The sequence below is a fragment of the Hevea brasiliensis genome, chromosome 18 (genome assembly GCF_030052815.1).
Source record: "Hevea brasiliensis isolate MT/VB/25A 57/8 chromosome 18, ASM3005281v1, whole genome shotgun sequence".
NCBI classification, from domain to species: Eukaryota; Viridiplantae; Streptophyta; class Magnoliopsida; order Malpighiales; family Euphorbiaceae; genus Hevea; species Hevea brasiliensis.
This window is the reverse complement of record NC_079510.1, coordinates 44,191,226-44,255,469: the sequence shown is the minus strand read 5'-3', so window position 1 is coordinate 44,255,469 and position 64,244 is coordinate 44,191,226. Positions and strand designations below refer to the sequence as shown.

At 33.9% G+C, this 64,244-nt stretch overlaps 7 protein-coding genes, 1 long non-coding RNA gene and 1 other non-coding gene across 12 annotated transcripts in view; 5 read left to right on the top strand and 4 right to left on the bottom strand.

Annotated features, from left to right (window-relative positions):
- The first annotated feature begins 7,567 nt into the window (after positions 1-7,567).
- Positions 7,568-7,674, top strand: LOC131176179 (small nucleolar RNA R71). Its single transcript, XR_009146304.1, has one exon. It is a non-coding gene; the product is annotated as a small nucleolar RNA R71 (small nucleolar RNA).
- A 9,363-nt stretch (positions 7,675-17,037) lies between these two features.
- Positions 17,038-18,406, top strand: LOC131175890 (uncharacterized). The gene is made up of 4 exons (XM_058140573.1): positions 17,038-17,119; positions 17,718-17,962; positions 18,081-18,200; positions 18,320-18,406. Exons 1-4 carry the CDS (start codon positions 17,038-17,040, stop codon positions 18,404-18,406), a joined length of 534 nt encoding a protein of 177 aa, XP_057996556.1.
- A 2,909-nt stretch (positions 18,407-21,315) lies between these two features.
- LOC110663915 (uncharacterized) lies at positions 21,316-22,596 on the bottom strand. The gene has a single exon (XM_021823406.2). It carries the CDS (start codon positions 22,431-22,433, stop codon positions 21,336-21,338), a length of 1,098 nt encoding a protein of 365 aa, XP_021679098.2. The 5' UTR covers positions 22,434-22,596; the 3' UTR covers positions 21,316-21,335.
- A 1,633-nt stretch (positions 22,597-24,229) lies between these two features.
- On the top strand, positions 24,230-26,970 carry LOC110662832 (uncharacterized). Of its 3 annotated transcripts, none has more exons than XM_058140846.1 (5): positions 24,230-24,604; positions 24,667-24,826; positions 24,929-24,999; positions 25,127-25,183; positions 25,279-25,756. In XM_058140846.1, exons 1-5 carry the CDS (start codon positions 24,488-24,490, stop codon positions 25,312-25,314), a joined length of 441 nt encoding a protein of 146 aa, XP_057996829.1. In that variant the 5' UTR covers positions 24,230-24,487; the 3' UTR covers positions 25,315-25,756. The 3 variants fall into 3 exon arrangements, with proteins under 3 accessions (XP_057996829.1, XP_021677676.2, XP_021677656.2); XM_021821984.2 differs by lacking the exon at positions 25,279-25,756 and adding an exon at positions 26,392-26,970 and having other exon boundaries at positions 24,234-24,604; positions 24,739-24,826; XM_021821964.2 differs by lacking the exon at positions 25,279-25,756 and adding an exon at positions 26,392-26,970 and having other exon boundaries at positions 24,245-24,604.
- A 61-nt stretch (positions 26,971-27,031) lies between these two features.
- Positions 27,032-28,107, bottom strand: LOC110662856 (uncharacterized). The gene is made up of 2 exons (XR_002496383.2): positions 27,622-28,107; positions 27,032-27,437 (listed from the first exon to the last, which is right to left on the bottom strand). It is a non-coding gene; the product is annotated as an uncharacterized LOC110662856 (long non-coding RNA).
- Positions 28,108-30,131: 2,024 nt separating this feature from the next.
- On the top strand, positions 30,132-31,052 carry LOC110662861 (uncharacterized). Its single transcript, XM_021822005.2, has one exon. The coding sequence runs from the start codon at positions 30,421-30,423 to the stop codon at positions 30,826-30,828; it is 408 nt and encodes a 135-aa protein (XP_021677697.2). The 5' UTR covers positions 30,132-30,420; the 3' UTR covers positions 30,829-31,052.
- Positions 31,053-36,820: 5,768 nt separating this feature from the next.
- Positions 36,821-37,623, top strand: LOC110662869 (uncharacterized). The gene has a single exon (XM_021822015.2). It carries the CDS (start codon positions 37,023-37,025, stop codon positions 37,467-37,469), a length of 447 nt encoding a protein of 148 aa, XP_021677707.2. The 5' UTR covers positions 36,821-37,022; the 3' UTR covers positions 37,470-37,623.
- Positions 37,624-38,832: 1,209 nt separating this feature from the next.
- On the bottom strand, positions 38,833-46,750 carry LOC110662878 (protein WVD2-like 7). 2 transcript variants are annotated; one of them, XM_058140698.1, is made up of 11 exons: positions 46,469-46,750; positions 46,254-46,364; positions 46,099-46,178; positions 44,379-45,134; positions 43,896-44,117; positions 43,750-43,793; positions 43,591-43,680; positions 43,410-43,506; positions 41,230-41,301; positions 40,820-40,930; positions 38,833-39,725 (listed from the first exon to the last, which is right to left on the bottom strand). In XM_058140698.1, the coding sequence occupies exons 3-11, from the start codon at positions 46,138-46,140 to the stop codon at positions 39,261-39,263; spliced, it is 1,899 nt and encodes a 632-aa protein (XP_057996681.1). In that variant the 5' UTR covers positions 46,141-46,178; positions 46,254-46,364; positions 46,469-46,750; the 3' UTR covers positions 38,833-39,260. The 2 variants fall into 2 exon arrangements, with proteins under 2 accessions (XP_057996681.1, XP_057996680.1); XM_058140697.1 differs by having other exon boundaries at positions 46,254-46,563.
- Positions 46,751-62,042: 15,292 nt separating this feature from the next.
- Positions 62,043-64,244, bottom strand: part of LOC110662891 (auxin efflux carrier component 3) — a 3,884-nt gene continuing 1,682 nt past the window's right edge. Inside the window, exons 2-6 of the mRNA XM_021822047.2 lie at positions 63,992-64,244; positions 63,807-63,892; positions 63,089-63,246; positions 62,918-62,994; positions 62,043-62,822 (exon numbers count right to left, since the gene is read on the bottom strand). The exon at positions 63,992-64,244 is cut by the window's right edge and continues 45 nt beyond it. Coding sequence (XP_021677739.2) covers positions 62,756-62,822; positions 62,918-62,994; positions 63,089-63,246; positions 63,807-63,892; positions 63,992-64,244 — 641 coding nt within the window. The 3' untranslated portion in view covers positions 62,043-62,755. The remainder of the gene's footprint in view (positions 62,823-62,917; positions 62,995-63,088; positions 63,247-63,806; positions 63,893-63,991) is intronic.

The window sequence follows — 64,244 nt, the reverse complement described above, 5'->3', positions numbered from 1 at the left end:
ATATGTTTTTGGATCTGTATTTGCCATTTAAGATTTTAAAATTAATCAGATTAATTTTAGAACCCTAGATTAAATCAAGAACGATTACACTAACCTCTTGATGTCTTTGCGGCAATGCGCCTTTGAGAGTCGTCGTCAGGACACCAGATGTTGTCCCTCTAGCTTGTCCACACCAAGAACACCTATGGCAGCCCTTGAACAGCTTCTAAAGCCTTTTCTATTAATTAGAAATTCAAGTTCTGCCTTTTAAGAGATTAGAGATGCAAACAGGACACTAGAAACAATTTCTAGTGTTCTTAATTCAAGAGATTGATGGCTAATCTCTTTGAATTGATGAGAGATGAAGAGAAATAGCTGGAGAGGCTCAAAGTGGCGTGACAATTGAGAGGAGAGGCTGCTGGTTGTGTTTTCTTTTCATAACCCCACTTAAATAGCTAGGTTAACACATTAAACCCTAGCCACATGTCACCTTTTGATTAGCTCTAGGTTTAAGTGACCCAATCACATTGTGCCAAGTGTCAAACCTATATTTAATCTTGATTTTAATCATCTTACATGATTAAAAATATTTGGCAAGCTTATGTGTTATGCCATGTGTCACCATCTCATGGTGCCACGTGTCACACTGCAAAATGACCAAAATGCCCCTGTGTCTTAATTTTGAGTTCTTAACCCAAAATAATTATTTTCTTCTTCTAATTAATTTATATCAAATATAAATTAATTAATTAATCTCTATTAATTAATTTCTCATCAATTAAATTCATATTTAAACACTTTAAATATAAATTTAATTTATACTACACATCCAATAATCTAGATTTGGTTTCAAGTCATGCTAGGGACTTTGCAATTTTATTGCAAACCAAATCTATTTAATTAATCAATTAAACTCTTTAATTAATTAATTAAATCATATTTAAATAGGTGATAACTTGTGTATGTGTGTGACTTACTAGGCTCATAACTAATTGGCAATGAGACATGATATCAACTCTTAATATCATCAGAACTCTTTCTTACCATGAATGATTTCTCTAAATCATTTTATGAACCTCATAGACCATGGTTAACACCTAGCATAGCATGCCATGGCCACCCAATTAGTAATAAGATTTACCTTAAATGAACCTATAATCATATGTTACCATGCACTAGAATCTCTCTGTTACAAAATCCCAACTCAAGCTGGAGTCATGGTTTATGTCAAACTCCATTTGCTATGAATATTATGTTCTCTTTTAATTCCAGTTCTTGATTAAAAGATTTTTCTCATCGAAACTCTTTTCGAATAAATCTATCTGTCTGGCCAGAACTTGAAACATCAAGAACAATTAAATGAACATAGGATTTTATCTCTATTTACTTAGAGGAACAGATTCCTTCTTGATCAACACCTACCTCCATATATAACTAGCAGAGCCAACACATGCCCATATACCCATACATAGTACAAGTATGAAAGCAGATCAAACTCAAACTACCTATATACAAGATAATCGTGCTATCTCAGTCTAAAGATTATATGCATCGATATGATTTATGACAAAACATTGACAAGAGTAAACTCCATGTGCTTGTCATAAGTGTCACCGTTCGACCTACTTATCATTTATAAGTGCCTATCATGTTTGTTATATGGCATGAGACTCACCATTCCATCTTATTTATATCTCATATAAATAACTTGGGAACAAACATAAATACAATCTTTCTGGATAAGTCATGTCCTTATTATGAAGTATCCTCGATTGTGAACCTATTTATGATACTTTGTGCTAGAAATATTGTCACTCATATTCTTAACAACTTAAGAATAATATTTCTAACAAAATATCAATGGACCTTTTCTATTACACATAAATATATTATGTAAACGGAAAAGTGGAAATGCCTTTTATTATTAAAAATATGTACAAGATACATACTAAATGATATGCTCTAGGGCATACTACTAACAAATTCAACAAGATTGAGATTGCAATGGAAAATCATTTGCAAGTGTGAAAAATACCCTAGAATGAAGAAATATAATTCTATTAAGCATAAATCATGAGAAATTATCACAAAAAACACATCAATATATACAAAATCCATCAAAATTACATCACACATGCTTGTAAAAGTGAATCCTGCATAAAAGGCATTTGTGACCCATGCCATTTTGACTCAAATTCTACAAATCAACATTTAACACATAAAACTCAATAAAATCTGCATAAAGTTGCATTTATATACAAATGATGAACTCCCCAAGTCATGCCAAGAAAATGCAGCATGTCCATCTTAAATCTCACACCCCAAATAAACTCAAAACTACAAAGATGACCCACTTACCACTATATTAACATAAAAAGCACATATACTTAAAAGTTATACACCCAACCTCACCAAGAACATAAATCATCTGCTGCAGACACCCTCTTTGCTGCAGAATTTCTTCTTCCTCTTTGCATAAACTAGGTAGCAGACCTGCACAGGTTATGCAGTAAAAATCAATCAATTTTTGGGAGTGTTGAAGAATAAAATATCAGTTAAGGGTTACTCCCCAGCAGTTCACCAGCCTTTCTTCATTGAAATACATCTACAAGGGACAAAATTCAACAATGTCAAAAATTGAATTTGGGGAGATTTAAGATAAAAACAAAAGCAATGAAAGTAAAAGTAAATGAACAAAAGCAAAATAAAAGGACTTGGGATGCCTCCCAAGAGGGCTAATTTATAGTCCTTAGCTGGACTTTTCATGTATTTCACAGAAAAGAGGTGAGGGATTGGAGAGCTTGTAACAGCTTGCTCCTTTTATTGGGTCTCCAGTTATGTAATGTTTCAATCTATGCCCATTGACCTTAAAATTCCCAGATTTTTCATTCCAAATTTCAATTGCTCCATAAGGGAAAACCTTAGAAACTCTATATGGACCAGTCCACCTTGATTTAAGTTTTCCAGGGAACAATTTCAATCTTTAGTTGAACAACAAAACTGAATCACCCTCTTTGAATTCCTTTTTCCTAAGATGCTTATCATGCCAAACTTTAGTTCTTTCTTTGTAAATACGGGCACTTTCATAAGCATCCATCCTCAGTTCTTCAAGCTCATTGAGTTGCAATAGTCTCTTTTCACCAGCTTGCTTAAGATCAAAATTCAAGGTCTGAATGGCCCAATATGCTCTATGTTCTAGCTCCACAGGTAAATGACAAGACTTACCATACACCAACCTAAAGGGAGTAGTTCCTATAGGGGTTTTGTAAGCAGTCCTATATGCCCATAAAGCATCATCTAGTTTGATAGACCAATCTTTCCGAGAATTGCTCACTGTTTTCTCCAAAATATGTTTGAGTTCTCTGTTAGAAATTTCAACTTGTCCTGAAGTTTGAGGATGGTATGGGGTAGCTATCTTGTGCACTACACCATACTTCCTCATTAAGCTCTCAAATTGCTTATTACAAAAATGTGAACCCCCATCACTAATTACAGCCCTAGGAGCTCCAAATCTACTCAAGACAAATTTCTTCAAGAATTTCACTACCACTCTAGCATCATTAGTTGGAGTTGCAATAGCTTCCACCCACTTTGACACATAGTCAACCCCAACTAGGATGTATCTATTAACATATGAAGGAGGGAATGGCCCCATAAAATCTATTTCCCAAACATCAAATAATTCTACTTCAAGAATATCATTTAGGGGCATTTGATCTCTTTTTGACAAATTTCCACTCCTTTGACATTTATCACATTCCAACACAAATTTCCTCACATCCTTAAAAAGATTTGGCCAAAAGAAACCAGCTTGCAAAATTTTACTAGCTGTTTTAGAGATTCCAAAATGTCCTCCATAATCAGAAGCATGGCAATGATGCATAATACTCTGTGTCTCATCATCAAGAATACATCTCCTTATTAAACCATCACAACATCTCCTAAAGAGTAAAGGATCATCCCATCTATAAAATTTTGCCTCATGTAAAAACTTTTTCTTTTGTTGCCATGTCATTCCTAGAGGTAAAACTCCACAAGATAGATAATTCACAAAGTTTGCATACCAAGGTAATTTAGCAACAAGAGAGAAAAGTTGTTCATCCAAGAAAAACTCATCAATAGGGATTTCATCCATTTCTTCATCATCCAATTTCAGCCTACTAAGATTATCTGCAACTACATTTTTAGCTCCCTTCTTATCTCTAATCTCCAAATCAAACTCTTGTAGCATCAGAATCCACCTAATGAGCCTAGGTTTAGCCTCCTTTTTACGGAGTAAATACCTGATGGCTGCATGATCTGAAAATATAACCACTTTTGAGTCAATAATGTAAGGTCTGAATTTTTCCAATGCAAAAACAATTGCTAAGAATTCCTTTTCAGTTGTTGCATAATTTGTTTGGGCCTCATCCAGTGTTCTACTAGCATAATAAATAGCATAAGCCTTTTTGTCCTTTCTTTGACAAAGAACAGCTCCAATTGCATAGTTGCTAGCATCACACATAATTTCAAAAGGTAGGCTCCAATCAGGTGGTTGCATGATTGGTGCAGTGATAAGAGCTTGCTTCAACCTGCAAAAGGCATCCAAACACTCTTGGTCAAACACAAATGGTATGTCATTACTTAACAAATTAGACAAAGGTTTGGCTATTTTAGAAAAATCCTTGATAAAGCGTCTGTAGAACCCGGCATGTCCTAGAAAACTTCGAATTTCCTTCACATTGGTAGGAGGAGCCATCTTCTCTATCACTTCAACTTTGGTTTTATCAACCTCTATTCCTCTGTTAGACACCAAATGTCCAAGCACTATCCCTTCCTGAACCATGAAATGACACTTTTCCTAGTTTAACACAAGGTCAGTATCTGCACATCGCTGTAAAACTTTAGAAAGGTTAGCCAAGCATATGTCAAATGAAGATCCATAAACAGAAAAGTCATCCATAAAAACCTCCATTATATCTTCAATGAAATCTGAGAAGATTGCCATCATGCACCTTTGGAAAGTAGCTGGTGCATTACACAACCCAAATGGCATCCGCTTATAAGCAAAGGTTCCATATGGACAAGTAAAAATGGTTTTCTCTTGATCATTTGGATGGATAGGGATTTGAAAAAAACCTGAGTATCCATCTAAATAGCAAAAATAAGAATGCCTAGCCAGTCTTTCTAACATCTGATCAATGAAGGGAAGTGGAAAATGATCTTTTCTAGTGGCAATATTTAATTTTTAATAATCTATGCACATTCGCCAACTAGTCACTGTTCTGGTGGGAATTAATTCATTATTTTCATTTTTGACCACTGTCATTCCACCCTTTTTTGGGACAACATGTACTGGGCTCACCCAAGTACTGTCTGAGATAAGGTATATGATCCCTGCATCAAGCAACTTCAAAATTTCCTTTTTAACAACTTCTTTCATATTTGGGTTCAACCTCCTCTGATGTTCAATAGATGGCTTACAATTTTCTTCCAAAATAATTCTATGCATGCAAAAGTGTGGGCTTATTCCCTTAATGTCATCTATGGTGTATCTTAAAACTTTCCTAAATTGCCTCAACACTCTTAACAACTTATCAGCCTCTAAAGTACTTAAATTTGCATTTACAATTACTGGATAAGTGTTATTAGTGCCAAGAAATTCATACCTGAACTGAGAAGGAAGTTGCTTAAGTTCTACCTTAGGTGCATCTTCTTCCTTAAATGATGGTTGCTTAGATTCTGCTATTTCCTTTTGTGTGAGTTGAAAAACTGGAGCAGAAATGAATGGTGGACTTCCCTCTAAATGTTGAGCATATGCAGCCACATGATTGTCATAGTCTATGCCTCCTCCATGAAACAAACAATTTTCAAGTGGATCTTCTGGATATTTCTTTCTGAAGTATTCTTCAACCAGCTCATCAATGATATCAATTCTCAAGCAAGTATCAGCTTCAGAATGATGCTTCTTCATAGTGTTATTAATATTGAAAACCAATTGATCTTCACCAACTCTAAGAGTCAATTTTTCTCCATTAACATCAATTAATGCTCCTGCTGTAGCTAGAAAGGGTCTTCCCAAGATAATTGGAATATTAGAATCCTCCTCCATGTCCAAGATGACAAAATCAACAGGTATATAGAACTTCCCAACCTTTAAAGGCACATTCTCCAAAATCCCTTCAGGATACTTAATTGATCTGTCAGCTAACTGAAGAGAAATGTGGGTTGGTTTAAGATCTCTCATAATGAGCTTCTCATAAATGGAGAGGGGCATAAGGCTAACACTAGCCCCTAGATCACATAAAGCTTTTGTAGAACATGATTCCCTAATGTGGCATGGAATTGAAAAACTCCCTGGATCCTTGAGCTTTGGAGGAAGTTTCCTTTGGAGGATAGCACTGCATTCTTCTGTCAAAGCTACAGTTTCATGGTCTTCAAGTCTCCTCTTGTTTGAGAGAATTTCTTTTAAGAATTTTGCATAAGAGGGTGTTTGTGAAAGAGCATCAATAAAAGGCACATTTATGTATAGCTTCTTCAAAACCTCTAAGAACTTTCCAAATTGCTTATCAAGCTTGGCTTTTTGAAATCTCTGTGGAAAGGGAAGTTGTGGCTTGTAAGGCTCTGGAGGTATATACTTCTCTTCCTTCTCTTCAATTTTCTCTTTACATTTTTCTGCACTTTCTTTTTTTTTTCACTCTCTTGTTTTTCACTCTCATCAATTTCTTTCTCATTTTCTCTCTTCTCACTATTTTCACTCTTCTCATTATTTACAACTTTCCCACTTCTTAAAGTAATAGCTTGACACTGCTCTCTTGGGTTTTCTGGTTGACTTGGAAGTTTTCCAAAAGACTTGGTACTTGAGGAAGATGCTTGTTGTGCAATCTGATTTTCCAATATTCTGTTATGTGTTTGCATCTGTTCTAGCCTTGCTTTCATCTCTCTCATCTCTTCATCATGCTTAGTTTGGTTAGCAAGAATTTGTTGTAATAAAGCTTCTGTGGTGGGATTTTGTTCTTGCTGTTTTGGTGGAGGATTCATATTTTTCTGTTGAAAATTAGGCAATGGTTGCCTATTTTGCTGAAATGGAATTCCTTGTTGCTGTTGTGGTTGAAAATTCTGATTTGAAACTTGATTTTGCTGATTTCCCCATGAAAAGTTGGGATGATTCTTCCAAGTTGGATTATAAGTTTGAGAGTAAGGATTCCCCATTTGCTTGTTTCCATAATTACCAACATATGCTGCTTGCTCTCCATAGTCTACTGCACAGCTGGTAGTTCCTTCTGCATAAGCAACTTGTTGTGAACTTCCAGATGATGATGATGAACTAACCAACATACTCAAATCTTCCATCTTCTTAGCCAAGACATTTGTAAGTGCATCAAACTTTGCATTAATCATGTTGAATGGATCAAGGTCATACATTCCAGTTGGAGCTGGTCCTCTTGGACTACTCCAAAGATGAGTATTCTTTGCAATTTTCTCCAATAGCTCATAAGCTTCATCTTCATGCTTCATAATAAATTCTCCTCCTGTTTGAGCATCAATAATCCCTCTAATTGCAGGAGTGACATTTGTATAAAAATTCTGGTTTATCATCCATTTTGGAATGGCATGATGTGGGCATTGTCTTTCTAATTTCTTCCATCTCATCCATGACTCATAAAGAGTTTCATCTTCTCTTGGTCTGAAAGCTGTCATTTGATTCCTCAATTCTTGAGTTTTTCCAGGTGGAAAATATTGTGCAAGAAATGCATCAGTGAGTTGCTCCCAATTTGTAATGGAGTTGTGAGGTAAAGAATCAAGCCAATCCAATGCTCTATCTTTCAAAGAGAATGGGAATAGCTTCAATCTTGCTGCATCATCAGATACTCCAGGTTGTTTTTGCATATCACAAATCATAGCAAACTTCTTTAGATGTGTGTGTGGATTTTCAGAAGGATGTCCCCCAAATTGAGAATTTTGAATCATTTGAAGAACTCCAAAATCCATCTTGTAACTATTTGCATCAATTCTTGGTCTTGCTATGCTTTCTCTCAAGTCATCAAAACAAGGAAAAACATGATCCATCATACTTCCCCTAGGCACATTAGCATTTACAACTTCTTCACCTTGGGCTGCATTTTCATTGTTTCGATCATTTCCAACATTACCTCCACTAATTCTGATTCTTTCATCAGCCATGTCTGCTTCAATTTCAGTTTCTCTCAATGCTTCTTTTCTTTTTCTGGTTTCTTTCTTATTGGCTTTACAAAATTTCTCAATTTCAGGATTGAACAATAAGGATGTGTCACTTGTGCTTCTAGCTCTTCTCATAAAAGATTAAAAGTACCTGAAAAAGAACAAACAAACACAAAATGAAAAGATAACAAAGATAAAACTATAAACAACTAAAATAATCAAGAATTCAATCTTAAACAAACAACTCCCCGACCACGGCGCCAAAAACTTGATGTGGCCCAACCGCAAGTGCACGGGTCGTACAAGTAATATAGAAAAGATATCGTTCCCACGAGGAGTTGTGTTAATGATTGAATTTTTGATATAAAAAGTTGACTAAATTGAACTATTTTTGAAATTAAGGCAATAAATTGATGGGTATTGGAGTATGAAATTTATATGTGTAAAATTAATAATTTATTAAATTATGTAATGATTTAACTAAATTTGCATCAAATTAAAATAAGCAAATTCAAATATGGCAATATTTAAAATGGCAAGTAATTAAATTCAATTAGAAATTGACAATTATAAAAGGGCGATTCCGGAGTTCGGGATTTCATATTCGAGCTATTTTGAGATTTCAAATTGGTTATCCAATCTTGTGGAACTTACGGGTTTTAAGGAGATTAATTCTTAAATCCTTTGAATACCCTTTCGAGTGAGACAAAGAGTGCCTTAATCAATCTAATCCTACTTTCATGGAGTTAGAGTTAATTAAGACCCATTAGGTTCTTTAATTAATCTGTGAATCCTCTTAATCCTTAGTCTATTTCTAGATCTAAGTTAATTAAGTCCAATTTCTTGATTATCTATCACAAGGCCTTCTCCTTTCGGTGCCTCAACCATGGATTAAGAACATTACTTAATGGGATCCTACACTAAACATGTCATTAAGCACACAAGAAATGAATAAAACTCATTAAGACCACAAAATATGGATTACCCAATCAAAATTCATAAAATATCTCAAATATTACAACCCTTACTCCAGAATCTAATTAAAACTACTCACTATCCATAATGCTTACAAGATATATTGAGTTTAAATGGAAATAAAGCTTTAATCTAAGCTAAGAAACAAGAAACTAAACACTAGAAATGTAGGAAAAATGTAAGAAAAGAAAGAAATCTCCAAATCTGATTGGAAATGGTGTGGGAGAGATTTGTGACTCTTCAGCTGCCCTTTTTCTCCTCTTCCTTTCCTTTTCTCCTCCCTTCTAAAATGGGAAATGGGACTATTTATAGCATTTTCTGACATGGAGCCCTAAAATGGTGAGTTCTAGGAGGAATTTTCTGAGGGAATCTTCTGCCAGCTCATTAATGAAACCTTTGTGGGACTGCATAAGTGAACTGCATAAGTTATGCAGTCCCTTATGCAGTTTTTTGCTGTTTCTGGTTCACTTATGCGAAACTGCATGACTTGGCGCATAGGTTATGCACAATTCCGTGAGAGTGCATAAGGGAGGCGTGAATCTGCATAAGCCATGCACTCTCCTTATGCACAATTCGGCAGGTATTGGAACAGTGATTTTATGCGGATCTGCATGGCTTATGCGGCAAGTTATGCACAATTTGGTCAATGCATATTTCAGCTTAAAAACTTGTTTTTGACATCTTTGGCTGTAGAAGTCACTCCTCAATGGCAAAATTTCTCTTCAGTCCTTCAAAAACACCATTTTTCCTACAAAACAAAGTAAAAATTACAAATTAATCCAAAATTGACAATTATGAAAAACTAGCTAATTAACTAATGAAATTAGCTAAAAATTGACTAATAATCAAATAAAATGGCTATAAAATTAAACCTAAATGACTATGCAAAATGTATGCATCACTGGTTTCTGTGCTGAGAAATTCTGACTCTGTCTCGCAAGTCTGGCCTCATTGAAAAATGGGCCAACGATACCCTCCCATCTGAAAGATCTAAGATCAGACCTTGATCCATTAACTCATGTACTTCCTGAATCAACGGTCTCTTCTCTGCTAATATGTGCACCAAGTTGCCAGAAGATTTTCTGCTCAAAGCATCTGTTACTACATTAGCCTTCTCAGGGTGGTACTGGATGGTACAATCATAGTCCTTCAGAAGCTCTATCCATCTCCTCTGTCTCAAATTTAAATTCCTCTATTGGAAGATGTACTTAAACTCTTGTAGTCGGTGTATATCTCGCACATTTCACCATACAGGTAGTGTCTCCAGATCTTTAGTGCAAAGACTATAGCCACCATTTCCAAATCATAGTTGGGGTAGTTCTGCTTATGCCTCTTTAGCTGCCTTGAAGCATAAGCCACTACTTTTCCATTCTGCATCAAAACACACCCTACGCCAACTCTGGAGGCATCATAGTACATAGTATATCCTTTACCACTGATCGATAATGTCAACTTAAGGGCAGTGGTTAGACACTCCTTAAGCTTCTGGAAACTCTCCTCACAATCATCTATCCAAATGAATGGAACATTCTTCCGAGTTAACTTAGTTAGGGGAGCTGATATCCTAGAAAAATCCTGTACAAAACGCCTGTAGTAGCTAGCTAGGCCCAGAAAACTTTACATCTTAGTGACTATTATAGGCCTAAGCCAATCAGTTACAACCTCAATTTTCTTGGGATCCACTTGAATGCCTTCACTAGAAACCACGTGTCCCAAGAATGAGATGCTTTCTAGCTAAAATTCACATTTTGAAAACTTGGCATATAGCTGGTGCTCCCTTAAAGTCTGCAACACCATCCTCAGGTGCCACACGTGTTCTTCCTCGGTCTGAGAGTATACCAAAATGTTATCTATGAATACGATGACAAAATGGTCCAGGAATGGCCTAAACACCCTGTTCATCAAGTCCATGAAGGCTGCTGGTGCATTACTGAGTCCAAAAGACATCACCAAGAACTCATAATGACCATATCTTATCCTGAATGCTGTTTTGGACACATCCTCATTCCTGATTCTCAACTGATGGTAGCCTGATCATAGGTTTATCTTAGAAAAGAATCTAGCCCCTTAGAGCTGATCAAACAGATCATTGATCCGAGGAAGTAGATACTTGTTCTTCACAGTCACCTTGTTCAGCTATCTATAATCAATACACAACCTCAAGGACCCATCTTTTTTCTCACGAATAGAACAGGAGCGCCCCAGGGTGAAGTGCTCTATTTCCCTTCTTGTTGGCAACCCTGGAAGCTCCTTAGGGAAGACATCCATGAATTCTCTGACAACAGGATTTTACATGTTGACACCTTCTACAGATGTATCTTTCACCAATACCAAATACCCTTGACATCCATGCCTCAACATTTTTCTAGTACTAATTGCTGACACCAAATTATATGGAGCCACGCTCCTGTCACCATCAAAGCTAAACTCTTCCACACCAGGCATGTTGAAATACACCTTTTTGTTCCCGCAGTCTAAAGTGGCATAATGAGTTGCCAATCAATCCATTTTCAAAATTACATCGAAATCCATTACTGGTAGGGGAACCAAGTCTGCTGGTAGGATTCTTTTATCCACTACTACTAGACTACCTAGAAAAATCATATCTACATCTATGTTGTCACTAAGCGTGGTAGCTACAGACAATGGGCATTCTAAAGTTGTAGGGTTCCTACCCAATCTCATAGCAAACACTAGGGAGACAAATGAGTGCCTAGCACCCGGATCTATCAAAACACTAGCCTCAAAGGAACAGACTAGAAGAATACTTGCCACAACTGCATTGGAAGCCTGAGCATCCTGGTGGGTCAGGGTGAAAACCTGAGCTTGACCCTTACCCTGCGTTGCAGAACCCTGATATTGACTTCTACCTCCTGATCTGCCTCCAAATCCACGTCCTCCTTATGCTTGGCCCTGTTGGCCACTAAACTGACTGCCTGCCATACTTGAAGCACCAGGATACAACTTACGAGGAACATTTGCAACAGAACCCTATGACCCTATCTGTGGCTCACTGAATACTGGATATTCTCAAGCAAAGTGACCTTGCTGGCCACACCGGAAATATACTCCTGAACCCATCATACAAGGTCCTGAATGTCCTCTTCCACACTGTGTGCAGGGTACCAAGGAGGATCTTGAACCAGACCCAGAACTGCTGTATCCCAAACTGTGACCACTGCTGGATCCGTACCTTAGTCTAAATCCTCGAGATTTGTATCTAAAACCACCCTTCTTGTTCCTATTTTTTTTCCTCTGTAATGACTTTGGCCTCCGCTATTCGTGGTACCCATGTAAGGAACACCTGAAGAATCTTCTGCCCTATTTTTCTTTGCTCTTCCACTGTCATCTCCTGTATAGCTAATCTCAATCTGTCAGGCTCGATCAACTACCATATCAAAAGACTGATAAGACATCATGGCTAGGTTTGCATACCTCCTGTCTAGCCCCTTTAGGAACTTTTTTACCTTCATACTTTCTGTAGCCACTACTGTAGGGGCATACCTGCTCAGTTCCAAAAATTCTATAGCATATTAATCTTCAGATCTGCCATTCTGCCTTAAGGCCTCAAAGGCCCACTGCTTTTGATTTCTGAAACTTTATGGCACAAACCTGTTGATAAACAGTTCCACAAACTGGGTCCATGACAAACATTCCATCCGAGGTAATATGTAGTCATCCATTCATTGTCTAGGCATAAGCCCCATGATATGCTGCACACACTCTATGAGTCTCCTATCAGTCAATTACAACTCTGTCATTGCCTGTCTGTAGGAATTCAAAATCGATAAGCATCATCTGATACATCATAAGTACCCGATACAAACTTCTTGAAATTAATTATTTATTTGTAAGGTTCCCCTCTTGGTGGGATGGGCTATTGCTGTTAAGGAGGATGGACCATATACTATGCCATCATATCGATGGTTCTCTGCAAACCAGCTAGAGTAGCTGCCATTGGGTCCATGGGACCCGGGGCCACAAAAGACTATTCCTGAACTGGTGGTGGCTGCTCCTCTACTTGAGCAGCTCTAGGCCTCCTACCCCGCCTCCTCGAGGCAGGCACCTCATCCTGTGCCGACACCTCGTCGGCATATCTGGTTCTGGTGCAGTGGCAGCTCTTCTGCTTCTATGCATTTTTCTGAAATTCAGCAGCATTAGCCCACAAAATTCAAAACGGCATGTTATACAGCTCTATAGACTCATATTTACACATAATTATATAAAGCAGAAACTAAAAGCAAAGATAACAATACAAGACGAATGTGGACCCTATTCTCCATATGTGACTCCTATTAGACTCTTCCCAACACTTTAGACAATTTTTCCCTATGAATCTGGAGCCTAAGCTCTGATACCACATTTGTCACAACCCAACCTATGAGCTGGACCAGCACTAGGACCTGGGCCAGCCTAAAGCCCCCGAGACCTATAGTAAGCCTAACTATTCCTTAACCTAATCCTAAGGCCCATTTGGGCCTAATTTTAAGAATTCAACCGGATAGAGTCCAGCCATAACATGGACTATTTAACAGGGAGTTCTTTTTTTTTTATTATTAAACACAATATATATAATAAACTGGGGAGCTCAACTCACCCTTCACATAATCAAATGTCGTAAAAATAAATGGAAGCTCGGCTCCCTCATCTAATCCAATCATACATGCATTTAATAAGTTTATAGGTCCAACATGACAATTATATTATAGACCCAATCAAATAAATTTTTCTAACACATGCGAAATTCTAGGAGTAAATAAAAATTATACAATATCATAACATAAATAGACAACCTGCGAGGGATGAGAACAGGTTAAAACTCAAAAATAAATCTCCTGTATCCTGAAAAAATAGGTGAACAGGAGTGAGCGTTCGACTCAGAGAGTAAAATATCAATTTTAACCATAATCTCTATAGCTATCTAAAGCTAATGCACCCTGTGGAGTGAAATGCAACGTCGTCAATATTTTCATATCATAACAGCAAAAAGGAAATTTGGAGCACTCACACACTCGATAATGTCAAACAATACATATATGGGAGCTGATCTCCTATACAGCCCTCTTAATCCAATCTTTGCCAGCGAAGATCTCAAGCTGAACTTTTGCTTAATAAACTAAATACGGGGTCCCAGCGAATCTCTCAAGCCGTGTCTACCCTGAAAGACTGGGTCTCAACGAGCATCCCTCAAGCTGTGTGTACCTGTCCTGTCCATATCAAACACCATACCACACGCACGCCAACGCACGCACACTACTCCAAATTACCACAACCAACACCCATGGCAATTCATCAATTAAGAATGCAATATAAAACGTGCATAGTATTTAACTACATAGATATATATATATATATATATATATATATATATAAGTGATGCATGAGCATACCTGAACATATAATAATATTGAAATTATAATTAAAATTAATATTTTACTCACAGATTTAACCGCAGTCACTGTGGCGGCTGGGCAGAGGAGGAAGGCTATCCCTGCTCACTTGACAATTTTATTATAATTGTTTAATACATTTGACTCAATACAAACTAAGAAAAGACCAAAGATGTCTTAAGTCGTGCCGAAAATCCGGCAGAGTCTCCTCTATACCTAAGACCTACCCAACCTGTAAAAGGGCTTAAAACACATTTCTATATCCACAAACCATACACCCATAACTCAATCACATCACACAGCCCCTCCTGGGCCCATCCAAACAGCCATCAATCACAATATGTAAAATTACAGTTTAGTCCTTATGATTGACCCTTTTGCAAAAAGTACCGAAATGAGCTCTAAAAATTCTAAAACTTTGCCCCATGGTCCTTAGTATTATTACTAAGCTAATGCAAAATGAATTATAATTTTCTGAGCTACCACGAATATTATATGAATTTTTAATCCAATTCAAGACTAGACAATTAAGAAAAAGTAAGGTTCGGGTTTACTTATGTCGATTCCAACCTCGGGGATGCACTCGGGACGTCTGACAACTATGGGGTAGCCAAAATCTCGACCCAATTCCAAGACTTTTTCGGTAGCCTGTCTGTCTGGCAGGAAATTTACAGACCCGGGCAACCGTTGAATTTTCACGAATTGAAGGTACCTACACGAAGCCCACAACACAGAGGTTAGTACAAAATCTTTACGAAAATTTCTTTGCTCATTTAGTGCTCGGAAAAATACTACGAAGTTTCATGGGACTTACCGAAAAATAGTGTCAAAAAATTTTGAAATTTATAATACTGCTAAGCTCTCGACGAGTGGAGCGCTCCGGTACTCTAGGTTTTCTCATGGGGTTCACAGTTTGCGAGAAATCTAGCCCAAAAATCGAAATGGACTAAAACTTTCCGGACAAAAATTGGGCATTTTGGTGCTCTTGGTGTCTATGAAAAGCTCTCGAGGTGTAGATGTGTTTTGGCATAAGACTCAGCCCAAACGGTGGCTGGATCGACCGAATTTTGGTCAGGAAGCTGAAACAGCATGTTGCGCGCTGGGTGGTTTTCGCGTGACTTTTCTAGTGTTTCAGGCGGCGGCCGGCGAGGGGGAGGAGCTGAGGTAGTGCGCTTGCCAGCGTGGGGAGGAGGGAGGAGAGAGAAAATGGGAGAGAGAGAAAGAGGGATGGGAAAGCGCGGGGAGAAAGGAAAAAGAAGAAGAAAGCCGATCCGATTCGACCGGTTCGATCTGGCCTAATTCGATTCAGTCGGTCCGATTCAGGATGCAAATTTTTGAATTTTTACTCTGCCTTGGGACAAAAAACGAGGCCCAAAAATTCCAAAAAAATTCTAGAAAACTCAGAAAAATTCTTAGAGTCTAAATATATTTTTAGTTTTGCCACGTGGTTTTTAAATTAATTTTTAAAAATCATCAAAGTTTTATATTTTTGAAAAATCGAACCCGATTTCTGAAATTCAAAAAATTTCAAATAATTTCCTAAAATTAAAATAAAATAAAATATTAATATTTACCCATAAAATAATAAATTTAAAAATTAGGAGTGTTACATCAGATCTCTTCTTTTCTAATACCTTCCTGCTGAGATCTTTATTCCGCTTCCGAGCTTCCCTCGTTGCCTCATTTCCAGCCATACCTGCACAGAAAAATGAGATTAGTGAGATCGACAGGGACTAAGAGATTAAAGATTCGGGTTTTACCTGTCCCGAGACCCAGATCAGAGAGTTGCAGCTCTTAGTCCTAGTAGGCAATCAATTGCATCATTCACTATTTCAGCTCATCCATAACCACATCTGAACATGAGTATTTATGAACGGTCGCTTGATTCTTCAATTCTTCCACCATGGCGTCCTCGTCTTTGTTTAAATTGAGCTTCTTTGGCACTTTGGGGATCAAATAATTCTAGCTACGTGGAACGCCCTCGAAACCATTCAGATCCTTATTCCTAAGTGTGAAGAACCGATCTTTCCAGTTCTTCAGCGAGGGAGGGAGATTGGTGAAGAGCCCGCAATTCGGTTTGGCTTTGAAAAATCAGTATTTGTCGTCCTTTCACCTAGTAAGCCTATGTAATTCAGCAAAAACCTTCACCGTAGGATCAAGTCCCTTAGCTCGGCAAAGACCTCTGAAGGCCACCATAGTTCACTAAGAGTTCGGATGCACTTGGGCGATACAGACATGGTGAAACTTTAGAACAGCTTTGTAAAATTCATTCAGGGGAAACTGGAGCTTGGCTTTTAATTGTTCTTCATACACCATGATCCGGTCGGTCTCATCAAAGAAGTGATCAGCTGGCAGACTTGCATGGCATTTTATTAGCTCATAAGAGTCGATCCGGAGGTTGTATTCTTGGATAATCAATTGGAGATCGGCTTCCTCCAAAACCGATGGCAGTTCGTCCACAAGTAAATTTTCTTTTCTTGGGGCCAAAGTCCGAGCCTGTTTTGATTTAGCCGGCTGACCAGAGACCGGAATAATGGCTGTGGTCAGTACAGGCAGCCCACTTGGCCTGCCGCATCACCTTCATCTGATGTCCATGAAATGTGGACGGAAGGAGGGCTTGCAACTCTCTGACCTTCGGCGCTGCTCATTTTCAAACAACAAAGATAAATCTGATCGGAAAAAGATCAAAACCCTTACCAAAGTACAAGTCATCGTCAAAAAATACAAGAACTGAGAGAGAGCATTGATGTTACTCAAAGAATCAGAAAACAGTATAAATATGTAAATGGCTAACCCCCCCTCCTATTTATACTCGTCCGAGCATTAAATACTCACGAAGTCCTAGGAGACGCATCTGTTAGTGGGATCTGATCGTTTCAATGACACAACAAAGGAAAATTCCAGAAGCATGGTAAGGAGATCGGACAAGTAAGATTGGCTAATGGGGATCGACCATATATCCGATAGAACAAGGTTTTGAGCCAAAGGGATCTGGAGGATAGGGATTCGATAAGGGATCAGATTGGATACAGTTATCAGAGATCAGAAAAATAATCAATGCAATAATAAAAAGAAGAATAAATTGAATTAATTTTCGAATAAATAAGACTTCATTTCATTTCCAAAGAATCAGATTAGATCATTTGGGCGATCTCTCAAGATCAGTAATTACAAATGTCCCTACACTACATTCTACCTATCTTGCTTTCATAGTTGGGATCACCCTCGATCTCAAGAAGCCGTTTAAGAGATATGTGGAGATCGGGAGGGTAGCTCTCGTCAACTATGATAAAGACTACGGAAAGCTCGGTGTCATCGTCAATGTCATCGACCAGAATCGAGCCTTAATTGGGAACCTTGACATGGTTAGGAGCCAAATAAACTTCAAGAGGCGGTCACCGACATCAAGATTGAAATTAGCGGTCCCCTTGTTCGAGATTGGTCCGCATATCATACCAGTAAACTGATCGGCACGGTAGTCGTTTTAGACCCTAATCGGTAAATTAGTCTGGTTCTCTCGCCGTCATCGAATGAAACTCTCATAATTCTCTGATTGTCGAAGTCATCCATTTTCAGGTGATGGGCAAAAAAAACGATCAGAAAAAGATCGAAGAGGTCGTTATGATGAGAATTCTTATTAGAAAAGTTAGAATCGGAAAAGTAGCGCATGGGGAAATTAGCCGGAGAGAGAAGAGTGTAAGTGTGAAAATGACAGACTCCCCTCTCGCATATATATAGGTCCTTGACATTTAATGCCTACAGAACTCGAAGCGGCTCATCGGTAATTGAAGAATTTATTGCTTTGATCAATACAGGTCATATGCAGAGGAGAGACGGGAAAGAATCGGGGAATAGAAAGAGATCGGGAAGCAAGAAAAGACCGGATGCAGAAAAGTGGATAGAGATCTGAATAACAAGCCTCAAATCAATCAATCACAATAAGGGGTCGGGTAGACTGAGGAATGACTTATAGAGATCGGAGGGCTCGAAGAGTCGAATTACTTTTAATCATAACCCTTAATTCATAATAATAATTTCCCTACTGTCAGATCCGAGTCAGTTAAAGCATTTTGGGTACGATTCAGACCTCACCACCCATTTCATTTGTAAGGATGCACTCTTCGCCTCGAATTTCAAACGGTTAAAGTAGCCCCGTACATCTCAACTTACACCGTTGATCACAATTGTAAGGATGGATTTAAGGCCCTCGGATCAAAAGTAAATAACAGATTTGACACTTTTTATTCCCAGCCCTTGGATCTATTTTGTAAGGCAAGACTCCTAATCGTTGGATTAAAGAATGAAAGGACAGAGATTTTGAACCAAATCACGACCCTCAATCTTGATTCTCTTTAATTCTAAGACGTCGGATCATGTCCTTTTAAATCTGAGCCCTCTATCTCTTCCTGCTGGAATCCTGATCCTCTATTTTGAGTACCAATTCCCTATAAATACCTGCATGCAATACTGTAAAGGGGGATAGTGATTATCGTCAGGAAACCTTTGAATTTTGATATAGTTTTATTGCCCTTCATTCTGAAGCTCTTGAAATTCCTAGAGACTTTAAAAACAAGTTTTCTAAAGGATCTTGTCACTAAAGCTATAGGTCTTGCAATCTATACCCTTAGCAATCGTGCACCATCTTGAAAGCCCAATCACAATTCATCATTAAGACCTCATTGTCATCTCCTTTGGCAGCTCAAAGTCACTCCGTCATCTCAGCTTTAGCAGCTCCAGAGTTCGCAGAGCATCGGTATTGATTCATCCATTGTTTCAGCTCTCTACAAGTAAGCGTTTGACTTGTCACTCTCTAAATATCGCTAATTGTGTTCACGACGTAAGTATTTTTAAGGTGCCTTGTCACACCGAGTTTTCAGAATAGAGTCGTATCAAGTTTGAGTTGTGTCATAAATATTATCTTTGGCCTCCTATCATTCACAAGTCTTATAGTTATCTTTACTTTTAATTCTTTTTATTTCGTATGAGAGTGAAAGTTCGGGTCACTAACACTCCATAAATACCATAAGGAGCACAGATAAAAGTGACGACTTAGAAATTTTCGATCCGAATAAATAAAGAAAATAATTAGGTTTGGATGAGTTATGAGGTCGGAAACTGAGATTAGCCTGGACAAGTAAATTATGAGATAAAAAATCGAGGCTAGCTCGGACGATAAGCTATAAGATCGAACAATCAAGACAAACCCGAATCATAAAACACGAAACCCAGAATGGAAAAGTTCGGATAATAAGCTATAAGGGTGGAAACAAAGGAGTTCGAATAGCAAAGAGATCGAGGAATTACGCGAAAGATCAACGAAGAGTTTGGATCAGCATTCGCGACTTTTAAATTCACTTTTCAAAATAGGGAGATCAGGAGAGAGTCCTTTCCTGAAACCCTTGTAGTTTTATATTTTACAAAGTGTTCGATGTCAAATCAGGGAATCGGGAGAGAGTCCTTTCCTGCAATTCCTATTGTTTTATATTTTGCGAATTGTTTAAATGGGGGAGATTGGGAGAGAGTTCTTTCTTGAAGTTTCTTGTGCTTTTAAAAATTTTCTTTGAAGTTAAATTAAAGGGATCAGAAGAGTCATTTCCTTAAACCCCGCAATTTAGAATTTTAATAAAATCATTTTGTATGAAATTGGGAGATCGGGAGAGATTTCTTTCCTCATTTGCCCCGGTAACTTTTTACATGTTTTAATAAATGATTCACAGGAAAGCCCCTCCAAGAACCCCGAATCTTATATTAAGCCTCGGTGGAGAGTCCTTCTAGAGGTCCTCATACTTATATTATTGAAAGGGAACCATCCCATCAGTTTTGCTTAGTTAAATAAAATATCAAAAAAATTTAATAGGAATATAAGTAGAGATTTTATGGATAATTATTGACGATGATGAGATCTCCCTCCAGAGTCCTCATTAAGGAAGGGAACTCTCTAGGTTTTAATTAACACATCCCTTTTGAATTAGATTCCTAATTAAGAGGGATAAAGATCTATACTTATATCAGTTCTTATACACCCACCACACACAATACACCCTCGGTTATTTGAATGTCAATGATAAGGTACATAATGGATAAGCCGAGAGTCCTCCTAATTCGTTATGAATCTTTAAGAACCAAATAACACTTTTTTGGAATTAGAGTCCTAATTCGAGGAGGGAGAAACTTAACAAATACATAACAAATAAAATAAACAAGATATCAATTCACTTCAGAGTCATCCCACTAACTCATGTTCTTGGGGTAACCTAAAATAGTAAAACATTGAATGTCCTTTTTATTAATGACAGGGACTAATATCATGATTCTAACCTCAAAATTATTAATTTTAAATTATAAAGAGCACATTGTTAAATCTGCTTGCCCTCGTTGAGGGACGAGGTGGGGTGTCTAACACCTTCCCTGCCCGTCTACGAACCTCGAACCTAAAATCTCTATTTTAGAAGTGGTTTTCGTAAATTTAACAAAAGATTTTCTTTAATTTCCCTTAAAATTAAAGTAGCAACTCCTCATTTTTTTCGCTTTGGTGAGGATCGTTCGCGACCGCAAAACCCTTGCAACAATGTTAAGCGGAGAGTTTCTTGCAATTCAGTTGTAATGAATCAACTTTAACAGCTTTTATAGTGAACTGTCACCAATTCAAATGTAGAAAAGCCATGAAATTTTTTTACCTTAACTTTACATACTAGCGTTTTGAAGGTTAAGTTTAGCGAGCTAATGTGATTTGAGAATTAATTTGTGAGATTGTGAAAGAAATATTTCATGACTTTGATTGATACAGTTATGAAAACTATTCCAATACTCATAGTTAAAACCCCACAAATTTTAATTAGTCTTTTTATCCATGTTTTTGACAAGTTGTTTCATCTGAAACCTCCAAAAGAAGAAATAGGCCAGGCCCAAACCAAGCAACACAAACATCCATATATTCTCATTCTCACTCTCCCTGCCCGACTTCACTTGCTTTATTTGAAACCACTCCCTCCCCCCGTTTCCCATTATACCCTCCAACACACTCCCATATAACACATACACCCTTTCCTCTCTGCCCACTACCACTGAAGTGGGGAATCTTTCCCTATCAAGATCAATCTTGTCATAAACTACTCCCTCGCCGCAGCTATCATTGCTTCTCAAAACCCAAAGCTGGTTTTGGGACACTACTAAAACGACGCCGTCTTTTCTTATGGAGATCCCATCGGCTAAATGCAAATCTTCGTTCAACAAGACCGTCCTCGCCGTGCCATCCTCCGCGTCCACCTTGAACATTTTCCCCGTGTTGGTTTGCACCACCAGTAGAAAACCCTTGCTGTCATAAGCAATCCCGTTAAGGCTGCAGTAGCTAAACGGTGCGTTGCGGTCCACTGGATACTGCGTGAAAATTGGAGATCCGGAGAAAATGGACATCTCTCCTCCAGCATTGACTTTCCAGATGAAATTCCCTTCGGAGTTGCCTAAGGAATTGGTGACGTAAGCGTTTCCCTTGAAATCAACAGCTACGGCATTGGCGACGAACCGAGGTGAAATACTTGCGTCGGCGTCGGGTAGGAGAGAGAGAAAGAGGCGTTGCCGGGTGCCAAGGTCATAGGCGGCGAGGGCGTTGAAGGGAGGAAGTGGGGGATAGGAGTGGATAACTGCAAGGAGACGATTATTCAATGTATCTACGGTCATGCCCATAAAGCTGGTGTTTGGAGGGAGGGAAGGGTCGAAGATGAGGGTTTGGACAACGCCTGCAGCGGATACGGAGTGGATAGTGCGGTGGCGGAGGGCGCCAACAATGAAGTGTTGAGCCAATGGGTCATAGGCAAGGCCCTCGGGATAGAGATTTGGCGACTGAAAATTGATGATGTGAGGCTTTCCTGTGGTTGAAGAGGTGATGCTGATGACGATGATACCCAAAAAAAGGAAAGAGATAAAAGACATGGTTTTTGCAATCTCTGGTGAGTAACATGTAGCTACAGGGTGGTGGTTGCATTTAATTTCTAGCTTGGGTAGTGGCTTTAATATTGTGCTTGTTTTCTTGTCAAAGGGGTTTGTTTTGGACTTTTTGGTTAAACTTGGCGTCTGCTGGTTCTCGATTTGGAAAATTCAGTTTATGAGTAATGATCATACACATATGAGAATAGATTATATTACGTGGCAGAAACTTTGTTAAGAAAGGCAGGAGGAATAGAGGATCGTTATATGCCCAACACAAATTAAGGCTGTATTTGATATTTTGGATTCAGTTTGAAAGGTAAATAAATAAATTAATTAATTTAAAATAATTTTAAATTAAATAATTATAAAAACTTTAAAATACATGAAATCATTTTTTTAACAGCGCACCACCGAAGAAAAGTCTGACTTGATTATTAATTTAGTAATTAATTTGAAATTTTATGATTTTATAAGGTTTTCAATTCATAGTTTACAAGTTTCTGAATTAAAGGTAATGGGTTGATTTAATTTATTCTTCACATTTTATTAATAAAATTTAAAGATTAATGCGATTCTTGGTGTAGTACTAATAATGAAATGATCATTATATATTTTAAAGGGATATATAGATTCAATCTGCTTTGATTATTAAGTTAGGCCTTATTTGGTAATGTTATTTATTTTAAAAAATTTTAGCAATTTTAATAGTTATTAGTTATTTTATTAATTATTAACTGTTTATATAGTGATTAGTTATTAAATATAAAAATAATAGTATCCTCTCATTGATTGTAATTAAAACGTCTGCTTAACTTGTAAAAATTATGATGATAATTTTTCATGTATTATTCATTGAATTTTTAAATATTAATATAAATAATATGTTGTCGAATAATATAAATAAGAGATAATATTTTATTTTTATGGCCTAGACATAATAAAATTTCATTTAATAGGACTATTGATTCTAGGAACTTAATAGCCTCCATACTGGTGCACAGGGAGGGGATTCTTAGTCCCAACTAAGCTGGATTGTGCCACCTCCCAAGCGTTGCATTGTGAACTATTATATGAGTTTAGTGTTGTCTGCCCACAACTCAAGCTTAAAAAAATTAAATACTGTCGCTGCTTGTGGCAGTTCGAATTTCCTAGCATTTGGAGGAGACATTTTGAGAGATGATGTTGGCAGATAATAAGGAGGTTTAGAATCTAATTTTGGTTGTTGCTCAGCCATGGGGAGGCCGAGTTATGGACTATGCGAGAAGGGGCTCAATTAGGCTTGGAGCAGGGAGCTTCGAAGAATCACGCTGGAGCGTGACAATATTACTATTGTATTCGTACTAGGCAGGTACGGCCTTTGGTGGCATCCATTAGGCAAATTATAGTCCCTTGATTGTGGGGTACTTGAGGAAAAAAAAATCAAAAGATAAAGAATATAAAGAAAAAATGATTATAAAAACATGTTAAAAATTTGTATCTCTCCATTGAAGCGTATTATTCAGCGTCAAATTTTATATCAAACTAATTAATTAAAATCAAATTAATTAAAAAAATTAATTTACACTAAATTAAACTCCATCGCTAATCTAAATGGTCAAATTTAACTTTTATCCCTTTTCTTCCCATTTTAAAACGTAAGGCAATTAGACTCGTTTTGCCAAGTGGAAATCTACAGACACACGTGTCTTAGTCTGATCCCTTTCCAAGGAATCCATCAACCGCCACTGGAATTGATGGTCCCACATTCATTTCCCGCCAAAGCCCGAGAACTCTCCAAAACAACCTAAATATCTAACATCTCAAAAATATCTCTAGCTGGACCACGTGATTTTCTTCGGGAACTTTCCAGTATCACCGAGGAGAACTGATCACTCTTCATCTCTCAGATTTTTTTTCACTCCTTTTGCTCTATAAAATCCCCACCCCGCTTCCCATTTCTATGTATTCTCCTTGCGCTTTCATCCTGCAAGATCAAGAACAAGGCTAAAATCTTTATCTTTGATACAATTTTTAATACAATCGATCAATGTTTTGAAATTTTGCGCGGTAAAGTGGTGATGATGATGGAGACGGAGCACGGACAGAGGGGGACGCTATCTTATTATACCATTCTTGGTGTGAGTGCGGATTCTTCCATTGAAGATATAAAACGAGCGTATCGTAGGCTTGCTATGGTAAGTGTTTGATGGATTTGATATGTGCTTTGCTTCTTCTTCTTCTTCTTCTTCTTGTGTAGTTTCTACTTTCGAGGTTTAAAATGGTACGAATGAGGGAATTTGGGATTTTTCGGGTTGTATTTTGGGTGCAGCAATGGCATCCTGATAGGTGGACAAAAACCCCTGCCTTGTTAAGTGAAGCCAAACGTAAATTCCAGCAAATTCAGGAGGCCTATTCAGGTAAGGCTTTTGAGAAGGGTTTGAATTTCATTTGGGGTTTTGTTCATTTTGATGTTGTGTGTGCTAATTTTTGTTTTTCCAATTGCTTCTCTGTTGCATCAGTGTTATCAGACCAAAAGAAGAGGGCATTGTATGATATAGGATTTTATGACCCTGAAGAGGAAGAAGATGAGGTGGGTGAAATTTTTTTCCTATTCTTTTTCGTTGCTATTTCTGGTGCTTCCTTTAAACGCTTTAAATTTTTTGGTTTTTTCTATATATTGCTGTCTGGTTGTTGTTAATGCTTGATTAATGTTTCAGGGATTCTCTGATTTCGTGCAAGAAATGTGGTCTCTCATGGCACAGAACAAGAGAGAGGTATGAATCTGATCCTTTTTTCTAACCTGATTAAGTTGCGTGGTTTATAACTTAATTGGCTTGCTATATGACTTCAATCCACCGATCTGATCTAGGGTGGCATGGCGAATGGGCAAAGCTGTTGTGTTTGAGCACTGTTTTAAAGCCCACTGTGGGAGATCTTACAATTATTATATTTCACATGAATGTTCAGTTTAACTTTTGCAATGACTCCTTGTTAATAGCTATAGAAATATGGTTTGATGATAGGCGAAAAGGAGGAAGCAGAAATTGAAGGATATTTCAGATTCTGTAACTTAAGAAACTATTTATCTCTTTGAAAATAGAAACTTCAATAGTTAGTAGGAGGGTCGTCTAAATTGTATTGTACTGGTTGAGAAATCAAATTCTGATATCTGATAGCTACTTTACACATCAAATTAAGTTAGAAGAGCATTTGTTTTAATTTATTCTATGATAAATAATAACGACGTAGCAGAGCTTGAATTGGTTAGGAAGTAATCAAGATGAGTTGTACTTTAGTCTTGGTGTAAGGTCTCATTTCTATAAATTAAAGCAACTGGTTGAAGACAATGTCATATTTAAGTTTGCCACTCCTTATGGACTAAGAATGCCATGGATACTACGGCTACTGTAATTTCATCAGATTGTTAAAATATCCATCTGATGAAGATATGAGAAATCAGCATTCCCAAAGCTGTTCTGCTTTGGCTTAGTCCTTGGAATTAACATTTGTTCCTCATGAATTATCTATCTTCTGCAATGATACTTCTCACGTATTCATGATTATTTAGCCAATATAGAATTTGGATTTTTGGTTAGCAGTGTGTAGAAGGGAACAGGAGTGAAGATATTTTAGTTTCGGGAGAAGTCATTTATCTTTAGAATGAAAAATTTCAAGAGCTAAGAGCTAATAATAGAGGTTATGTTGTTGTATTGTCTTGTAGTGGTTGAGATATTATCCATGTTATAAACATATGGTGGAAGACTCTGCCAAATGTTAATGTTGGCCACTCAATGGGTACCAATCATGACATGGGTGGCTACTGCAACTTCAATCAATTATTTAAATATCATGTTGTTATGATCTGACGATATACATGCAGTATGCATGCTACCCGAGCCAATTGAAATAACTGTGTTCTCTCTCTCTCTCTCTCTCTCTCTCTCTTTATTAATTGATTTTGCACCTTTGTTAACATATGCAGGACAAGAACTATAGCATGGAGGAGCTGCAAACAATGTTCACGGAAATGGTACAAGGATTTGAATCTTCTTTGTCATACTATGGATCTTCCATTTTTGATTACCCTGGACAGTCGAAAAGGGCGTGGGGTGATTCAAAACCAGTGATGGATAGCAGTGGTTCACATTTTGGAGTATCAAGCTGGGGATGTATGGAACAAGCAGTTATTGCAACTAGGGGATCCCATTTTGCTCTTTCTGGCCGGAAGTTATTGTGATGATGGAGAGAAGGACAAATATTTGATTTTGTTCCTCATTTTGTGTGGACATTGAATGGAATTATCAGTTATGTATATGAGTTGTGACACAATTTTGGAGAAAGATGATTGTGTGAATCATTGGATTGGTGTTTTGTGCTTAAGGTTTGGCCATGATTGCATTTCTTGAGAGGCACACGTGCGCCTACTCTTTTCAATGTTATGGTGGGTGCTAGACTAATTATGCCGAAACCCGGGCTGCCAACTATTGGGCCTGGAAATTAGCCATATGCAAATGTTATACAGAATGGATTTTATAGATTTCTGAATTTACGTTTGTCCTTATTTGCATTTGGCATTTTAGATATGGTTGATTGTGCATGGTTACTGTGTATTCTCTAATTAATTCTTCAGAAAGTTCATTTTATAAATAGAAACGATTGGCATAAGTAATTGTTAGCCTAGTGGAGATAAGGAGCACCAAACCAGACGGCATAGGAACTCTGCTACCACATAGTTAATTAGGGAAAGAAGTACAAAAAAATTGAGGTCCTCTATTCCTCAATTATTGAGATGGAGAACGAGTATGGGAATTAACGAGAGAGATAATTATTTAAGAGGGTAGGAAGGTTCCAAAAGCAAATAAGCAACGCTTAAGGTATAAATTAGAAATTCGGAAGCTTGAGTAGAAAACGACAAGAAAAAGTGTGGAAGATGCTTCAACAAAATGGGTCGGTGGATGTTGCAAGCTTCTCCCATTTTAACTCATCCACAGTCGGCCAACGCAACTTCTTCGTTGTATCCTTGATCCCCTGGTTAAATTAAAATAAATTAATTCAATACCGTTAATCGATCGGTTTTTTAATTTTAGCAGTATGGAAGATCCTCAGTTCTCAACCAAACTTGGGTTTGTTAAATACAATCACACCGAGGATTTCCGCATTTCAACAACGCAAAACGTAAAGACATATTCACTAAAATTTAATTTGAAATTACCTCTCTAAGAACCTTTCCAATTTCCATAAGCAAATAAAATAGATTCAACACATATGCAGCGTAATTTAGAAATTTCGCTCCTCAGCAAGTCTAAATCAGACTTAACATCTTCTAAATAAGAAATAAATAGCAATTGTGGGAGGTAGCCTGTGAATCCTATAAATCGCAGAAGTAGAGAAATGGCTAACCACTACTTAATGATTGTGAAGTGGAGAGAAGCCTGAACGTTGAGCGTCGATTTAGAAACCAAAATCAGAGGGAACTGATGAGGGATTGAGGGTCGTGACTCTCGGCTGACCATTGAGAGTAGAGAGACTCAGGAGAGTAGATCAGCTCAGTCTTCAATGAGAGACAGAAGAGATCAGGAGGATTGTGGCGAGTGACGGAGAGGGCGGAGACTGAACAAGGGAAACGAGGTGTTACTTTTACAGCTGTTTTAAAGGAAGGAGGGGATAAACTCAAAATGTAGTGTTATATAATTTGGTTCAGTTAGGTAATAACAAATTTTTTTTCAACTTTGAAAATCGAATGAAAAATAATTACAATTTCTAGAATTATTAACTGAATCAAATCATTTAAGTTAAATAATCAAACTGAAAATTTTAAATAAAATAATTTACTTTGATTTTTCAATTAAAATAACGCTATAAAAATTCTATTTTATAAGGAAAATGAGTTCTATTTCTGCCCTTTAATTAGCTTATTGGGATTTTAAAATTATTTTTAATTTTAGTTTTTTTTTTATATACAATAGAAAGAAATATTTAAATTTGAAATTTATACAAATAGAAAAGTGATGTGAAAAAAAAAAAAATTGCCAAACCTCTTCCCACACGGTAGAGAGAAAATTGTTCTCTCAACATGATAATTTCTTTTGAGTCTTAACCTCTTTTTTCTACTGTAAGCGCAATTTCTCCCGCCCCACCGTGGTAAGACCTTCGTCTCCTAATCCTAAAAGTGAGTCGTCCCTTTCTATCTTCTGAGCGAGATTGTGACCTAATAAAGACTGATTTTTATAGAATATCTGGGCATGCATGGAGTAGGATTTTCTTGAATATGCTTGTGTCAAGCTACATCAAAGGCAGCTATGGTCAATAGGTTGATGAACCTGCTTGCGGAATAGTGTTGTGTTGTCATGAGAAAGAATACCTCAAGCAAGGGTCTTTATTGCCGATTGAATCTCCTCTGGTCCGTCAACCTACTAAGGCTAAGGAATGCAGTTTTGAGCTCTTTTCTTTGACTTTTCTGCAAAATACAAAGTTCATTATGCTTTATATTGCTTATGCTTGAGGTTCCATGTTGAATTTGAAAGTTGATATTCATGTTTTTGCATGTTGTTTTGTTCTGCTCCTTCCAAACAAATGAAACAATGTAGGACTTGGGGCAATGCTAGTTTTTTATTAATTTTTCTTTTTTAAAGAAAAGTTAAGTTTTATAAAATAAAACTTTTTAAAGTAAGATTTTTCATAATTTTTAAATTTTTTTTATTTTTTAGTATCTGAAGAGACGGAAAGCTTTTTTTCAAGTATTTGAAGATTTTAAAAAGAAAATCTTACTGACCCATCAATTTAATGGCTGGAGAATTAAAAACATTCAAAAATCATATTTAAAAAATTCTTACACTCTTTCAAACATAAATTTAAAGTTTTTAAATTTTAAAAAATTTCTTATTACTTTAAAAAACTTTCTGCAAAATAAAGGGTTAAGTTAGAATTTGGGCTTAAGCTATCTGGCTGTAGGCCTTTTTTTTCTTACTTTCTTTATATATGGCCTTTTTTTAAGTGTACATTATGTAAACTTTGGGCCGTACTTAACCTTTTTTTAAAAGAAACTTTATCTTTTGGTTAAAAAAAAAAAAAAAGCCTGCAAATACATGCTAACTTTATTTTTAAGATTACTGTTGTTTGGCCCAACTGATTATAAGGACAAATTAAAAATGAATCATTTAGGGATATAGATGAGGAGTTTGCTTGTTCCACCCGGAAGAATTTGGCCTTGTTACAAGCATGGAAACTGCAATTGGTTCCCTATCCAATTAGTGAATGTTGATACCAGAAGTATGGTGATATAGCTTTGTAGCATTAGGCGTGACGTCCGATATTTGTCTTCCCCATTGATTACGACCTCAGAGAGGCCTCTTTGAAAGACAAATTACCCCATTAGCCATTGGCTCTATCCGACATATACACTTCTATGATCAATTCCTGTTCGTATTTTTCTAACCAGTTGAAATTATCCTAATGTTGAAATGTAATATATAGGATTTTGTCCTAATTTTTAGTTTTGTTACAATAATCACGTGCTTAATCTGAGACTTTTCCCTTTTCATCTTTTTGAGTGATCTTAGAACTTTCATTACATGCGGAAAGTAGAGATTTTATAGTATAAGCTGCCTATAATTCTGTGTCTTATATACACAATCAATACGTACATTAATTTAATATGAAATGGATTTTTAATTAAGAAGGTGGGGGCCCAAATTTGGACCAACCACATGAAAAGGGATTCGATTCCCTTATGAAAGAAGGTATTAACACCCTAGCATACCAAGAAGACTAAGCAAAAGTCACATAAACAAGGTCTCACTCCCTAAACCCATTAAGCCCATCGCAGTATACGTGCACCTAATAAGGTAACCAAAATTGCAGTGCCTCCTTGACACACGAACACGGCACACCCTTTCCCTATCAAGACGCTCCCCTCCAATAAATCCACAATATACCCACATAGCCGAGAAACAAGAACAACCTGCTTTGCTCAATCTAATTCAATTCTCTGTCCTCAAATAGATTGTTAAGAATGAGATGGTTAGATTTCTTGATGCTACTAAATTTGTTTCTTTTGATTGTTGCGGCTGCTCCGCCAATTCATGCCTTCGATTCAAGAAAGCTTGAAGAGAACACCGTGCCTGGCCCTTCTGATGAGAAGTGTACTCCCTGTAATTCAAGCCCTCCACCCCCACCACCACCATCCCCATCCCCTCCTCCGCCAGCTTTGCCACCTCCATCTCCACCTCCGACTCCAAAGAAGCCGCCATCAAAATACTGCCCTCCACCTCCACCATCCTTCATATACATAACTGGTCCACCGGGGAACTTGTACCCTGTTGACAATGATTTTAACGATGCCGACCGAACCTCGGCGGCGGGCCTGCCGGTTTTGATCGGATGTTGGTTGTTAGGCTTCTTCCTAAGACATGTGGTTTAAGGGGCCACAAAACAAGTGCACAAAAGATGAAGATTCTAAGGACAGGTGAAATAATATTTTCTTTTTCCAAAGATGAAGCTTTTAGAATCTAGTTTGGTACTTCTACTTTTATCTCTCAATGGTCGAATAATTCCAATTCAGTCTTTTGTTATTTTCCTTTTTACTCCTTCAATCCCCTTTCTTTCTCTTAGTTTCATTAATAACAATCTTGTTTTTGTTAGAAACTCTGTCTCTTTCTGCTCTAATTTGTTATGTATTCTGTTTCTTTCCTCTTTTCTTTATTAACAATGAAGAAAAACGATGATCAGTTTTCTGTGAATTCTGGATTCTGGGTTTAGGAAAATTGAAGGCGGGATAATGCCCGAGTTCATAAAACCAGATGTAATAAATTAGAACATGGAAAATTTGTGTGTTATTAAAGCATATGTTCAATACTAATCCATGGATCGTCCACCGTCTGCATTAAAAACTTTATCTTTGATTTGTTATATGTAATTCAATAGTATCAAAGCGACCTCTGAAATTTAAACACTGGAATTTAACTCTAATAGCAACCTAATCAATAATTAAAGAAAAAGACTCTACTTTCAATTAGGCCCACTATCAGTGGGCGGTGTCCTATGCATTGGCACGTCCTAGTTTTGCTGCATAGGTTGCACTTTTAGAATAAAGGGTTAAAATTTTGATGGATGACTTGATTTATGTGTGTCAACTACTGGTTTAGTAATCTATTATTCAATAACTTGTTTATAGTTAATATGCAAGCTGATCCTTTCATTTCTATGAGAAGATAATGGTTCAAAATTTTATTTTATTTTATTTTTGGCTGAGCATTAAAAATTAATTATTAAATCATAATTTGAAAGCATTAGATGCTTCCACTGGATAAAAGGATCACCACATGGAGACAAGGAGCACTAGCTAAACCAACCAAAAGATGCCAAAATTGAAATGGCCCATGATCATGCCCATGAGATTGAGAAAAGAAGAACTTTCAACAGGGATAAAAAGTTAACAAAATATGGATTGATGGACATTTGAAATGTGTCCAAGGCTTAAAGCGAAGGACTCATTGAGAACATACCAGTCATCTAGTTTAACGTCTTAAAATTTGGGTTTGTGATCTGAAATGTCAGAATGGTACATTTTTTTTATTTGGGGGCAGATCAACTTCGGTTACACCAAATTGTAGGACCCAATTACCAGAATTGCTTACACATTACAGGTTTGGTGGGTCATGTGTGTTATGAGTCATCAAGGGAAATTTGGCATCTTGTGCTTAGACTTTACCCTCTGATCTCGTTATTACAGTGGTAATCACTCTCCTAATTACCATGCTAATCAAAAGCGAGTTGGTCTTTTGACAAAGTAATGGGTTGGTTGCCCTTTGATGACTGTAAGGATTGCGTAATTGAGTAGAAAGAGAGAGGCACACATGACTTGAAGGAAGGGCTAATTCAAGACCATGCGACTATTATTAAAATTAACTAGGGTTTTCTTTTTTTTTTTTTTTTCTTTTTCAATGTTAATGATTAAAAGAACCGAATAAAAAGATGGGTACATTGTTTATTTACACTTCTCAATTTTTTTTCTGCATGTTTTTGGTGATGAAGACAATTTAATGGCCATTAGTACTTTTAGTATTTTTTTTTTTTTTAAGGAAAAGGGTTATATGATTTGATTAATGTGAACGGTAATATTTAGCAATTTAATTTACAATTTAGACAAAATCATTGAACACATTTTATGTCTGAAAATCACAAATTAAAAAAAAAATAATACAAGTAGCTAATATTTTATAAAATTTTAATATTGAATGGTAATTAATCATAAATATTTTAAATTAAATAATTATATATTTATATTAATATTTATTGATTTTTTTTACTAATTTAAAATGTTATAAGTAGCATCAAATTACATGAGAGTGATGAGTAATTGCTCATGGAATTGTGGACAAAATCTTTATCACTTTCCAATAAACAAAAATTTCGAAAACAAATTTACCCTTATCTTGACTTGCAAAAGCAAATTATATTAATACTGCCAATGACTTAGAAAGGTCCTAATTTTGTTTACATTAAGAGAAGCACTAAGGAGGAACCATCATTATCAATATTACAATTCCAACTTGTTTTGCATACACAGTAAAAGAAATATGAATTAAGGACCCTTTTGTCACTGAAATTAATAAATTAAGCTAGCCCTAAATCAATTCTTGGAATACCATGCCACTTTCTGTAAGCAGTAGCCATCTGATTAGAAAAAGACAGAATCTTTTCTATTAAAATGAAATTTCAAAAGGAAAAATATAAAATTTTCTTATTAACTATAGTGGGTTTTACATGAATTTCATCATCATCAATGACTATAATGAAATTGTTCTATATACATTAATTTAACCAAATAAAAATTTTAATTTAAGGATAAAAAAAAAGACATGAAAAAGTAGTCGATGACGCCTTTCTTTTTTTTTTTTTTATCTAACTGGCTGGTTTTGGTTTGACAATAATAGCACAAAACACAGCCTGAACTGTTGGACCAAAATGCAAAGCAATAATAAAGGAGATATGAAATTGGGTACCAAAAGTAATGCTATTTTTTGAAAAATAAGTTGATAAAGTCTCAAGATCCTTAGCTGAAAGGTTTAGTTATTGGAAAAAATGACCTTTGTTACCATAATTATTCAGCTCTTTCTATGGATGCAAAGTAAGCTTGGCATTCTCTTTTGGAAGCAGGAAAAAAAAAATAATAAAAAGAGCACTAGAAATTAATTATTAGTATATCACTCTCACCCTTATTTTATGAATAATATGTTGCAAGAAGAAAACAACAGTCAAATTAAATATAGTTGAAATGTTAGAATTCAGTGTTTTTTTTATTATTATTATTATTATTATTACAGGACTTCTTGACCCAATAATTGATTTCATAAATAGATGGTGGATGAACTGTTGAAGAAAAAACAACTCATTTAATATCAATGTTTAATATGGGCTTGAAATAGTGATAATATAGAAATCCCCTTCAATTCCACCCACATGATGAAAATTTAAGGAAATCCTCCATCTAATTGACCTCACCTTCTCTATCTATATATCCTCAATTCAGATCTCACCCAGCTAGCTCTTAATTGCCATGGGGAGGCTTTAGCTTCAATATTTATTAGCGGAATAGTTTTGTTATGCATGGTGGTAATATATAATTTTTATTTTAATTTAATATATTAATTATAATTTAAATTTTATTTTTATTATCTAATTTGGCCTTCTAAATAATGAATTATTATTAAATTAACTTCATTTAAATTTTCTCTTAATTAATTTAATTTAAATAATTTCTCATTGGTTTTAGTAGTGTTTTTTAATTAATCTTTGATGTATTTAATTAAAAAAAATTATTTAATTATTTTCTATATATAAATGAATGATAGTTTTTATTGTTACGTTCTTAAAATATGGTAAATTTGCTTTATTCACAAAAATAACTTAAATTTTACCGATCTAATTGGTAAGATCATTTGGATCGCACCTATTGATTTTAATACGATGTTTTGGAATTACTTCTTAAATATTTTTTTTTTAATTACTGATTTGAAAAAGTATTTTTTAGGATTTTTTTTAAAATATTGTTTTTCAAAAGCCGTTTCAGAAATATGGTTACTTTAAAATATTTTTTAGAAAAGTTTTTTCATGGGATTTTTTAAAAATATTATTTTTCATAAGTTGTTTTAGAAATATGGTTTTTAAAATATTTTTCAGAAAAGTTTTTTCTTAAAATTTTTTAGAAAATTTTGTTTAAAAAATTAAATAACTGGAAAAAATTAAAAAAAAATTGTTTGAAATTTTTTTTCTTAAAAAAATTTATCTTTTATTAATGGTTGAAATTACTTTATGGAAAAAGTGCCATAATATAATATAATTCACTAATGAATATAATGTATAAATATGTAATTTTATGTATTAAATATAATTATTAAACAGTTGTTATTCTTCTACATAATTACAATTATGATAATTGATGATAATTAATATTAATATTTTAATTAGACCATAAATTAATTATGATTAAAGAAAAATAAAACATTAATATAATAATATTTTAAAAATATAATTTTATTACTTAGCAAGCTAAATTTTTACCGATAAATGTTTGGTGCAGAGTAGTGGTAAGACTCATTACGTAAACAAAAGGAAAACTCAGGTTTTATGCATTATTGAGAAGAACAATTATAAACTCTAAAAAAATTAATATTTTATAAATTATAAAATAAATATAAAAGATATCTTAATTTATATAAAAAAAAACTAAATTTTTTAAAAACACCATCACAATTTCAATTGACTTTAAAGTTGATATAGCTTAAAAGAAATAAATATCATCTGATCATAACCCTTTCTCCTCCATCAAATTACAATGAAGAAGTGGGATTTTGGTGAAGACGTCAAAATCACTCAAAATTGTCACTTTCCAGCATTGGTCTATAATTTTTGTTGGGTGAGGAATCAGCTTTTGAGGATTGAAAAGTCAGCAAAATAATAAGCCATCAAATTGGACCCTTATAATAACTTACTATTTTTTTTTTCCACATGACCCTTCCAATAATTAACCTTCTCTATTTTTAATTAATTACTAAGTGTATATACTAATAGAATGTTAAGTGGAAGCATTTCATTTTTAACTAAAAAATTACTTCTCTATAATTTCAGTAGTTAGATATTCAATGTAAATAGTCTGATCATTGAATGGATAATGACAATAATAATAAATATTTTTTTTAATGATAACATAGAAGATTGAGTCATTTAAACTTAATTTTTGAACTAGAGACATACATAATTAATTATCACATAGCTTGTACTTAGTAGAGATCATCAGTTGGTACGAATTGAATTATTAAGGCTAAAAATGCAAATTTTTAAAGAGATAAATCAGTCATGCACATAATAAATTTTAAAAAAGTGTCAATTTACATAAGCCTTTTGGTGGGGTTGAACTTCGAAACTCCCACATCAATTATAGAGTGTCTATATATGTAATTTATATATATTAATATATCTCGATAAAATTATTATAATTTTATTAAAAATACATTCTATCCTTAAACTACGTGTATGTATTTATTTAAAAAAAAAATTGAGTTATTCGGACTTAAGAATGGATTTGAATATTCAAAAGCAGAGGTTGGGCAATAGATCCAAGACGGCTTCACAAATTTCAATTATTGCTGGAATTATTTCTTGTTCGTATATACTCTCTTCAACCTCTCCCCATTTAACAAGATTTCTTCTTTCTTTATCAACAGTTGAAGAGTTTACATCAATTAATTTAGAGTACGTATATTTGGTCCTATAAGAGGAGACCTACGTTAGTCATGGAAATAGAGAGCAGACCAAAGCTGGCACCCTTCAATCAAAATCAATTAATATGTCATGGCAATTAATGATGTTCAGATTGCCCTCTAATCACTTTTTTTGTGTCTTCAGATCAATTAATGTCAAATATATAGTGATGTTTTATTCACAATTACATATATGTTTTGTTTACATCTTTGCTTGTTAATTGCACAGTTAAAAGCAAAGCTAATTAGAATAATTAAACATTGTTTGTTATGATGTGATACCTATTAATCCAACTCAAATATTTAAGTCAGTTTGATTCCAAGAAAACATTGAATTCCAAGCTTCACCTAAGGTATCCAAAGTGAAAGTTAGTTGGAGGGTCATTTGTATTATTTTTCAAATGAGTTCTAATTTTTTGATAAGATCACATCATTACTTAAAATCAAATTTAAGAAATAAGTTATTTTTTTAATATTATATTAAATTTTATATAAATTATTTATATTATACTTGAATATATATGATAAACCGAACGTAAATATGAAGCAACTTGATTTTTGATGACACCTTCCTCATCCTTATTGTAATTAGCTCATCATCCCTTTATAATAAGTGCTGTGGTTGGTATAAAGTTAGAAATGTGTAACCTCAAATCCATATTTTATATAAAACAAAGATTTAAAAAGCAGAAATCAACTTGCTTTTCTATCCTTTATTAGTGGGTCATGGCAAAACGCTCTAAAGCTCCTAATAGCCAAGAGCTAAAACTCCATTGACATCAGTCCACTCCCTCTTGTCTTTTCTCCTCCTCTCTCTCTCTCTCTCTCTCTCTCTCTCTCTCTCTCAAACAAGATGGCTACTAAGTTAACCCTAATCCTCTCCACCGTCTTCTTCACCTCCATACTTCTCCATCTTCCCACCATGACCATGTCCGATGACACATGTCCGTATCCATGTTATCCTCCGCCTACAGGCACCGGCACAGGCACAGGCACAGGCACAGGCACAGGCACCGGCACTACACCTCCACCACCGGCGTCTCAGACAGGATCATACCCACCACCCGGAAACTACCCAACGCCGACAGGGAATTTCCCATATTACCCATCACCACCTTCTGGTAACAACTACTATGGTCCTCCTCCTCCTGACCCTATCTTGCCTTATTTCCCATTCTACTATAGAAAGCCTCCTCACAAGACTGAAGTGTCATCGGCGCCGAGCAGTGTTCCGAGGTCAAGACTCATATTGATCGCGCCAGCTTGCACTTTTCTTTTGGGTTTTTCTTTAATATTGTAAGTGAAAATATTTAATTATTAGTACTTATGTATTATGGGAAGATTTTATAGCTTAATTTTGCTATATATGGTAGTTGCGGAAAGTGGTTCAGAAACTGGTTGACAGCAGGAGAAAGAACTATTCTTGTCAATATATTTTTCTTTTTTATTGCTAATTTTCATTCAAGTCGGTGAAAATCTTTGCTTAGACACTATCTAATTAGAAATTGATACGTAATTTAAATTTTAATTAATTACAATTAAATTAAAAATATAAAATATAATATTTAATATTTTATTATATTAATGGTTTTTTTTTTTTAATAATTTAAATTGTGTTTTTGGGTCTCAATGTTGTTTGAGAATCTTTTGCGTCTCAATGTTGAAAAGTTAATTAGAGTAAAGCATTTCGTAACCTCTTGAGTACATCATCCTGCCTATTCTCGGTAGAGAACGTTTTGGGCCGCAGCTTGTGTGATGATGGCGAATGGAAAACAATGAGCTTCCACCTCGAACCTTCGAGGCTCGTGCAGCATTTTTTTTTTTTTTAAAGAAAAAAAATCGATTCAATATGCTTTTTATAATTTAATTTCCTTCAAAATGATCGTCAAAACTTAATCCCTTATGTATAAAAACCACTATTGGGTTTTAATTTAATAATATAAAAATTAATTTTAAATTAAAGAATTTTAAATTTTAATTTTAATAAGGGTGGTAATCAATTTTTTTTTTTAAATGAATTATTAGATGAAATAGATATTTATAGCTATTCAGTCCATTTAAATGCTTAGAAAAAGTAAATTAGGCATTAAACTTTGCAAGAATCTAATGATACCTAAAAGGGGATGGGATAATTAAAAACTCAATGTGTATACTTTCCTTTTCTCTTCAATAGTATATAGTTTTAATAGTCCTATTTCAAAATTGATCGACTATAATTTATTAATGACATTTAATTTAATAATATTGAAATTATTTCATCAATTGAAAATAAATAAATTTTGATCACCTATAAAACATAAAATTAATCGTTTTGATTAACGGACGCCAGGCTAAGGATTTATCAGTTGTCTAGTTGAGGAGCTCTTTCCAGGGCCAGGGGTGAACCTAACCCTGAAATCAATAGATTTGGGAAGGGGAACTGGGGAACCTTTTTGCCGGTCACTATTGGGCTGCAGGTCATACCACTCATCACTTGTTGGCCGAGATTAGTGAAAAAATGCATTCTCTACCAACACCATTCACCATCTCCATTATCATATCCACAGCTTCTTTTACCTTTAATGAGAAACATTGAATAGCCTCTGAATCAAGTTTTGTTAGTAAAACAAAACACATGAATTGATCAAAAGACGACTTACGTCCCAAAGTATATCCAGCTACTCTTTGAACAAACACAAATATTACTTAATTCCATAATTGCCTGTTTCAAACTTATTTATATTTGTGAATTTCCTTTACAACACCAATTTCTACCAAAACAACAGCAAAAGCCACAGCTACCCTAGACAATTTGCAATTTCAAGCATTCTCTGCGATCAAGCCACCAACAATCATTATTACCTATTCCAGCTACACGGTATAGTACCTGCTGCGCACATGTTAAGCAATGGCACAAGGGAAATGTTATCTCCTCACAGTCAATTGTAATGCGTTGTGATTTTTGTGGTGCTCACAAGGCATTCGTGGGACATTGCCTGATACGACCACCATTGTCTTTGCACTTCTATTCATACAGCAGCATGCACGCAAATATCATCATCACAGGCAACTGAGATAGCATTTTTTCACCCAATGGAGAACATAACTTGGTTCAGGAGGCTACACCAACAGCTACACTACCCATTCCAGAACCGCTGCCAATTCCAACACCCTTGACACTTTTCCTCATCATCTCACTGCTATTTCTTCGGTTTCCCATTTTTGGCTTGCCCTCAACACTCAGGTTTTTTGACACTAACATTCTCTGACACTTTCTTTGCAAATTGCTATCCTTTACCTTATCTGAATCCTTGCCAGCATCACTATTTTTCACTACAGCTTCTGGGAGGTTGCCGCTGTTTGTTGGTAGAGTTTCACCAGCTTCAGAAATCTCTATTGCATGGCAATTAGTTAGCCTCGATGATTCAGGTAGATCGGCTGTTTTTACAGGTTTAACACCAGAGACACCATGGTTATTTCTAGACTTAGAAAGCAATGGAGAACTTGAAGCAGCTCCATCATCCGGACTCGTTGACTTCTGTTGTATTTTAGCTGGTTTGGCTTTAGATGACGTTGCCTGAGACAAACAGAGAAACTGGCTTTATTTTCTGCCAACATGTAGTGTAGAACACAGAAAATGTAAACCAAAACAACCTTTTGAGGCAGAAAAAATAAATTATCAAATTTAGAGATAGAAAGTGGACACAGCCAGTTACATAGAATATCATTAAAATGTTTTATGAGCAATTTCCATTATGATTCTTTTGATGAAGACAAATTCCTGCATTAGGATAATTTTTGCTTCAATAAGCCTTTTTAAATGAATATGTACTTCCCTCAAGTTCAACAAATGACAGAAAGAAATTATCATATCTCTACTAGTGCTTCAAATGGCACTCACTGTGAATAAGTTATCTGAGAAACCCATTACGGAGTGTCATTTATACAGACTATCTTGGAATTTTTGGGAAAACATTTAAGCAGAGCATAGGAAATGTCTAGAAACTGAAGAGAAATGGCACAAAAGATAATTCATTAAATTCTATAATTTACATGAATTGACTAGTGCGCCTTCTTATATGTTTGCTAAGCCTTTAATACATTGATTCATAAACATTTCTTTCTTTAAACCTTCCCATGAAGCTTTCCTTTTGATTCACATTAGCTTTTAACTAGGTAGCCATGTAGGATTCCGATTCATCTCAAATATTTCCTCATTCAATGTTTGCCCTATAGTTGTGCATAGTTTAGCTACAAAAGAGGTGGGACAGAGAAGAAATCAAAATTTGGATGAACTTAGTCATTTCATTCAAAATTTCTTCCTGATCATGTATATGCCAAAAGAGACAGCCCTAACAGCATGACCCATTTGAACATTTATATTACAGCTTATGTGTCATACTTGATCCTTATCAACACTTTGATACTTGGCAGAAAAAATTCCGCAGCATGCTGAAGTAAGTTTTAAGCAGAAATTAGCCAGATACCATAAACATTTCAATTCATCTATAATTATAACCCCCTATGTTGCGGACCACATAAAAGAAACAGAATAGTTGATCTAAGCGAACTATATTAGCATATGGCTGTACGTACTAATAGAAGACTTGTATGTCAAGCCTTTAAAAATGGCTATAGCAAAACTGAACAATCAAAAGACGGCTAATGTACCTTGTTTCCATTGGCGTCTGGTGGTGTAGCAGCACGATAGAAAGAAGGCATAGGTGTTGCTTTAAAATTAAGGCTTTTTCGGAATTGTTTAATCTCAGCCTCTGTCTTTTCCTTCAACAGCAATATTCCATGGTCATACAAATTAAATAAATGAAGAAATAATTTCTAAAAATTGATGTATAAGTGAATGCTATTTGATCCATTATAACCTTATCCCACTTCAGGGATGTTCTTTGGCACCTAAATTTTAAGTTTCATAAGAATGGTAATTATTTTGGCACCACTTTTAGAGGTATTGAGTTTGAAATCTATACCAGCCTTCTTTTGACATAATGAAGTAGGCTAAAATAGAATTTTTAATAAATTTTAGAGATAATAACAACAGACAGTTATTGGATGATTCAACTTACTTGTGTTTTTGCTTGAACCTGATTCATCTCAGCCTCCTTAGCATGCATTTTTTCTTCTAACTTCGTATAGAACTGAATCAGTTGAGTCACAAGAAGAAAGAGGCAAGCATTAATATAAATTCCCTAAAATTTAAAAAAGTAATTAATGCAGAGTAGGCAGCTTAAAATTTTATTCAGGAATTTTAATTATTATAGAATTAGGAAATTTAAAGAGTTTTTATTGTTTAAAAATTTTATTATTATTAGGTCTATTATTTCCTAATTCATCTTATTTAATATTTGTAATTAGAGTTAAATTAGGATTTATATTCCTAATTTAATTAGGGTTGTAAGCTCTATAAATAGAGCTAATTTTTATTATTCAATAGCTTTGAATAATGATTATAATTGAGATTAAATAAAATTATTGAGAATTAGTTCTCTTTTTTAAGGATAGATCCTTGATTTCTCTTCTTTTTTATTTTTTCCCTTTGTTCTACCTTAATTTTGGTATCAGAGCCTAAATTCAATCCAAATTTCCATAGCTTCTACAAACTTTCAAAAACTTTTCAACCTATGTTCTAACCTCTTTCAAAATTTCCTTCCTTTTCCCTGTCAAAATTTTCATTCAGCCTTAAAAACATATACTGCCTAAAATAAAATAAAAAAAAAAATCCAAAAGCTAGAAACAGATTTTGCAGCCATTTGACTCCCAAGCCCTTCTCCAACTGCCGATCTACCCATCCCTATTGTCAAAAGTGACATCCGCTCCCCTAAAGCCAATTTCTTTCAGGTCAGGTCAGATCCAACTCCTGAACTCGTCACAACTCGAACTAGATCTCACGCAGCTTACTCTGAGTTATGTTGCATTGGATTCCATTCTTTGTTGCTCTCCTTTGCCTCCCACGTCACTCTCCAACAGCCGATTGTGCCACAACTAAAAGGAGAAGTGGGAGTTTCTTGAATGAGGTATGCTTCTTTAATTTGAATACCATGTGGTGGACCGATAATGAAGGACTACATGATGAAATTACTGATTCTAAGGTACAATCAGATGAATTATGGGATACAATTCAAAAAATACAAGCTGAAATCGATAAATATTATTAAAAACTTGATGAAATATCTTATTTGATAGATTTACATGGTGGTCCTAATTATGCTTCTTACAGTTTATTTGATGAGCATTAAGATATATAAATAATCTTACAACATAGGGAGAGAGCACTTGAAGAATGTAAGAATGAGTATCATGGTCAACAGGCTCATCAACAAGTTAAGGATAAAAAAGTTGAATGTTTTAAAGCATGGAAAGAAGCACAATTATTTCAATTGAAAAAACAGTTGGATATAATAAAAAGTTTTGAAAATATAAAGACAAAAAGTCTTGAAAAAGCAAGGCAACAACAAGAAGAACAACAAGAGAAGTTTGAATTTGAAAAGCAACTTGAGGTTGAAAATGAAATTGAGAAGGAACAACTTGAAGAATCTAAAATTGAAGAATCTGAGTATTTGAGTATTGAACATACACCTGTTAAAGGGCCCATTCTAGAGCAAGAAACTGATAAGGCTATTCAAGCCATGGAAACTTTAACGGAGATTGAAGAAAATTAAGTTATTCTTAATGATTTGAAGAGCTTTTCAACTGTTAATAAGTTTGATTTTATTTGTCCAAATCCTTTTAGAGATACAAAGGAAAGTATGAAGTGCTTGATTTCAAGATTGTTGCTACCATACAAAAATAAAGAGTTGATTGTTCTCCTGATGCAGATTTTGATTCTCTCGCATTTCAAGACTAGAGGTCGAGTTTTTTCCAACCAGGGGAGAATAATGCAGAATAGGAAGCTTAGAATTTTATTTGGGAATTTTAATTATTATAGAATTAGGAAATTTAAGGAGTTTTTATTGTTTAGAAATTTTATTATTATTAGGTCTATTATTTCCAAATTTATCTTATTTAATATTCCTAATTAGAGTTAAATTAGGATTTCTATTCCTAATTTAATTAGGATTGTAAGCTCTATAAATAGAGCTAATTTTTATTATTTAATAGTTTTGGATTATGATTATTATTGAGATTAAATAAAATTATTGAAAATTAGCTCTCTTTTTTAAGGATTGATTCTTAATTTCTCTTCTTCTTGATTTTTTTCCCTTTGTTCTACATTAGTAATATTCAAAACAATAACAAGGTTGCTTGCCTCTTTCCTCCTTTCTGCTCGTTCATCACTTCTGAAATTGAAAGCTGCAGTGCTTGTCCTTGTGTCTGGCTTATCTGAGCTAACAGTCTGCTTAAATCTGCAATATAATCACCCAACATTTAAGTTGAGGAGGTCAAAGCATCAACATTTTCAGATAGACAAAATTATCCATCTAACAGACCTGTTAGCGCTCTGACGTGTTCTAGGTTCAACTTTCTTTGATCCAGAGCTTTCAGATTCAACTACTTTCTTTATCTTTGGTTCTCTGTCACTGGACAAAAAGAACGGCATTTTAAAGGATGCAAACATGCGGATTTGCAATTTGCAAGACAGCAAGTACCTTTTATTTGCAAGATTTGATCTTGAATTACAAATTTCAGAATCCTGAGAAAAAATGGAGCAAATTCCAAAAATAATTTCAAATAAGAATACGAAGGAATTTTGAGTATGATTGACACATCTAGATATCGGCTTAGTATAGCTAACCTCTCCTTTCAGAGTTCTGAGCAGCATGCATCTGGTTGGAATGGCAGCTTGTGGTGAGTTCTTTTCTGATTTCATTCTTTGCGAACTCTCTCTTTCCCTCCTATTTAGCTTCTTCGTAGTTGTTTTTGATGTATCATTATGATTTCTTTTGTGGACTTCACTGGTATTAGCCTGGGACTTCAATCCGGGCTTGCCACATTTACCCTCCATTGGAGCTCCCACCTAAGAGTGAGAAAGATAATGAGTACAGATTACTGTTAAACACAACATGGCACAAAATTTAATACCAATTTGGGAGGGAATAACGATAATCACATTGGCTTTGGCCCCATAAAAAAGCAAGATTGAACCGAATTACTAGCATTGTATTGTTTTCCATGCTTTGAATAGTCAGTGATAATGTAGTTTTTTCTTTTTAATATTTTATTTGTTTTTTTCTGCCTTTGAATAACATGAAATGGTAAATAGAAAACAAATCCAAACCTTTGGAGAAAGATTTTGCTGATGTACTGCAGTAGTTTTATCACTCCCAATTGTTCCACAGTTTAGAGAAGGGTCAATAGGCCTAGATGACCTGTCCACTTTAGCAGCATTGTCATTAAGGTTCTCTTTTGTTACTATTTCTTGTCTGTCATTATTGTCAGATCCAGTTTCGGTTTGATGTGCTTCCAGAGGTTTAATGTCTTCAAAGACACCTTCTACCAAAACATTAGCATTGGCCAAAGCAGCTTCCATCTGAGATTCAGAAGATAAAAGTTCAGGATCTTCTCTTTCACCTACCATCACCTCATACTCTCCATGATATTCTGAACCTTCAGGGCTCTCGCCAAAGTGAGCATATTGCCTGCTACTATTTGCATGATCAAATTGACTTCTTGTATATCCATCATTAAATTTTGTATATTCCACATTCTTATGTGCAACCTCCTCAGACTGAGGATAATTGCTACTTCCATTTGCATTATCATCGTCTTCTTTGTGGCCCACATTTTCAAAGACAGCATTTTTACCATGGTATTCTATCCCATTTTGGCCCTCAAGAGAACCTGGTAGCTGCATACCCTTTTTCTTGAAATGGGCTTCAAAATAAGCTTTCTTCTGAATAACTGAACCTGGTTTTGAGTATTTCTCAACCTCGTCAAGATATCTATTGTGAGAGAAAGATGACCTCCTTTCCCAAGACAAGTCTTCACTTTCAAATCTTCCAAATGATATGGAGCCAGAGTGCAAAGAATCTGTCTGCTCAAGTGGAAGTTAAGAGGGGATGAGTTAGAAGTTAAGAAGGAAACGAGTTATCCATAGTAGTTGAGCAAGAACAAGTACAATTTCAAGCAAGCAAATTTCAACTGATGAAGAACTCACGGAGAAATTGACAGGAGCCTAGAAAATCTCACATTATAATAGCAAATGCCATGTATATGGAAGTCATTATTTTAACAAATTCACACAATCTAAAATTCTGGACAAATAGCTATTCCAGATGTGAAAGTATAATCCTACTTTATCACAGATAAATCACATTAAAATTTAGAGGGAGGAATACAGAAATCTATTATAATTACTGTCAAAGATCCAGTCAATTCCAAAATAAAAAAGAAAATGAAATATTTCAGATTCTTTTGCCTTCCACCACATTGTGATAATAATTCCCAGATTTCACTACTCTGGTGTGAATGCAGTTGCCGGAAAGCACTTTCTATGGATTATCATGGTAACTCACAAATAATATGAAAAAAAATGGTCGCTCTGAGCTATTTCTTTTATCACAGAAAATAAGACCAAGAGAACTTTATAATATGATAACTGAAACAGATACCACCGCAAGGATAAAGAAAACGCAAGCTCAAGGTCAGTAAAAATAAAATCTCAGGACTGTCTTCGTCATATCGAATGTGAACGGAGATCAAGAATTGTGCATCTAGATTTAGGCTTAGAAGGCTTAATACTAATTATGGCAAAGCATCATTAATAAACCAAACATCCAACTGTGGAAGCAGAAATAGAGAACCCTTTTATAATTTCTATTGAATCACTGATAATTGAATCAAGCATTAGTAAGAAAGTGGCACTAAAACATGATCACCAAAATGTTGAAAAAAAAAAAAGATCATCAAGAAGCTATAAATATGCTAATTACAGCTAGATCCTCAAGCACAAATCTCGAAAGGAAAGGGGAAAATAATAATTATAACAAATACCATACCTGAAAGCTAATGCCATACGGTTCTTCAAATTCTCCCGCCATTGTTGCCCAAATCAAGAACTAAAACACTCCCTAATCACCTGTTAACACAAAGGCATTCAGAGTACACATACTCGAGTTTATAAAGTTCACTGTAACTACCAAAAATGGAGTACCTTAAACACGCATTTGCAGAGAGATAGAACACGAAGAGATAGCGCGGATTTAGACTAAATTGCACAAAAGCAACGCAGAGATCCAAAGGAGAGCTCAGTCCAAATACTACTCTGCGAAGAAAGAAACAGTTCCTTATTTTATGATCAAAGAAGTGATAGGAATCGATGAAAGGTCTCGCGTGTTTTAGGAGTAAATGCCAAACACCAAACACTACCTTACAATCTCTCTTCTCTCTCTCCGATGATATCGTTTCTGTGTTTGGCATGTGTTTAGGTACTGTTTGGACTAGCGCCTAAAAAAAAATGTGAATCTAATCCAGATGGGATTGCTTACTGAAAAAGTTGATCAAAGCCATAATGCGCTGCTTGTCATCTTTTTTTTGTCTTCTTTCGATCACACAATTTTTAGCTCTAAACTCTCTTCTTCTTCTTTCATGCACTCCCAAGGATCAACGGCTACTGTTGCGGAATTGGGTTCTCGAATCTAACGGCAGTGTCTGTACCATTTACACTTCATTTGGGAGTAGGGCTTTCGAAAATAAAGGTTTTCACGGCATGATTTTTAAATTTTTATAATTTTTTTATATTTAAAAGAAAATAAATATTTTTTTAAGATATTTAAAATTTTAAAAAAACCTTATTAATTTAGTGTATTAAAAAATTAAAGATTTTTAAAAGTTTTCTGAAAAACTTTTTAATCTTTAAAAAAAAATTTAAAAGTTTTTAAAACTTAAAAAATCTCCTATTACTATAAAAAATTTCTTCCTAAATGTTTAATATGCATTGGTTTGGAGTAGGGTTCCGCCACCGTTGACTTTTTTAATCTAGTAGTTTAGACAATTGCAACTGCTTGATCTGGATTACCTGTTACTAATTAAAGGGTATTTGGCTCGCTTTTAAATATAGCTAATGGTTGAAAAATATTTAAATAAATAAATTAATGTGCTTGATAAATTTTAAAAATAAAGTTGATAATTAATATGTAATTAATATAATATTATCAATTGTAATTATATCAATTCTATTTATAAAATTATTTTTTAATAGTTGATAATTAATTTGATTTTATTTTTTATGTAAATTATGCTATTCTTTTTTATGTAATTCAAAAATCAATACTATTAATACTATTTATTTTCATTTTTTTTATTTATAATTTTAACACCTTCATTAACACATTATTAAAATATTTTTTATTAATAATATAAAATATAAAATACTTATTCATTATAAAAAAACTTTTTTACATCTAAAAACTTAAGATTATAGATTTTTGTTTATCAACAATAATAACTACTCTATCATTTTATAACTACATTTTTAAAGTTGTTTTTTTTTAATTTAATTATTTTATAATTTCAATAATAAAATAAATAATATAATATAATAAATTAATAATTATATTTATTTTAATAATATAATAAATAATAAAATATATTAAACAAATAATTATATGTTTATTTTAATTATAAAATAAATAATATAATATAATAAATTTATAATTTTATATTTATTTTAATAATAAAATAAATTATATGATATATATTCTTATTAATCATTTTACATATACATAATAATAACTAAATATAATTTTTATAAATACTTAACATAAATTAATTATTATTAACTATTAATTATCAGTTAATAACTATTAGCTACACTCAAGAGTTAAACTAAATAGGTTATAAGATTTAACTTTTATAATTAGTTAAGTCTATAATTGAGTTTATTTTTTATTTTATTTATTATATTTAAATTTTAAAATTAAAATATAAAAGAGATATTCTTTATAAATTTTTTAATTTTTAATACGAATAATATGATTTTAACTAAAATGAAAAAAAAATAATACAATACATGAAATTTAGTTCATAATACTATCAAATTAAGGTAATTATTTTGTATTAGTTTTTCTTTATTAATACTGAGAGTTTCAATTCTGCAAAAAAAAAAAAAAATATATATATATATATATATAGAGGTAATCTACAAATTTTATGACAACTTTTTTAATGAAGATGCTCTGTTAGGACTAAGGATCTTCGAGTAAATTATATCAATCGTTCTTAAACTTTAGGAGATTTTCATTTTTATTATTTAACTTCAATTTATTAAAATAAAATAATTAAACTTCAGTTTTATTTCAAAAAAAAATCCTCTTCACTTATAATAACCGGTTTGCCGGTTATGTTATTAATTTGATATCATTTTTCTCTTTTTAAAAAATGAATGGATTAAATTGCTCTTCACCTACCTCCCCCTCCTTTTTTTTATTGCAACCCACTTGCACGCTACTCTCCCTCTCCATTTCCAGTTCCTCTATTCCCTCTCCAAATCCTCCATTAAAGAGCCACGCTACGAGACCCATCTAAAACTCAGCTATGTCCCTAAGGTTAAAATAGCTTTCTCTTCATGTAACCCAGTCCTCACCCCATAGCCAGCCTCTCCTTCCTCCACTTTTGATCTTTGCTTCCCACTTTAATTCTCCCCTTAAACCATTTCAAGAAAGCTTCCACTTAAACAATTTCTTATTCATGCACTTCTTTTTTGTTCTTTGTTATTCATTAAGGAGCGGAAGTATGAAAAACATAACTTTAAATTATTGAATTTAAAAATTTTTCATCTAGGATCACATGTATCATGTAATATTCATTTTTATCTATTTGATTTCAATGATAAACAGCATATTAAAACTCTTTTAATATGTTTTTTGATCTATATTTGTCATTTAAGATTTTAGAATTAACAGATTAATTCATTAGAATCCTAAATTAGATCAAGAATAAGTGCACTAACTTTGTGCACTAACCTTTTTGATGCAGTGCAGCGTGTTGTCTCCTTTGGGATACACCTAGGACACCAGATGTTGTCCTTCTAGCTTGTCTACACCAAGATCACCAATGGTAGCCCTTGAACAGCTTCTCAAGCATTTTCAATCAATTAGAAATTCAAGTTTTGCCTTTTAAGAGATTATAAATGTATACAGGACACTATAAACGATTTCAAGAGATTGTTGGCAAATCTCTTTGAATTGATGAGAGATGAAAAAGAAGAGAGGGAGAGGCAGCCAAGGGTGGTGGCACCAAAGAGAGAATGAGCAGATTATATTTTTCTTTTTCATCCTTTCCCTTATATAGCTAGGTCACAACTTCACCACTTAAAACCCTTACCACATGTCACCTTCTAATTAGCTCTAGGTTTAATTGACCCAATCACATTATGCAAAGTGTCACCATCTCATGGTGCCACATGTCACCCTGTGAAATGACTAAAATATCCCTGTGTCTTAATTTTGAGTTCTCAACCCAAAATAATTATTTCTCTTCTTATAATCAATTTATATCAAATATAAATTAATTAATTAATCTCTATTAATTAATTTCTCATAACTAAATTCATATTTAAACACTTTAAATATAAATTTAACTTATACTTTACATCCAATAATCTAGATTTAGTTTCAAGCCATACTAGGGACTTTACAATCTAATTACAAACTAAACCTATTTAATTAATCAATTAAATTCTTTAATTAATTAATTAATTAATTAATATTTAATTTAGTGATTACTTGTGTATGTGTCTGTGACTTACTAGGCTCATCACTAATTGGCAATAAAACATGATATCAGCTCTTAATATCATCAGAACTCTTTCTTACTATAAATGATTTCTCTAAATCATTTTATGCACCTCATAGACCATGGTTAACACCTAGCATAGCATGCCACGGCCACCCAATTAGTAATAAAGTTTACCTTAAATGAACCTATAATCATATGCTACCATGCACTATAATCTCTCTGTTACAAAATCCCAATTCGTGCTGGAGTCATGGTTTATGTCAAACCCCATTTGCTATGAATATTATGTTCTCTTTTAATTTCAGTTATTAATTAAAAAGATTTTCTCATCAGAAACTTTTTTCTGAATAAATCTATCTGTCCTGGCCAGGAACTTGAAACATCAAGAAAAATTAAATCAACATAGGATTTTATCCCTATTTACTTAGGGTAACAGATTCCATCTTGATCAACACCCACCTCCATATATAACTAGTAAGAGCCAACACATGCTCATATACCTATACATAGTACAAGTATGAAAGCAGTATCAAACTCAAACTACCTATATACAATATAACTGTGTTATCTCAGGTCTAAAGATTATATGCACTGATATGATTTATGACAATACATTGACAAGAGTAAACTCCATGTGCTTGTCATAAATGTCACTGGTTCAACCTACTTATCATGTATAAGTATATATCATGTTTGTTATATGGCATGAGACTCACCATTCCATCTTATTTACATCTCATATAAATAACTTGGGAACAAACATGATTACAATCTTTCTGGATAAGTTATGTCTTTATTGTGAAGTATCCTCGATTGTGAACCAATATATGATACTTTGTGCTAAAAATACTGTCACTCATATTCTCAACAACTTAATAATAGAATTTCTAACAAAATATCAATGGGTATTTTCTATTACACATAAATATATTATGTAAACGGAAAAGTGAAAATGCATTTTATTAATAAAACATGTACAAGATATATACTAAATGATATACTCTAGGGCATACTACTAATAATTCAGTGCCTCAATATCACATGCGCAGCCCTCCTCTGTCCTCGCGGTGCTTCTACTCGGCACCATGATTTGTGAAAATGAAGACCCAGGTCGTGACGCAGGGATCCAATTATTCATGACATAGATCCACTCACAAATGTTTTAACAAAACCATCAAACGAGTAAATTACTCTCCATCTAATGCAACATATTGTTTTATAGCTCATTGTCAATGCCACTTCCACAACGACACACTCGCTGCCTGCGTGTCCTATTCCTACTTGCCTGTACCAACTCATTGTCAATGTTGTTTATTTGTTTGTTATTTACTTGGCAGATTGGGACTTGGTTTTGTTGAAATTTATTTGGTTGATCTGTTATGTTTTTACCTCTTTAAGATCTCAATTTAATTTTTATTTTTTTCAGATTTGTTGTTCAGAATTGCGTTTTGATTTTGTTGGGTGTTGATCTGTTATGTTAATTCTTTAGATGGTCTATCTTCCTTGTTTATGATGTTCTTATAGCATGTTTACGGATCAAATAATTTTTTTCCCTACCTATTCATATGGCATTCCTTCGTTTTATGGGAACCCAAATCTCTGAAGTTAATGTGGTTGGTTAATGCTCTCTCCCATGGGCTATGTACTGGAAGGCTGCACTATATAAATTGTTAATAAGCTATTTGGAGGAGTTATTCTCATTGTGGTGTGAATTTTTCCATTTTACCACATGCACGAAGTGTAATTGTGTGCTTCATATTGTATTCTTCAACTTTGATGCATATCGATGTTACTAGTATACATAGCTATATTAGTTTTTTCATTTATAGCAAAAAATTATCATTTTAAAGGGAGATGAAGATGAAGAAAGATAAGGTAGAGAGAGAGAGAGAGAGAGAGAGAGAGAGGGGGAGAGAGAGATGGAAGAGAGAGAGGATAATAAAATAATTAATTTAATAAATTTAAATTAATAATAAATAAAAATATCTAATTAATAATTTTTGTAATAAATTTAATAAAGAAAATAATTTTATTGATAATTAATTATTAATTAATTTAATTATAAAAATGAGAGAAAAAGAAAAAGAAAAAGAGTAAATTATTAATTTTTTTGAGAGAGAAATAAAATAATAATTTTATAACTTTTTAACTTATAAAATTATTATCGTAAGTGAGAATGATTATTTTGAAATAAAATTAAAATTAAATAATTTTATTTTAATAAATTAAAATTAAAATATAAAAATAAAAAAATTTCTAAAATTTAGAGACAATTAATTCAATTTAGCCAAGATCTTCCGTCATCAAAACTTTCTCTTACAAAAATGATAATCAATTCATAGTGCTGGCCAGCAAGCAAGCAGTGAGTACAATTAATGTGAAAACGACATGTGGTACTTTTTCTCATAGAGAAATTGCCTTTTAGCGTTAGAAAAAAAAATTTTCTCACATCATTATTAAATACACTGTGATTTGATTAATTGAAAATAATAAGTTAAAAATTAAATTCAATTATGGCCACATTAGTTCTGGATTATCCACTTCTTGTGCGGGTCAACAATCAAAAGGGTACGATTACAACAGTAGAGTAAGGAATCACCTTTCAGACCACTAGATTTTCGGCCAAACACAAAGGTGAGCCCACATAAACTGCTGGATGATCTGATCTGATGCTAATTTTCAAGTGGGACCCTAAAAGTTTTGGATTGATGGATGCAATGATTAGAGCCGATTGATTAAGAGAGGGTCCATGATAATTGATAGATATTCATTTTGGCTAAAGCTTTCAGTGTGGAATTATTAATGGGAACAAACCTGAATTCTATCCTTGCACCTGCATGGCCGTCCATGTTTCCCATGTCCCGCCACATGTATGGTACGGATAGGCCTACCAACGCCTTGTAAAACACATTTCAGATCTCCCTCCTCCTAACTAAGCAACTTTGGACTTGCATCCTCACCGTCTAAAACAGACTGTGGGACCACTTGATCGAGGTCCCGCCTGCACGTCCGCCATGTGGGACGCTGGGGAGTTGGACCCAGAGCCGGCCATATTTCGAGCTAACGGTATTTTGATTTCAAATAAAATCTTAATCAGTTCTAATTGTATTAATGCAGGATTTGTTGGAGAAAAATATATTTTTAAATATATTAATTGAATAATATTAAAAATTATTTTAAAATTATTGATTAATTTTAATTTAATAATATTTAAATTATTTTTAAAACTTTGAAATCTCAAATTTTAGAGCAAATTAGAATCAATTATACGAAAAATAATTTAGATGACAGGGCCGTTTGGCTACGGACAATTGCAACGCTGGAGGAGCTACCACTGACTGCAGTTGATCCACAGCCACAAAATATCATGATGTATGTCCTCACCATCTCTGCAATCTGCTGTTTGAGACAGAGATATCATTTAGCTTAATCTTAATTCCTATAAAAAGTAAGGGAAAGAAAAAAAAAAGGTCGCCTTCTGAAGCAGTTGAGCTGCTGCATTTGATGAACAAAACCCAGGTCTCTTATTATGATTTGTGGGAACGCAATGCTACTGTTACATCTTGTTGCCCTTCTTCCACATCTCTGATATCATGATCATCTGCTTTAATTTCTCCATCATTAAGTAAAAGTAGGAGTCCTCGACAATTGGCCTTGGCCTGGTAACTGATTCTGAGGCAGTGTCTCGGGAAGTTCTTCATCTTTAGATTTCATGCTCCGACCCCATCCGTTCAGCAGTGCCCTTAAGGCTCAACACAATTAGTACGTAATGAGATAAAATACGAGAATATGCAAGATTAAATACTTAGACAAGATTGATACACATATCAGGTGGTAAAGTTGACTCTAGTGAAACATGAAAATATGCAGAGATTGAGGTGTAAAGTTGACTCTAGTCAGAAACTTTCAATTTTAATTATGTTGGGTAAAAATTTCATATAAAAAATATATAAGAAATTAAAATTTAATATAACAATTAAATCTTATTAAATTTATTAAAATTTTAAATTAAAATTTTCCCAATTTATGGAAAGAAATAGGCCAACCATTTTCACTTAACGATTTAATTTATTATTTTTTAGAAAATTAGTGATATATATAGTTATATAAAAAAAAATAATGCATAGAATGTATGGTTAAAAACTGAAATGTTTATGAACATTTCCTTGGAGTCAAATGCTTTCGTGGCAATTAGAACTTGGAAAGGCCTTGATTCATTTCCTCTTAAGTCCTTCCCCACAGGCCCCTCAAACTTGATTTGGGCAGTGTTCTCTTGGCCCAAAGTACTTAAACATCAACAGTATGGGCCAGATACTAACTGGGTTTTTCTATTAGGCATTATGCTAACTGTAGGGGGTTGGAGTCAGCAGTGGGACAGTACTCAATGGACATGGCAATGTTCTTGAAACCCACCACTGAAACAAACTTCTCTGCAGAATATCTTCCCTCCCAGGCATCAATTCATGCTCCCATACAACTTTGCTTGCGATATATGTTAAAGAAGTACTTGAGTTTAAAGATGCAAAAGTGAGAACATTTCTAGTTTAAATTTATAATATATATTTATTTTTAAATTTATCATTTTATAATAAAAATTATTAAGAAGAGTGGATTATTTTTTGCTCTATAATTTATTTATTATTGTTTTTTTATCTATAATTAATTTTAATACTTAAATTTAAGACTTTATAGTAATAAAGATAATTATTATTTGATAGTTATTAAGTACTTATAATTTTGTACGGTCCATTTATTTATATATACCTAATTTTTATTTATTTGTTATTCCATATATGATGTTTTACATGGAATTTTAAATGTACTATATAATTATTCCTCTTATACAATTATTCTACATCGAAAATGAAGGTTTAAGCTTTTCATTGATAAATTAAACAGATGATGTCTCAATTTAGGGATATAAAACAATAAGATATCTAAATTTGTATTTGTAATGCCAAACTTTTTAATTTAAATAATATAAAACTCAATTTCTAGGCTATTTTTAATTACGTGACACTTATTAAATTAAAAATTATATTTTATCTATGTTAATTTGATATTTATCGAGAAACAATTTAATTATATTTTTTATCTATTAATAACTTCCACGATTCAAATTGTACAGGTGAACATTTTAGTAATTTAGAAAATTATCAATATAAAATAATATTTAATTTGATAAATGTTATATTAATATAAATAATCGAAAAATTAATTGATGAATAAAAAAATTTATATTACTTAATTTAATTATTAAAAAATTTTATATTATAAATTAAAATCTATTTTATATTATAAATTAAAATCTATATACTTTTACTGTGACAAATCTTTAAGTTAAGGTGTCATCTTCCACGCAGCATACACCACTCATTTTTGTCCAAGCCTCTCCTTATCATGAGGTAGTATCTTAATTAGGGGATTTTTTTGCTTTTTTTTAAGCATTGGGAAGGTCATTGTCACTACTGATGAGATTCGACAGGGAAGATAGAAGTTATTGAGCAATTGCAGCAAAGAACTGAATCAACAATGGCAATGGGATGGCAACTACTCATCACGAAGTTGGGCCACTTTTTGAACCCTCAAAGAAATCACCAACTAAAGGCCGAACCAATTAGCTTGGTCACTATCACCCAAGAAAGCCCACCAAAATAGCAGTCCAGGTTCAACAAACTCAATAAAAACTTTTCGCCTTGAGAGGATGAATTCAGGCAAAATATATCTATATATGGGGTCTTGACAAGATACATCCCTTAAAAATTATATATTATTAGGTTTTTTTTTTTAAATCTATAAATGAGCATTGTCATGGCATGGTTAGTAATGTCCATTTCAAAGACTCAATTCAACCTAATGGTCCCAGCCATGGCAGGACCAGCTCTGTGGGTTGTGTCTGCGGTTTGCCCTACAACGAGCATGACATTTCTCTCTTTCAATCAAAGTCTAGATTAATTTTTGTTTGCATATATTTATTCTCATCTCAACCATTGCTTAAATATTTTTGGTCCAAGCCCCACTTGCGCCCATTTTAATTCCTTTTTTTTTAAAAAAAAAAAAAAAAAACTCCGAAGGAAAACTGGGGAAATTATCTTATCTCAAACATGAGTTGGGTATTCAAGCTCAGAAATATTTCACCTGAATAAATTTTGCAATCTTCAATTCTACATATGTTACCATTTCATACCATTAATTTTTCAACAAATAATAATAACAATAGTCATTTTTAATACATATCTTCATACCTTATTTTTAAGTTAATTAATTAATAAACGTTATTATATTCTTACATCAAATTAGAAATCACCACCCAATTTGAAACCTCAAATTTGCTAATGGGAGACACATGTGATGGCTTATGCAAGGGATGTATATAATTTTTTTCCACAAAAAGAATGAATTGAGGTAAAGAATTAGTGAAATTATTTCCTCTTGTATCCAAAAATTCATAATGATAAATTTTTGAGGAGTTGATTCCTTGACGTTGAGCTGCCAAATTAAATGCACTGTTGGCCCCCATTATGAAAGGAGAAAGAAGCCACGCACACGAGGACAGCAGCATATGCTAATTTTATCTGCCCTACTTTGCTTCATTTTCATTATTATTGTGCCCACCCAATGAACCCTATATATGGTCCACTATTTTCATATATTTTAGTTTTGATTTCATTTTTTCTATAAATTAATGGAAAAGGAAAATTTTTTATTTTATTAATATTATTAGCATTGTCCATTTCCATTGCTTCACGTGCATATGTTATGTTACATTATAATTAACAACAAATTCTTATACTTAATTCCTTAAAAGTATATGTAACTTGTGAACATCTCAATTGATAAATGAGTTTACCCAGTGCATGAATGATCATGTTTCTGCAGCAACAATAGCTAAAAAGAAAGTATTGGGGTCCCATATCCACCATGAACAAAGAATTATAAGAGAATATAAAATAAAAAAAGATTTAAGTCAAATTAATTTAAATAATTTTAATGAACTCGTAATTTTAAATTCAATAATTAAATTTTATAATAAATTTCAACACTTTTTAATTCAGAAAATTTTATATAATATAAAACAGGTCGAAATTTAAGGTTCAAAAAAGTATGATAAACAGTATCATAATAAGTCAGATTGCAAATGATATAGTTGGTATTAAATTTTCAGTATTTATATTTTACCAAGTCCACAAATTTTTATACTCTTGCTAGGTGCAAACTCTGGATAAATGTAGGAACCCAAATGGTATAGTTGGCGTCAAAGAAAAGAACTGGACAAGTAACTACAAAGTCCTCAGCCCTAGCCATACTTCATTCTCACTAGTCCCTACCTTAGTTGGATCCTATCTTCTCCAACTTTTCTTCTTTCCCACCCCAAGCCACCTTGCAATAATTCACACACCTTGCCTCTACATGTTTGGCTTCAATCACTGTTTTCATTACCCTAACCCCACATGAATGAGGTATGGCCTTATGGCCATCCACATGAGCATGGTCCCACTAATTTGCTAAGGCCACGTGTGCATAGACGTAATTCGATCATGCCTAGTTGTCCTTGTCAAGATGGTACCACGCATGATTATACGTGCTCTAGATTTATTTGATCACGTGAAATGTGGTCAGTCTGATAAAAATCAAATGATCATTATCAATTTTATTTAGTTGCTCTAGTGTGATAAAGCCATCGCTCTATGCATGTATACGATAGCAGCCAGCATGTGATTTGTTCACAAGTACATGACTCTCGTGCTAAGGATCTTAAGGTACAAATTTTCTGATAATTGTAAACACTCCGGAAATTTCTAGCCTTTCTCCTAGGAATTTAGTAAGAAACCATACCATTTTTTGCTATTTAATACATGTATACGTGCCTATCGATTTCTTTTCCATAGTGGGTTAGGATTCCTTATGTCTGAGGGTACGTAGGGCTTCGGTGTTTGTCAAACTTTGAAAATTTTTAAAGGGTATTACTAAACAAGAGACATGCAGTTAATTATTAGAATATTAATTCAATGGCAACTCAAATATTTTATTTAGGTAAGTTTATATTAATACACTTTAATATCTCACTTAATTAGTAATAAGTTTAGGCTACCAAATTTGATATGAGTCTTGGAGGCATAATACTTAACGAGATCGATATGGCCAAAATATGCAAATCAATGCACATATGTATCAACTTAGGGATCACAAATGACTAACAAAAAGAACTTTGTGATTTTCGAAGGAAACAAGAAGGTGGAGACATGCATATGTACATATATTTATGTTATTCGAAAGAAAGAAATTAGTGAAAGGAATTATATATCATCATCACGAGTAAGTAATAACATGGAAATAAATGATTATCCATTACTCTAATAATTTAGTGGTTGAATGTTACTTCATAATGCAACAGATTAGAGATTTAAATCCTGATAATTTCATATCTTGTAGGAATTTCAAAAGTACGAAAAAAGAAAAGAAAGAAAGAAAGAAATGACTAGTAACCTAATGCATGCGTGATCTTCCATGTTGTGATGTTATATTTTGCAACTAAAAAAGGAAGCATGTATACGAATTTCTGGTGGTGAATGGATTCTGACTTGACTTTGATTTGTTTGTATGGGTTTGTTTTTTTCATTTGCATAAACAAGAAATGAGGTGGAGTTCAACAGTTTGAGCTTGATTGATGCCTAGTTTGCCTACAGAATGTCTTTTTTTTTATTCTCCCTTAATTTTTTGGGCAAGGAATTTGAAAGGATAACCTCTCAATAACAATGCTGCCCTTAATAAGCTACTGAATCAGGTAAGGGGAAATGAAAATGAGCTCGATTCTTGAAATTTCATTTGAGTTAGAAGAGGTTAATTGAAAGTTGACGTGCAACCTGAAAGATAAAGCTGAAAAACCATTGATGAGGCCCTCGGCTGGAGCTAAGGATAAGTGGTCCTTGAAAATTGCCTTGGTGAAAATAGCCTTGCATTCCCACCTGATAGCCTTCCATGATGTTATGGGCCTATTCAGGCCTTTATTTATTTATTTATTTATTTATTTTGTGTATAATTATCCCTTAGGGCTATCGAAATGAGCCATATCATATGACAAAACTAGTAAAATAGTTTTTTTTTTTAAATAAAAAATTATGAAAATTAATTTTATTTTTTTAAAATTAAAATTATGAAAATTTAAATATTATCTCACTACATTCATTCATATTTATCTGTTACATTTAAGTTTTGTATAATAATTAAAGAAATGATTGAATTATTTTGGACTTGATATTTATAATTAATATTTGGCATATAATTTTTGAATGTTAAACTAAACATAAGAATATATTTTGAAATTAGATTAAAAATATGAATTAATTAAAATGTGAAAAGAAAATTAGGAATGTAAGTGCAAGCAATAACTTTTACATTTGTAAAGAATTAATAATATTATTATTATTATAAAACACAAAAATATTTTTGATAATACCATGAATTTTTTTTTTCAAGTTGATAATATCATGAATAACATTATTAAATGTATCTTCAAGATACTTGAGGATGGTAAAAAAAGCTTCTTTGGGATCTTTCTTGAATGGGATTAATATGAGACAAGGTATGTCCTTTTCAGGACAATTAATTTTTCATGCTGTGGAAAGATGATGATCAATGTTTGACTCAGGCTAATTAAAAGAAGATAATTAAGCAAAAACCAATAGATTTTCAACTTTCAATGCTTCAAGAAACTTATCAATCCACTGTGCGTGGTCCAAATTTTTAAAGAGAAGGCTCAAATTTCAGCGAAAAAATAAAGTAACATAGAAATTTGAGGTTAAATTCAACACACTTGGGGCTAAGAGCCATTTTGTTTCAATCTCCCTACAGTCCCACGTGAGAGGGCACCATCCACAACGAGTGCTTGTCTCTCCTCATTAAGACCCATCACTTTCTCTCTGGGGCATGTTGGTCTTATTTGCTTTAACTGCTCTTGTTAATGGCTTAATTAATAATTAGTAAAGATGATACGTAATTGGTAAGATCTTTTACTTTGATTTGGTGGCTAATTGAATGGTTTTATGAGAGGTTAGAGTTTCAAAGCTAACTTTGTGGAGCGTATGTCTCCTTCTAATGCTACAACCCACAAATATAAAATCTTGGGGTTGCCAATTGCTTACCAAATGGTTTATTTGGTTCATGAGAATGTTGGTGCTATGTGGCGAGATTTGGTTGGATTAATTTTGGTTTTTTTTTTAATTAATTATGGACTTAATTCAATTCTATCACTACTACTATTCTGTCCCAGTGATTACTTCCCTTCATGGGTATTCCAAGAATGCATCCAAACTCCCAAGAAAGTAAGTAATAAATAAAAAAAAGTTTTGATTAATGTTAGATTAGTTGTTTAATCTCAATATTAATTAGTAAAATGATTGTTTGTTTAATTAATCCATTGCCCTTGCCCTAGGCTCCTAGCTAGCCATGAATGATAATATTAATAATTTGACGGGCCCAAAGAGTAGAAAGATTTCAATAATAATATGGTTTTTTGAGCAAACTAACTTTAATCTATAAAGCTTAGGTTAAGCCATCATTAGATTAGTAGCTCAATGGGCAAACGGCAGAATTTAAATACAATTTTTTTTTTAAAAAAATTAAAATGTAAAAAATAATAAGTTTAATTAAACAATTATTAATTTTTTATTCAGTTAAAACTTTAGAAATTATTCAATAGGAATGAACCAAATCTCATGTTAGTATGCTAAAACTAAGCACATACAAAGCCATGGCTACTAAAAGAAGCCGATTAGGTGTGCCTGTAGTCTTGTTTAGTTTTAAAGAGTTGATAGTACAATTTATCCGCTGGATGTGCCTTTAATCATGTCTGAAATTGATTGTAAAATCAAAAGTTTATGCCCCCATCTCTCATTTACAGCAAGTCATCAATCTTATTTTACTATTTTCTTTAACTTCTTTTTCTTATTATATTTTTTTTACAATTAATTTCAATCAATATTTAAATTTAACATTTCATAGTTAAAAAAAAAATGCTAATATCAATTAATTAAAATTCAATGATAAGACATTCAATGATAGACTTAAGAGGATGGTAGGAGCCACATACTCTTAAATTTAATTGATAGTTGAATATGAGCACCACTTTAATAAACTCTTATATTTAGCCTCTCAATATTTTTTTAGTCAAAATTTCAAATATTGATATTTGTTTATTAAGTTAATTAAATAAAAAATTTAATAAACTCAACTTAAAAATTCATTTTTTTATTAATTTAACTAAAATTAAAAAAAATAGTAAATTATATTGTTTAAATTATCTTTTAAGTAATAAAAATAAATTTTAAAAAGACATATAAATTATAAGTAGAATACATTAAAAGATGTTTAAGTTTATATATCATATTCATCGTTAACTCTAAATTTAAATGTAAGATAATTTATGTCTATTATTAATCTTTATATCTAAATATTGTGTTCATCATTACATCTAAATATTATGTACATATAGTGTTACTTTTTTCTTTATTAATAAGATTGATTTGGCAACTAATTATGTTATGCCATTATGTTTGAGATTGTAAAAAGTTAGGAGCTGCCAAAGACTTAGAAACAGGACCATCATCTCATCTCATGCTTTGAGCGTTCAAAAGATGATAATAGTTGTTGAGGCCAGATGGATACCAACAGCTTTTGAGGCTATACCTTATGACTATGATGAATGAATGAGATGTACAAATATGAGAGATCACGTGCCATCATTTTCACCATAAAGCTTTTTTATTAAAACAAAAAAGAAAAAAAAAAGAAAGAAGTTTGAAAATTTGACCAATCCCACCACCCTATGGTTAAAGAGTGACGATTCCTTCCTTGGCTACAAAAGGTAGGGTAGGATTGTGGGCGCATCAAAGGCAAAAGTAAGGCTAGCTGCTGCTTTTGACCTTCACTTTCCTACTTAGGTATCCCATATTTTCAATGCCCTTGCATATAGCTTCTCTAAAGGTCACCCTAAGAAAAGGTCTTTCTGGGCAACAAGAGTACAAAACCCACTAACTAGAAAGAAATTCTGCTTTCAAAGATCCTTTTCTTTTCTTTTCTTTTTTTTTCTTTTTTAAATAAAAAAAATAAAAATCCTTCATACTTGTATATGCTTTGCTTGATTGATTGAAAGAGTTTGAGAGACATGTAATGCACATAGCCTGTCTTTTTCTTTTAAGAAAAATACTTCACTAACATGGTGAATGATTAATTAATGACCTCTTTTCTTATCACAAAATCCTATATAAATTACAAATCAGAGGAACAAGACAAACGTAGATAATTGCCGGATCTACGGACAATCAAAATCCAAACACTAAGAATAAAATTAAACTAATATAACAAAAGCAAAAGAAAAAAAAAAAAAAAAACCCTTTTCTCCTTCTCTTCGTATCTTCTGATCCAATTCATTAATCTTTTGCATTGTCGTTTTGTAGCAGAAGAGGAAGAATTAATATTGAAATCAGACTTTACATGCACTAACAGGAAATGAAGAGAAATAAGCTTATCCATGATGATGGCTTTCTAATGGCTCTAACTCTTTTGCCCGTGTTTTCTTCCTTCATGTCTCCCTTATGCAAAGAACGGCCTTCAATTTGCTCATTTTAAAACCTTAGAAGATTGAACAAACTTTAATTTTGGCTCTTAATGGGTGCAAGATCCTTATATCAGGGCTTAAAAACTAAGCTAAAAATATTTTTTTAGCCCCAAGAATCTTGGAACCTTTGGCAAATTTCTTTGTATTAAATTCTTCTTTCCCCGGGAATTCCTCCTCTAACACCAACATATGCAGTCAATGCAGCTAGCTAGCTATGCAAAGCCAATAAGTGTGACACACTATCATCAGCAATCAAAATTCTCTTCATTTCTGCTCTATTTTTGGGATACCACTCAGAAAAATCACAATCCAAGGAGAATGTAGTAGACAAGGGTAATTGGTAATGCTATCAACATTCCGAAGATAACCCTGAAATTATATATATATATATATAAAAATAAATTAATCATATATATAGAAAAATAAATCATTATCTATAGATAAAGCTTTAATTAATTGCTTACGCAGTGCTAAGAATGGCTGGATGGACGTTGTACTCTTTGGCGAACACAAATGGAACAATTCCTTGCGGTAGTGCAGCCTATTACATGTAACAGTAATTAAATCATGTTAAGAACACTTGTTAAATTGTACGAGATATATAGGCAAATGGTTATGCCAAAAGTGAGTTTCACCTGAACGATAGCGACGCGGAGAAGAGTACCACGCAGGCCAACGGCAATTGAAGCGGCAGCCATCACTGCAGGACCAGTCAGGAAGCGAACAGCCATGGCGAACGCAGCAACCGAGTTCCCACAGGCAATTATCTTCGGTTGTAAAGCCATAAATAGACCTTTAATTTGGACCATAATATAACAACCCAAATCAGTATGTATTCATATAAAAAAAAAAATAAGAATAATGAAGTCTATCATCTATCTTTAATTTTTCTGAATTCAACCACCTTCACCGAAACGGTCAGAAACAGGCATCTATCACAACTGATCCCCACCGACCCTAGACCACAAGGGAAAACCGGCCCCATGTGTCGGGTAGAGAACCCATTATACGGTTTAAAACCCCTTTGATTTCTTTAGGTGATGACAAATGCTCACAAAAGAATTGGATAGCTGTGAGCTGGGTATTCAAAACCTCAACTTTAGACAATGTAACCATCACAGCGTGCCAACCATATTGATGCCCTTCCACACTATGGCGTAGTCAAACTTTTGCCACATTTAAAATACTTCTACTCGTGGACTTTTTATCCAAAAACTCTATAATAATATGGCATTGCTTTGTATAATTGTCCGATCCATGATAATATGGACTATTTACGCTCGTGTTTTTTCTGGGTACAAGAAGGGAATACTAAGGAAGGCTAAAAATGAATTTTCATTTAGGACCACTCACCTAGGCTGAACATAGCCATGCCAAGGCCAGCATCAGACAGTATGGAAATGGACTTCTCTATTATTTTAGGCATAGCCACATGCCACCTGCAATTAAATCCAAATATACAGATATCAATCACAGTAACTTAATTATTTCCAAAAAAACTGAATTTGTTTCAGAATTTTGATTATATATTCACTCACCGGAATGAAACTAGAGACCAAACCAGGCCAATGAGACTGGAGTATGTGTTTGGATTCCGAATCAGTTTGCGCCAAACCATGATCAATATCAGACGGGTCATAACGCTCGCCGGAGGCATCTGTTTGTTGCCTCCAGAATCTGGTGCTCCGGTGGCTTTTGGCTGGAGTTCCGCGGTTGAGCTTGACCCCAGCTTGTTAAGTCCAGTGGGTCCCTCTTTTTCTCGCCCATCATCTTCTCCTTCTCCTTTACCAG

What these genes read in the sequence shown, in the direction of transcription:
- LOC131175890 (XM_058140573.1), top strand. Translation starts at nt 17,038, where the DNA reads ATGGCTGTGGTCAGTACAGGCAGCCCACTTGGCCTGCCGCATCACCTT. An exon ending in GAAATGTGGACGGAAGGAGG is followed by an intron (nt 17,120 to 17,717) that starts GCTTGCAACTCT and finishes TTGCTTTCATAG; the next exon opens with TTGGGATCACCCTCGATCTC. An exon ending in TTGGTCCGCATATCATACCA is followed by an intron (nt 17,963 to 18,080) that starts GTAAACTGATCG and finishes ATCCATTTTCAG; the next exon opens with GTGATGGGCAAAAAAAACGA.
- LOC110663915 (XM_021823406.2), bottom strand. Translation starts at nt 22,433, where the DNA reads ATGTCTTTTATCTCTTTCCTTTTTTTGGGTATCATCGTCATCAGCATC.
- LOC110662832 (XM_021821964.2), top strand. Translation starts at nt 24,488, where the DNA reads ATGATGATGGAGACGGAGCACGGACAGAGGGGGACGCTATCTTATTAT. An exon ending in CGTATCGTAGGCTTGCTATG is followed by an intron (nt 24,605 to 24,666) that starts GTAAGTGTTTGA and finishes CTTCTTGTGTAG; the next exon opens with TTTCTACTTTCGAGGTTTAA. An exon ending in TGGCACAGAACAAGAGAGAG is followed by an intron (nt 25,184 to 26,391) that starts GTATGAATCTGA and finishes TAACATATGCAG; the next exon opens with GACAAGAACTATAGCATGGA.
- LOC110662861 (XM_021822005.2), top strand. Translation starts at nt 30,421, where the DNA reads ATGAGATGGTTAGATTTCTTGATGCTACTAAATTTGTTTCTTTTGATT.
- LOC110662869 (XM_021822015.2), top strand. Translation starts at nt 37,023, where the DNA reads ATGGCTACTAAGTTAACCCTAATCCTCTCCACCGTCTTCTTCACCTCC.
- LOC110662878 (XM_058140698.1), bottom strand. Translation starts at nt 46,140, where the DNA reads ATGGCGGGAGAATTTGAAGAACCGTATGGCATTAGCTTTCAG. An exon ending in CGTATGGCATTAGCTTTCAG is followed by an intron (nt 45,135 to 46,098) that starts GTATGGTATTTG and finishes CCACTTGAGCAG; the next exon opens with ACAGATTCTTTGCACTCTGG. An exon ending in GAGCAGAAAGGAGGAAAGAG is followed by an intron (nt 41,302 to 43,409) that starts GCAAGCAACCTT and finishes CAACTGATTCAG; the next exon opens with TTCTATACGAAGTTAGAAGA.